Genomic DNA, 64,964 nt, shown 5'->3' on the forward strand with positions numbered 1-64,964 from the left:
GGGGGAGCGCGGTGGGATCCCGCACCTGAGCTCAGAGATGGGATCGCTGCGCCCGCTGCCTCTGTGGGCAAAAAGGGGGGGGGCAAAAACGCCGAAAAAGGATCAGCCCCTCCCCCCTCCCCCCTCCGAACCCAAAAAGAGCGTTTCTTTGCTCGTGGGAAAGCCGGCAGCTCCTGGATGTGCATCCCGGAAAACGATGTCGGGGGGGGGGAGGGGTAAAAAAAAAAAAAGGAAAGAAAGAAAAATATAAAGAGGAAAATAAAAAGAGACAATGGACGTTGGTCCAAAGACGGCCCCCCCCATCCCCCCCCCACCCCGCATCGCCTCTCGCGGCCGTCGGGTGCTGGTGGCACGGAGCCGGCACGGACACGGGGTCGGGTGGGGACACGGGGGGGTGGGGGGGGGGGGGGGGATGGAAACCGGGCGGCCCAAAGGAGCGCGGAGTCCTCGGGGTGAAGCGGCTGAAGGGCTCCGGGCGCTCCGTGCCCCGTCCCGGTGCGGCGGCGGAAGGAACGGGGTGGGGGGGGGGGGGATGGGCGCTCTCTCGTGTCCGGCGGCGCGGGGTCGGGGCCCCCTTCTCCCGATCGCGGCGAGGAGGGGAAGGGGGATCCGGGCTGAAGGATGGGGGGGTTGGGGGGGTGGCCGGCGGGCGCTGGCGGGGGCTCAGTCGTCGTCCACGTCGTCGCCGTCCGAATCGTCGCCGGCGCCGCTGCCGCTGCCCGGCCCGGGGGGGCCCGCGCGGCGGTCGTACAGCTTGTCCCGCTGGCGCTCCTGGATGTCGCGCATCTCGTCGGCGTAACGGCAGAAGGCTCCGCCGAACTTGGCCCAGGCTTTGTAAGGGACGGTGATGGCGTTGCGGTAGGACGGCTTCACCTCGCTCACCCGCAGGAACACGCCGTACTTGTTGCAGCCCACGTCGAAGAAAAAGCGCTTGGAGTCCACGGTGATGGAGGTGCCCTCGGGCAGCTCCCCGTAGAGGCCCCCCCCCTCCCGGGCCGCCGCCGCCGGGGCCGCCCAGCTCGTCCTCCTCCCCTCCGTAGTCGTCGATGAGCTTGGCCAGCGCGTCGCGGAACTCGATGAGGCCCTGGGCCGGCAGCGCGATGGTCTGCCCGCTCTGCAGCCCGGGGGGACCGCCGGGGAACCCCCCTGGACCGCCGGGCCCGCGGTTGACGGTCTGGCGGATGCGCAGGAAGCGGCCGCGCTGGTTCTCCTTCAGGTCCAGGTAGTACTTGCGGTTCTCCCGCACCAGGAATTCGCTCTTCAGAGCGCGGCGCGGCCCCCGATCCGCCCTCGTCGCCGCCGGGCCCCGCGGCCTGGGCCAGCTGCTCGGGGCTGGACGGCCCCAGCTGCGCGTAGTGCTCGATGAAATCGCCCAGGTAATCGCGGAACTCGGCGGCCACGGCCATGGACAGCGTCAGGCGGCTCTTGGAGCCCCCGGCGCCCACCTCGGCGATCTTCAGGAAGCGGCCCTTGGCGTTCTGCTTCACGTCCAGGTAGAAGCGCTTGTTCTGGATGTCCAGCCGCTTCGAGGCCAGCTCCTGCGTCTCCTGCTCGGGGCCCCCCGGCGCCCGGCGCTCCGCCGCCACCTCCTCCCTCCTCCGCCTCCTCCTCCTCGGGGCGCCGCGAAGCCGCCTCCGCCGCCCCCCCCGCTGCCGCTGCCGCTGCCGCCGCGCTCGCTGCCGCTGTCCCCGTCCGCCATCTTGTCCGCCCGCCCGCCCCGCGCCGGCCCCTTCCGCGCGCGCGCCGCCCCGCTTCCGGCGCGCGGCCCCGCGCCCCCGCCCCGCCCCTCTGCGACAAGGGGTGACGTCACCGCCGCACTCCGCGCCGCCGCGCGCGCGGCTCCCCCCGCGGGGGTCACGTGCTCGGCCAGAAGCTCCGCCCGCCGCGTCCCCCGCGCGCCCTCTGCGGTCCCCGCCTGGCCCACGCCCCCCGAGCCGTCAATCGCGGCCGTCCGCCGCTCCCATTGGCGGACCGCTGACGTCGCGGGGGCGGGAAGTTTGACGTCATCCGTTCCCTCCGAGCCGGGGCAGCGGGGGGACGCGTCCGTCAATGGGCGGCGGAAGAGCCGAGGTCCCCGCGGCGCCCACGCGGGACCGGGGGAGTGTGGGGGGGGCGGTCAGGAAGAAGGGGACTGACCCCCATCGCGGGGAGCGCCGCGACAGAGCGAAGGGAAACGGTTCCAAACGAAAGGATGCGGCGTTCGGGGCGGAGTTTGGCAGTGGGGGGGGGGGGGGGAAATCGCGTGGGATAACGGCACACGGCCCCAGCGCACAGTGCCCCGTGGGAGAAGGGACACGGGGCTGCCCCACCTCCGAGGACAGTGACAAAGACTTGAGGGGGGGTCACCCCCACATTGAGCCTTCTCATCCTGCCCCCCCCACAGGGCGTTCCTCATCAGCACCCCAGCCCAAGGGGAGACCGCAAGGGGAGCACCCATGGGGGGGCGGACACCCCCTCCTCCCCCCCTCCCCCACTTCCCTGTTCCCCAAAGGAGCACCACAGCCCCCCCCCCGCTCCCCCCGCCCCCCCCAGCACACACACGCAGCAAGCAGAGCGTCCACACACAGTTCTTTTTCTGTATAAGGGGCGGACACAGCACAACGAGCGCTGCAGCGCTTCAGAAGAGCAGACAGCTGCTGGAAGGGGGGGGGGGGGTCTCACAGCCCAGGACCTCCCCCCAGGGGCTGAAGGGGGAGGGGGGCTCCGAGTGGGGCGCTCTCAGTGGGGCAGCTCGTGGGGGATCAGCTTGTAGTGCGCGCCGCAGGAGGGGCAGCGCTGCGCTTCTCCTTTGTGCAGCCAGAACCAAATGACGCAGCTGTTGTCCTCTTCACCTGAGGAGAGAGAGCAGAGAGGGTGGGAGGGGACGGGGGGGGGGGGAAGCGGGGACAGGGAGGGGGGGCACGCGGGGACACTCACAGACGCAGCCCACGATGCGTTTGTCGGTGATGGACGGCACGAGGTTGGGGTCCTCTTTGGTGCCCGCGTAGCGCTTCGGCCGGAACATGCTGTAGGGGTCCTGGAACGGGGGGTTGGGGGGGATCAGCGGGAGCCCCATCCGCGGGAACGGCGTCCCCGCCGCCGTCCCGTCCCCGCGCGCACCGCCTCGCTCCCCCGCGCTCACCAGGCCTTTGCTCATGGCCTCCAGCACTTTCCGCTCCAGCCCCGTCGCCTGCTCCTCGTCGGTGGCGAGCTCTCCTGCGGGACAGCGCGGTCACAGCGGCCCGGGCCCCAACCCCCGGCCCCACCCCCCTCCCCCGTTCCGCTCCCCGTCCTCACCGGGCGCGGCGAAGCACCGCGCGGGCACAGCGCGGGCAGTGGCGGCGGGAAGGACCCGCAGCGCCGCGCCCACCCGCAGTAACCTTGAGGCCATGGCGGCGGCGCTCAGCACTTCCGGCAGAACCGGAACAGGAAGTGGGAGGGCGGGGCCTCACGCGGGTTGCCCGGGGCGCGGTCCGTGGCGGCGGGGATCGCCCATAGCAACGGAGGGGGGGGGAGGATGGAGCCGCGCCCATAGCAACCGGGCCCATAGCAACCGGGCCCGGGGGGGGCGGCGGGCGGCCGTGTCCCCGGGGCCCGGGGTCGCCCATCCCCCGCTCGGCGATGGGAGCGGCGTTAATGCGTCGTCCTCGTGAATATTTCAGTGGAGATCGATGGCTGCGGAGGGAGGGGGGTGGGGGGGAACGTTAATTACTTACAGGGGGGGTAATTACCGCCTGGCTCGGCCCGGTGGGGCGATACGGAGCTTATCTGGGGGGGGTTCTGACGGGGAATAGGGGGGTGAGGAATGTGGGGGGAGGGGGGGAGATAGGTGGGAAGGAGGGGGGAAAAGGGAGGAAGAGAGAATGGGAGGGGAGGGGGAAAAGGGAAAGAGAGGGGGGGGAGGATGAAAGGGGGAAAAGATGGGGGAAAAGATGGGGGGAAAAAGATGGGGGGAAAGGGGCAAAAGGTGGAGGAAAAGGGATAAAAGATGGGGGGAAAGATGGAGGAAAAAGGGGAAAAGATTGGGGAAAAGATGGAAAAGATGGGGGAAAGAGGGGGGAAGAAATAAATGGAGGAAAATGGGAGAAAATGAAGGAAAAGGAAGAGGAAAGGGGGTAAGAATGGAGGAAAAGGGGGAAAAGATGGAGGACATGGGGAAAAGGGGGAGGAAAAGGGGTATAAATGGAGGAAAAGGGGCAAAGGTGGAGGAAAATGGGAGAAAATGGAGGAGAGTGGGAAAAGATGGAGGAAAAGATGAAGGAAAAGAGGAAAAATGGAAAACAAAGATGGAAGAAAATGGGAAAAATAAAAAAGTGGAGAAAGAAAAGATGAAAATATCGGGAAAATGAAAAAAAGTGGAGAAAAGATGGAATAAAGGTGAACAGATTGAGGAAAAAAAAAGAAAATGTGGACTAAAAAGAACGTGGAAAGAGGGAATGTGGGAGAAGAAATGGAAAAAATGAGAAAAGATGGAACAGGAGAGAATGGGAGAGGAGAGGAGATGGGAAAAGGGAGGAAATATTGGAAAGCCGGGGAAGAGATGGCAGAATATTGGGACAGAAATGAGGAAATGTTGGGGGAAAAGGGAAAATGTTGGGGAAGAAGAGGAAATCCTGGGGAAGAAAAGATATGGGGAAGAGGAGAAAGTACTGGAGAAGGAAAGATTGGGGAAGAAAAGAGAATATTGGTGGAAAAGAGGAAATAACGGAGAACACAGAGGAAAAAGAGGAACTATTGGAGGAGAAGGGAAAATGTTGGGGAAAATGAGAAAATATATGGGGAGAAGAAACCGTATTTGGGGATAAGAGATTGCGGAGGAAAAAGAGAAGCGATGGGAGAGGAGAATATGTTGGAGAAGAAGAGAAACTATTGGGGAAGAGGAGAGAATGGAGAAGAAGAAGAGAAACGATTGGAGAAGAAGAGAGGGACGGTGGTGTGGGCGCGTGCCAAGGGAGGAGGGCGGGGGGGAGGGGGGCAGGGGCGGCCCCACATCCCGAATCCGCCGCCGGTGCCCCCCGCCCGCCGCGGGCATGCAGGGCATGGAGCTGTGCGCCGTGGCCGTCGTCATCCTCCTCTTCATCGCCGTCCTGAAGCAGTTCGGCATCCTGGAGCCCATCTCTGTGGAAGGTAACCCCGGCTCTCCGCCCGCCCCACAGTGCCACGGAGCTCGTTTTTTTTGGGGTGCCCCCTCCCTCCCCCCACAGTGGGGGACGTTTCTCTGTGGAGGATGGGTGGATTTTTGGGGCGGTTCTTTGGGGTCTTTGTGGTGGAACGCAGAGGTTTTGGGGCGTCCCTCTGTGCCGCGTCATGGCCCCGCTCTCCCACCATGCTGGGGGGCTGCCAGCCCTACTCCATCCCCAGAGCGCCCCCGAGATGGCACAGAGGGGACCCCAAAACCCGCAGGAACCCCCTGAGATGGGACCTCCATACCCAAATGCCGCACACAGGGGTCTGCAGCACTTATCCCCCCCTCCCCATCCCCATCCCATCTTTCCCATCCCAAAGTTCCTGCTCTTCCGCCGCTCTCAGGGGCTCCACTGGGCTGGAGACGTTAATGGGCCATCATTTATTAATTACCTTCCGGCAGCACGGACGGTGGGGGCGACGGGAGGCGAAAGGAGGATGCGATGCGGGTGGGACTGGGGCAGGGGCGGCTGGGGATGATGCGCTGGGACGCTCAGGGATGACTGGAGATTCTTGGGGACGCTCTGGGACGCTTTGAGATTCTCCAGGATCCATCACGACCATCCGGGATGCGCTGGGATGCTCTTGGGGATGCTCTGAGATGCTGTGGGATGCTCCGGGATGCTGCAGGATGCTCAGGGACTATCTGAGATGCTCTGAGATGCTTTGGAATGCTCAGGGATGCTCTGGGATGCTGTGAGATGCTTCAGGATGCTGTGGGATGCTGAGGGATGCTCAAGGTTGCGTGGGGAAGCATGGGGGTGCTCTGGGGTGCTCCAGGATACTCCAGGATGCTCAGGGATGCTTTGGGGTGCTCCAGGATGCTCAGGGATGCTTTGGGGTGCTCCAGGATACTCCAGGATGCTCAGGGATGCTCTGGGGTGCTCAGGGATGCCCAATTAAGCTCCAAGACATTTCAGGGTGCCCGAGGATGCTCTGAGACGCTCAGAGATCCCCGTGGATGCTTTTGGGGTGCCCCAGGGTCACGCTGCTGGAACAGTTGCGGTCCCAAGAACCCCCCCACCCCGGGGACAGATGGAGCCGTTCCCTCCGTCGCTCGGGTAATGAAAGCCGGAGCTCACAGCGGCCACAGCCGCAGGGTGGAGAGCTGTCCATCGCGAAGGGAGAGCTGCCGGGTTCAGGGCATTCCCTGGAGAAGGAGCCCCCCCCCAAAAAAAAGAGACTCAGCCCCACAGATGACAGCACGGTGTCCCCCCCCCGCAGACAGCTGTGACGGCGACATGGAGCTCTCGGCCGCGCGGCACCAACCCGAGGGGCTGGAGCAGCTGCAGGCGCACACCAAGTTCACCAAGAAGGAGCTGCAGTCCCTCTACCGCGGCTTCAAGAACGTGAGCACAACGGTTGGGGGGTTGGGGGGTCCGCCTGATTTGGGGACAACCCGTCTCCGGGGCGCCCGTGGACCTGTCCTCCCCCCAGGACTGTCCCAGCGGCCACGTGGACGAGGAGACCTTCACGCTCATCTATGCACAGTTCTTCCCGCAGGGAGGTGAGTCGGGGCTCCACCACCCCCCTAAAAAGCATCCCCCCCCCCCCACAAAAAATGTGACACCAACCCCATGGGGCACTCCCTCCTCTCCCCCCACCCCCCCATATTCCCTCCCCAGATTCCAGTGCCTACGCTCACTTCTTGTTCAACGCCTTCGACGCGGACGGCAGCGGGGCACTGTGCTTCGAGGTGAGCACCGCTGGGGGGTGGCACCGGGATGGGGGGGGGGGGGGCGGCCCTATGCCAGCACCGTGAGTCATCATCAGCTGTCCCTGCTGCGGGGGGATGCTCAGGGAGGGGTGGATTTTGGAGCAGCGCCCTAAAACCACCCCCAACCCAAACACCCCGAGCGCTGCGGGGATCCTGCGGCACGGCCGGCGCGTCCCGGGCCATTAAAAATAGATGGGAGCCAGAATAGAAACGGGATCGATAGGAGGAGCGGCCGTGGTCAATATCTGCGCCGCAGTGCTCTGTGGGGTCCGCAGTGGGGTCACGGCGGCTCCTCCCCGTACGCTGTGGGGTGCCCCGCTCACCGCCGTCGCCCCGCCCGTCCCCGGCAGGACTTTGTTGTGGGGCTGTCCGTCCTGCTGCGGGGCACCGCGCAGGAGAAGCTGAGCTGGGCGTTCAACCTCTACGACATCAATAAGGACGGCTGCATCACCAAGGAGGTGCTCTCGGGGGAGGGGGGGAAGGAAGGGGGAAAGGGGGAGACGGGGGGGGTGCTGGGGCGGAGGTGACAGCCTGGGGTCAGTGGGGGGGGTTGGGGGTGTTTGCTTTGTCACCGCAGTGCTGTCTGCTGCCAGGAGATGCTGGAGATCATGAAATCCATCTACGACATGATGGGACGCTGCACCCTGCCCGCCCCGCGGGACAGCGCGCCCGCTGAGCACGTCGAGCACTTCTTCCAGGTGGGGGGGGTGGGGTCCGGGATGGGGGTGGGGTCGGGGATGGGGATGAATGGGTGTGGGAATGGGGATGAGTGTGTATGGGGATGGGGGCGGGGATGAATGGGCATGGGGATGAGGATGGGTTCAGGGATGGGCATGAATGGGGACGGGGGGGGGAATGGGAGTGGAGATGAGGATGGATGGGAATAGGGATGGGTCAGGGATGGGGATGGGCGCAGGGATGGGGGATGGATGGGGACAGGGATGGTGACATAGATGGGAATGGGCATGGGGATGAGGATGGATAGGAATGGGAATGGACACAGGGATGGGGATGAATGGGGTCAGGAATGGGGATGAGCATGGGAATGGGGATGAATAGGGACAGGGGTGGGGATGAGAGTGGGGATGGATGGGCATGGGGATGGGGATGTCCCCACTGAGCTCTGCCCTCACAGAAGATGGACAGGAATGGGGACGGTGTGGTGACCTACGAGGAGTTCCTGGAGACGTGCCAGCAGGTGACACCGCCGGCTCCGGGGTCACCCCCTGCCCCCCACACCCCATCAGAGCTGTCCCCACAGGTTGGGGGGATCCCCACGGAGGTGCCCCCTCCCCCGTTAGCTGTGCCGTGTCTGTGTCCCCGAGGCAGGACGCGGACATCATGAGCTCCATGCAGATCTTCGAGAACACCATTTAGATCACAGAGGGCCACGCTGACCAGGGCGGGACGCAGCGCCAGGGGTGGGAGACCCTCAAAAATGAGGTCCTTAAAAATGAGGAGAGACCCTTAACAATGAGACCCTTAAAAATCAGGATGACAGTGCCGGCTTGCACACCGGAGCCGCCCCCATCTCGCCCCCAGGGGCTCATTTTGGGGCACATCACCCCAAAAATGGGTCTCTGCCCCAGAGGTGACGCAGCGCATTATGGGATGGATGTGACACTGCTGGATCTGAGAGTTGTTGGGGGGCTTTTCTTTTCTTCCCCTTAAATAAAGCAACCGGTGATGACGTGGGGGATCCCACACGCTCGGGCTGTGCGTGGAAACGCGGCCGTGCGGGGCGGGCAGCGCCGCTGATGGCGGACGGCCGTTACCATGGCGACCGCGCTCCGCCGCCGAGTCCTCGCTCACCACTGCGCATGCGCACGATGCAGACCGCGCAGGGCGCTCACTGCGCACGCGTAGATTGCAGACCGCGCATGCGCTGTTCGCCGCCCCGCCCCTCCGCGCACGCGCTGTTCCCAGCGCGAAATGGCCGCCGCCACCGGCCGCTCCCGCGTCGTTTCCGTTGCTCCGTCCTCCCCGCGCGGACAGCGGCCATGGGCGCTCTGAACAGCCGGCTGCTGCTGCTGCGGCGGGGCGGGGCCGCGCTTCGCGACGGGGCGGCGAGGGAGGGCGGCGGCGGCGGCCGCGGGGGTGAGGGGCGGCGAGGAGGGAAGAGGAAGCGCGGAGGGGGCGAGGGGCCCTGCGACAGCGACACCGACAGCGACGGCGAACGGGACGAGCGGCTCCACAGCGCCCCGCGAAGGTGTGCGGGCAGCGGGGGCCGCCGTGGGGGCGGGGGGGGGATCCCCTCCTCCCGCTTAGGGGGGATCTGAGCGGGTGGGGGTGCGATGGGGCCTACGTCTGTGGGGCTGGGCTGGGCTGGGTGGGACTGGAGACTGTTATGGGGGTGTGGGTCTGTTTGGGGGGGTACTGGGATGCGCTGGAGGGGTCTGGGTCTGTTTGGGGGGGTACTGGGATGCACTGGAGGGGTCTGGGTCTGTTTGGGGGGGGCTGGGATGCACTGGAGGGGTCTGGGTCTGTTTGGGGGGGGGTACTGGGATGCACTGGAGGGGTCTGGGTCTGTTTGGGGATGGGTACTGGGATGCACTGGAAGGGTCTGGGTCTGTTTGGGGGGGGGTACTGGGATGCACTGGAGGAGTCTGGGTCTGTTTGGGGGGGTACTGGGATGCACTGGAGGGGTCTGGGTCTGTTTGGGGGGGGGTACTGGGATGCACTGGAAGGGTCTGGGTCTGTTTGGGGATGGGTACTGGGATGCACTGGAAGGGTCTGGGTCTGTTTGGGGGGGGGTACTGGGATGCACTGGAGGGGTCTGGGTCTGTTAGGGGGGGTACTGGGATGCACTGGAGGGGTCTGGGTCTGTTTGGGGGGGGTACTGGGATGCACTGGAGGGGTCTGGGTCTGTCAGAACGTTGTGGAGGGTTGGGGGAGGGGTCTGGGGCTGATTGAGGCTTATGGGATCCTGGGGTGCACTGGGAAGGTGTGGGGGCTGTTTGAGAGGATCTGGGTCACTTTGAGGGATCCGGGACGTGCTGGGGGGGCTTGGAGCCTGTTTCAGGCCTGCTTGGTGCAGTCTGGGGTGCGTGTGAGGCCCGCTGGGGGAGCTGAGGACATTTTTAGGGGAGGTTGTGACCTTTTTGGGGGTTTGGGATGTTCTGCAGGCTCTGCTGGGGGTCGGACTGTTGTGTGGGGGGGAGCTGTGCGGGGTTTTGTGCGAGGCAGTGTCTGAAAGGAGCGCATCTCTGTCGCCTTCTCACGCAGGAAAAAGCTGAAAAGCACCTCCATGTATATTTACCAGACCCTGTTTCTGAACGGAGAGAACAGCGACATCAAAATCTGCGCCCTGGGGGAGGAGTGGCACCTGCACAAAGTGTACCTGCGTCAGGTACGTGGCTCCTCCCGAAGCAGCGCTTCCTCCGCACGCATCCCGCTCTCTTTTCACCTCCTGCTCCCGCCGTGGGGTGCCAGCACAGCCCGGGATCGGTGTCCACGTCACAGCTCTCCGGGGCTGCAGAGCCGTACAAACGGACTTTATTTTTCTGATCTCTCAGGTAAACGTCAGCGGGTGATAGCGTCTCACAGCGCGCATCCGCTGCTGGGGTGGAAATGCTGAGTCCTAGCAGAGCAGCACATTTCGCTCCCCTTGGACGGACACCTAGCACCCTCTAGTTTTATATGCCTTACACTTAATTCTGAAGGTATATCTCCATCGGTGGTGTCTGTGTATGTGTCCTTGGTACGAGGCTACACCTTGTACTTTGATTTGTATGTCTTGCATGCCTTTATTTTTTCCCCTTTCATACCCATCCCTGACGCCTGCAGGATTTGGTGCTGGCGTCGTTAAGGACGTGGCTCCTGGACTAATTATGCCCCCGGCGCCGTGTGGTAGGGACAGAAAAGCTGACACGGCTCTTCGGCCCCTCTCTTGTCCTTGGTGGCAGACAGGCACTCCACGTTCTCTCGGTGCATTTTCAGGAGCAAACTGTCGGCGCTGAGGCCTTCCTCAGTGGGCCGGGACGCTCACACTCAGTGCCCTCGGTGCATTTCGGGCGTGAAGGGAAACGCTTCCGACCTTCAGCTCCGCGCGCTGCCGCCGCTTTTCACCCGAGCCACGTTTCCATCCCCATCTCCTTCTCTCCCCTCCCGCAGTCAGGTTACTTCTCCAGCATGTTCAGCGGCTCCTGGAAGGAATCGGGCATGGACACGGTCGAGCTGGAGATTCCCGACCAGAACATCGACGTGGAGGGTGAGTGGAGCCGGCGGAGCGCGGGCACGGCGGGGCGTGTGAGCCCGCGTGGGGCGTGTGAGCCCGCGTGCTGAGTGCTGTGCCCCCGCAGCCCTGCAGGTGGCCTTCGGCTCTCTGTACCGAGACGACGTGCTGATAAAGCCGGGCCGAGTGGTAGCGCTCCTAGCGGCCGCCTGCATGCTGCAGCTCGTGAGTAGCGAGGCCCTCCCTTCCTCTGCGCGGCCGGGCTGTGCTCGTGGGGTTGGGGCTCTCGGTTGTGAGTGGGAGCAGCTGGAAGTGCTGGAGCAGCTCGTTGGTGCTGCTGCAATGCTGCTCGCACGTTGGGCGCTGGAGCTCAGGGGAAACCTCGCTCTTGTTGGCAGCATGGCACCGGGTGCGACGACGAGCTGCGCTGAATCTTCCCGCTCCCGCTTGGAAGACTGCCCTATTTCTCATGGCTTTCTTTTCCCCTTTCCTCAGGACGGCCTCATCCTGCAGTGTGGTGAAACGATGAAGGAAACCATCACTGCCAAAACCGTGTGTGGCTATTACAACTCCGCGGGGATGTACGGGTTGGACTCGGTGAAGAAGAGGTGAGACCGCTCTGCGTCCTGCGCTGCCCGCGAGCAGCAGTGGCCCAGGTTCATCCCTGCCCCTTTCCGGGACCCCGAGGTCCCAGGTTCATCCCTGCCCCTTTCCAGGACCCCGAGGCCCCAGGTTCATCCCTGCCCCTTTCCAGGACCCCGAAGTCCCAGGTTCATCCCTGCCCCTTTCCGGGACCCCGAGGTCCCAGGTTCATCCCTGCCCCTTTCCAGGACCCCGAGGCCCCAGGTTCATCCCTGCTCCTTTCCAGGACCCCGAGGCCCCAGGTTCATCCCTGCTCCTTTCCAGGACCCCGAGGCCCCAAGCAGCCCCTGCTGCTTTCAAGCTGTCTGCCTCGAGCTCTGCCCTTCCTGCGTAGGGTGCTGCCCCTCATGGGGAAGGAGGAAGGAAGTGACACCTCGCTTTTAACCTAGGTGCCTCGAGTGGCTCCTGAACAACCTGATGACTCACCAGAGCGTTGAACTCTTCAAAGAACTCAGGTATCCGTCCTTGGGTTAATTTTCAGCCACGTTTGGTGCCTTTCTGGTGGTGGCTGTTGGTTGATTGCTCACGTTTCTCTTTCCTTTCTTTCCTCGAACCCCTGTGGTTATTACCTTATTCTTTTTTTTCAGCTTAAACCTCATGAAGCAGCTGATTAGCTCTTCTAACCTCTTTGTGATGCAAGTGGAGATGGATCTGTACACCGCTCTCAAGAAGGTATTTGGCACAGGGCCTGGCCAGGGCACTGAGCTCGTGCTCCTGAATCACTGCTGTGTAAAGCAGCAAGTTGGAGCCCTGAAATTGACTGTAAGCACTTAATGGAGGATGGGGAACTCCTGCGTGACGGAGGCGTGGCTTTAATAGTGTGTGCATTACTGGTTGGACAAATGGTCTGCCAGGCTGAGTGGGGTCTGTTTGTTTTACCCAGTGGATGTTCCTGCAGCTAGTGCCTTCCTGGAACGGACCTCTGAAGCAGCTCTTAGCACAAGCTGATGCCTGGTTCGCCGAGCGCAGGAGAGGTAGGGATGAAGGACGTGGCCTTGGGCTCCACGTGGGATGTGGGATTCGTCTCCAGGCATCCTCGTGTTCTCTGGGGATGCTCGGGTTGGAAGGGAGCTCAGAGATCACAGCACAGCAGGATGGGTGGGTTGGAAGGGACCTCAGGGATCACAGTGCTGCAGGATGGGTGGGTTGGAAGGGAGCACAGAGATCACAGATCCACGGGCTGGTTGGGTTGGAAGGGTGCTCAGGTTGGAGTAGATCTCAGAGATCATAGAACCATGGGATGGGTGGGTTGGAAGGGACCTAAAGAGCTCAGAGTGATAGATGGGTGAGTTGGAAGGGACCTAAAATTCTCAGATCCGTGGGATGGATGGGTTGGAAAGGACCTAAAGATCTCAGAACTGTGGGATTGTAAGTGATGTTCAAAATCATAGAGATCCGGGATGGTTGGGTTGGAAGGGAGCTGAGATCACAGATCCCATGGGCTGGCTGGGTTGAAGGGGCCTCCAAGGTCATAGAACCACGGGATGGGTGCGTTGGAAGGGACCTAAAGAGCTCAGAGCGATGGATGGGTGGGCTGGAAGGAGCTCCTGCTGTAAGGCTTTGCATGCCCGTGTCTCCTTTGAGATGCAACCTCAGCTCAGAGCAGCGAGCAGGGCGCTCCCCCAGAAACAGGGCCTGCAGAGCCCTTCGAGGGAAGGCAGCTGACACGTGCGTGCTGTCTGCAGAGCTGGAGGGCGGTGCTGCCTTCCTGGACACGGAGCAGGGCGCCGCGTTCCGCCCGGTGTTCGCACACCTCCGCCTGCAGTACATCATCAGCGACCTGATGTCCGCGAGGATCGTCGAGGGCGACGCGCTCATCCCCTCGGGTGAGTGTGTGCTCCCAGCCCCCCCCCCCCTGCAGCATCCCTCGGTGCAGGACCCAACCCCTCCCACCCCGACGGGGAGTTGCACGTGGCCTCCGCCTCGCTCCGGGCCTGCTGCCCAGGGCTGGGGTTGTTCAGCGGTGTTATCGCTCACCGCCGTGAACGTTATCGACAGACAGCGATAAAAAATGATAAAAAAACGATTGAAAAGCCCATTCTGCTGTCACCTGGCTGCTGTGGGCTGGGCTCACAGGCGGGCCCCTCCTTCACCCGGAGGCTGAAGCCGCCTGGAAGCGATTTCCCGAGCGGAGGTCTCACGTGAAAACGTTCTGCCTTTATCTGATGGCACAGAGCATCCGCCCCTTCTTTCCATCGCTCTCAGCACTCTGTGCTCCTCATAGCAGTGCATCCTGGGGCTGTTTCCCTGCTCCCCCCCCGGAGCTCTGCAGCTCAGCGCACACACTCAGGGGTGCAGCAGCCCGGGCTCAGGTGGGCTCCGTTTCACTGCGGCCGTTCATCATTCACTGTGTGTAGCTCCTTGACATGGTGCTCTTTGTGTCCGTGTCCCTGTACCCTGGGGGCTGCTCTTCATGACTGTGTTTGTACCCTGGGTTTGCTCTCTGTGTCCATGACTGTACCCTGGGATCTGCTCCTTATATCCATGGTTGTTCCCTGGGTTTGCTCTCTGTGTCCGTGGCTGTACCCTGGGTTTGCTCTTTGTGTCCACATTTACACCCGGGCTTGCTCTTGACATCCACCTTTACACCCCGGCTTTGCTCTCTGTGTCCGTGGCTGCTCCCTGTCGTGCTCTGTGCTCACGCCGTCCATACGGTGGCGATGTCTGCTGCCCCAAATCCCCCCCAGGAGCTGCGGAGCAGTCGCGTTGGTGTGGGGCAGCAGGTGGAGGCAGAGCTCCGTGAGCCGCTCCGCCTCCTGAGTGCAAACAGCCCGGGCTGATCGCCGCCCGCGGGGCCCTCCCCCAGCCCCACGCGGCAGCTCTGTGGGCCAAACAGACATTGGGGGGGGGGGGGGGGGCAGGGCCGGACCCCCACGCCCGCAGCACGGCGCAGCTCTCGGGTCCTTCCCGTTCCCACCGCGGCTTTGGAGCCGATTTCCTCGTGCCCGGTCCGGGAGCGCCCGCGGCTCTGGCACTGCTCCCGGGGTTTGCTTTCTCAGCGCAGCCCCTGCGCTGCTCTCGGCCGCAGTGGGAGAGGCAGCGGGGGGGGGGGGGGAAGGGAGGGGGGTGAGGAGCGGTCACGCAGCAGCGGTGTGCGGCCGTGGGTGCGATCCCAAACGCGGAGCTCCGGGAAGGAGGAGCGGCTCCGGGAAGGAGGAGCGGCCCCCGCTCTCTGCCCTGATCTGTTTGCAGCCGAGGGAGGTGCTGAGATGGGGAAATGGGTCGAAAAAGAGGCGTCAGCGAGCCGCGCTTTGCTTCCCTTGTTCCCCCACCCTGCGCCCGTCCTGCTGCCCGGGAGCGGTGCTTCCCGTTCCCCCGTTCCCCCGTTCCCCGTCCCGCCGTGCTCGTGGCCTTGCTGCTGTCTGCAGGAGCTCTCACGCCCCGTGCTCTGGCACAGCTCGTGGCTCTGGGCTGCTTTATCTCCCCTACAAAACCCTTAGGGCCGACACCGCCTCGGTGCGCGCTCAGCTCCGCCTGCCCCTGTCCTCCCCTTCGCTGGGGGGCACGGCGTCCTCGTTGGCACGCTCTTACCTCCCTCCCGAGCTCAGCTCTCCCGCCGTGCTCTCGTTGCAGAGTGGCTGTCCTCGGTGTACAAGCAGCAGTGGTTTGCCATGCTCCGCGTGGAACAGGACGGCGACGGCGGGTGGGTGCTCCGCTTCCCCGGGGTCCTCACTCCAAAGCTTTACACCGCGTGCGTGGGGGGTGGGGGCAGTGGCGGTCCCAAAGGGGGCACGCCTCGCACCCTCCTGGGTGGTGTTGGGGGCAGGAGGAGCGGGGCAGAGCTGTGGGGCAGAGCTGTGTGTCTCGGGGGCACGTTGCCCATCACACGGACACCGATCTCTGCGAGCTGGGGCTGCTCACTGCGTGGAGCTTAGCTGTGTGTGCTGCAGCAGCTGCCCCCCCAAAATGCCCTCATCCCGAGGGGTTCTGGAGGTGTCCATCCCTGGGGGGGGGGTTGGGATGGGGGGCACACAGAGCACCTCCACAGCCGTGCTGGTAACGCAGTGCCGTGCTCGGACTCGCTGCTTTTCCAACGTGAGCGAGCGCTGCGTTTCCTCGCAGCCCCCAGGAGATCAGCAAGGAGGAGCTGGAGGGGAGCAGCATGAGGTGCGGTCGGAAGCTCGCCCAGGACGGCGACGTAAGTGCCCTCAAAAAGGGGGGGGTGTGGGGGGGGAGGGGCGCCCGCGCTGCCCCCGGGAGGAGCGGGGGATGGGGCTGAGCCCCACGGCCCCCGAGCACCCCCCGGCAGCGCCGTGCCCGCCGCTGTGCCCCGCAGTACTGCTGGCGCTGGACGGGCTTCAACTTCGGCTTCGACCTCCTCGTCACGTACACCAACCGCTACATCATCTTCAAGCGCAACACGCTCAACCAGCCCTGCGGCGGCTCGGTCGGCCTGCAGCCCCGGCGCAGCATCGCCTTCAGGTACGGCCCCACGGCCCCACCCTGCGGCACGCGGCCCCGCCCCGAGCAGCCCGGGAGGGGACTGACCCCCCCCCCCCCCCCCCCCAGGTTACGCCTCGCGTCCTTCGACAGCAGCGGGAAGATCATCTGCAGCAGAACCACGGGCTATCAGATCCTGACCCTGGAGAAGGACCAGGTACTGCAGCCGTGCCCGCGTTGGGGGGGGGGGGGGGGGGGGGGGGGGGGGGGGGTCGTAAGCACAGCTTAACGAGGGGAGCCCCGCTCTCCGCCCTCGGGGCAGAGCTGACAGAGCTGACTTCTCACGAGCTCTCGGTGCTGTTGGACATTTCATAACGTGAAGGGAATGGGTGCTCGGGGCGGCCGCGTCCCGCACGTGGGGCCGTGTGATGCGCAGAGGGGCACAGAGGGCTGCGACGCCCTGAGAGTGCCCCATAGGTGACACAGAAGTGGGGTGAGCAGCTCTGGGGGCTGAAGGGGCTCCCACGTGCCGCCCTCCCTTCGCTTCCTGGTGCTGCGCGCCCGGCCCCGCTCTCAGCTCTGCTCTCCACCCCAGGAGCAGGTGGTGATGAACCTGGACAGCCGCCTGCTCATCTTCCCCCTCTACATCTGCTGCAATTTCCTCTTCACATCACCGGAGAAGAGGACGGGTGACAGCGCAGCTCAGTGAGCGCAGCGCGGTCCGTGCCCCTCCGGGCTCAGCACTGCAGCCGCGCTGGGAGCGGCCCCGGCCCCACTGCGGGGGGGGGGGACCCCACCTCGGACCCACCCCAGCCCCACTGTGGGTGGGGGGACCCGCCCCGGTTTTGCTCAGGGACACCGTGACCTCCGCGTGCCTTGGGGTGGCGGTGAGGGCTCTGCGCCTTCGTTTTCTTACAGCGGACTGTGGCTGTGGGGAATTGTTCTGCATTCCGGGGGGGGGGGGGGTGCCCTCTCAAAGGGTATTTTTTTAACGTTGTCAAAGGAAAAAAAAAAAAAAAAAGCTTTAAAAGAAAACCAGAAAGGAAAGCGCTCTGTTCTGTAGCTGGTAACTTGGGGTGGGGTTCCCCACTGCCCCACGGTGCTTCAGCCCCGACCCCCCCACAGGAAAACGCAGCTCTGCAGGTTTCACATCTTTATTGGGGCGCGGGGGGAGCCCGGGGGGGGGGGGGTTACACCACCACACTCGCAGGAAAACCGTTACGAAAAGTACAAAAATAAGGAAGCCTCTCTATCTATTGCTCTATCCGCCGTCGCGTGGCTAAAAATAAATAGTGTAAACACGAGAGGAGAACAGCAGGCGCAGCTCCGCTGCTCGCAGCCCCACCGTCTTTGGCTTGGATCCGAATCACAGTGAGGGGGGGCCGGGCCGGGCCCCCCCCTCCCCCCCCACCCCAATCCCTTCATATCCACAGCTGCGACCTCAGCTTCCCTTCTTCATTTCGACCCCGGGAGCGCGGTGCCCACGGGAGTCCCCTGAGAGCTCCGTCCTCCGCCCCACGCCGTCTCGGATGGGAGGGGCTGCAGCACACCCCCCCCCTTCCCATCCCCCACCCCCGCGTGTTTCTCTCCCAACCCCTCCCCGCGACTTCGGGTTCTCCAGTCTGACCCCAAGGAAAGTTAAATTAAGGACAAAAGAGGAAGGAGGGCTCCGTGCCGGCGCTAAAGGACATAGCGAGCGACGAGCGCTGCCGGGGCGGGGGGCAATCCCACGGGACCCCCCTTCCCCCCCATCCCCAGCGGTTCCCCACCCGTGGGGCTCAGCCCCGATGGGGGAAACGCAGCCGGAGGTGCGCGGGGAGGGGACGGCCCTGTATGTTGGGACGCGCTCTGCTCCACGCGGATCCTTCGGCCTCAGCCACATCCACGAGGAAAGCGAAGAGGGCGGGGAGCCCCACGCGCGCATGTGCGTGTGAGTGTGTGTGTGTGTGTGTGTGTGTGTGTGTGTGTGTGTGCCGAGGGAGGGAGGGGAGGAATCGTCCCGTGGGTGCAGAGCCAGCGGTGCTGCTCCTACCGCTGCCCGGCCTCGCGGATCCGGCACGCCACCGCCGTGATCAGCGCTGCGCCTTTACCGCTGCCGTCCTCCGACTGCAGGAAGGTGACCTCGCACTGCGGGGACAGCTGCCGCACCGTGTCCTGCATGACGGTGGAGAAGCTGTGGGGAAGAGGAGGAGGAGGAGGAAGGATCCATCAGAGCCGTCCCGTGGTGCTGACGCTGCCGTCTCACTCCGGTGCCCAACGCAGTGCGAGCGCAGAGAGCCCACGGCCACAACACGACCACAGTGCTCGGGGCTCTGTGCGGCCCCACCATGGGGCAGTGAGCCCTCTGTGTGACCCACTCCAAAGCCCTGACCCTATATAGGATCCACTACAGGGCTCTGAGCCCTATGTGTGACCCACCCCAAAGCCCTGAGCCCTATGTGTGCTCCACCCCAAAGCCCTGACCCTATATATGATCCACTACAGGGCTCTGAGCCCTATCTGTGACCCACCCCAAAGCCCTGAACCCTTTGTATGATCCACTATGGAGTCCTGAACCCTTTGTATGACCCACCCCAAAGCCCTGAGCCCTATGTGTGACCCACTCCAAAGCCCTGAGCCCTATGAATGACCCACCCCAAAGCCCTGACCCTATATGATCTACTACAGGGCTCTGAGCCCTATGTGTGACCCACCCCAGAGCCCTGAGCCCTACGTGTGCTCCACCCCACCGCCCGGATCCCTGTGTGCACTCACTGTGGGTGCAGTTTGTAGAGCGTCCCGTCCACGCCGACCGTCACCTTGAGGAATTCCAGCCCGCGGTTCTCGCGGATCTTATCCACCACGGCGGCCATGCCGGCCCCGCAGAGCTGCGCAGCACGCCGGGCCACCACGGCACACACCTCCTTGACAATGATGCTGTCATCGCACGTGCTCTCCAGGCCCAGGTGCTGGAGGATGGAGCGCACCTGCAGCAGGGCCAGGCAGTCGCTGTGGGGCAGAGGGGGGCACAGTGGTGAAGAGGTTTCCCCCCATATCCACGCTACCCATTCGGCCCCTATGGCAGCCATGGGGTCGTGGCCAAGCGGAGGGATGCTCGAGGCGTGGTGCGCTCTGTTCCTCGCGCCGTACCCACCCCGAGCGCAGCGGGAGGGCCACGCTCAGGTCCTCACCTTTCTATCTGGGACAGGAACTTGGTCTCGAAGATCCCCCTGGTCTTCAGGCGCTCGGAGATGCGGCCCCGGAACAGCAGCCCTCGCTTGGTGAAGTCCATCAGGATGTTGCGGACGATCTCACCCAGGTACATCCCACTGATCATCTTCTCAAACCTGGACAGGGGGCAGTGGGGCCGAGTGTGGGCACACAGAGGGGTCTGGGGCTGCGTCCCTCCCCCCCCCCCCCCATGATGTCAACACCGAGGGCGGAGGGGACGGCCCTGCCCACCCCACGGCACCCAGCCCCATCTTTACGTCCCAGCACCGAGGGAATGCTTCTCACGGCCTCAGCATCACCCCCACGCACCTCTGCTTCCCGGGGTTGAGGGACAGCTCATCCACGGCCAAATCGAACTCGGTCTGGATGTCATCCAAGCAGCCGCTGTCCCCGAACGCGCCCCACTCCATATTGACGCACATGCGGCCCTCGTCGCCCTCCACCAGCTCCACGTTCCGCATCTCCTCCATGTAGCAGGCGTTGCTGCCCGTGCCTGCGGGGGGAGGGTCTCAGTGGGGCACATGGGGGGTGTGGGGGGAGGGCGGACCCCACGTGGGGCAGAGCGGCTGCGGCTCTCACCAACGATCAGCCCGACTTCACAGTAGGGGTCTTCGTAGCCGCAGGTCATCATGGTGCCCACCGTGTCGTTCACCACCGCCACCACGTCCAGATCGAACTCCTGGAGGGGAAGGGTTGGGGGGTTTCCCATGGGAGGTCCCGAAGGCCGAGCTGCTGCCCCACGGAGGAGGGGGACACCACCCAGGACAGCGGGGATGTGGCACTGAGGGACACACTCAGTGGGCACAGCAGTATGGGTCGGCACAACGCTTGGGGCTTCGCAGAGCTCTTCCAACCCAAATGGATCCCATAGCCCCAAACGGCCCCGCATGGGGGTTATGGGGCAGCCCACGTGGAGCCCACAGGGGTGGGGTGGGGTAGAGGGCAGTGCTGCTCAGCTCCGGGCTCTGGACATCCATCCCCCACCGATGACTGAAGGCGGAGGGTGGCACCGCGTCACCGCGCTCAGCTCGTTCCTTCCCGGCCCCATCGGAGCCGCCCCGCTCACCTCCCTGCGGTGGATCGCCTCCTTCAGCAGCCCCACCACGTCCTCCCCTTCGCAGCCCGTGGCTTTGAAACCCTTCGTCCACTTGAGGAGAATCCCCTGGAGGGGGAAAAGAGGATTGGGGTGAGCGGGGTGGGACGGGAGCACCCCACAGCCCCCAGATCTGGGGGACACGCTCGGGGTCCCGCCGGTGCCGGGCTCACCTCGTCCAGGTTGGTCTGGTGGCACGGGAAGGAGAAGGTGAAGCCCAACGGGAGCGACACTCCCTTCATCCCCATGTACTCCAGGAAGTCGGAGATGCAGTGGACGATGTGGTCGAAGAGCTGTGTGCGCAGAGCCGGGGCATGGGGGGCAGCGTCACCGCGCGACCCACACCCCACAGGCGTTCCCGACCCGACACAGCTCCATCCCACCCACAGGACGCGCTCCTCCCTCCGTGGAGTGCCCCAGAGCCCACCCCACCCCCACCCCAGCAATGCCCCAAAGCCATCCGCGATGCTCAGAGCGCAACCGTGGACGCTTTATGCCCTCAGTGCTGTTTGTCCCTGGTGGGGAAGTGGGGCTGACGCCCGCCTGCCCGTGCGGGGCGCGTGGGACTCACCTCCTCCCCCGTGCCCTGCATCACCTCCAGCGGGATGGAGTAAATCTTGTTGTGCATCTCCACGCCGCGCCGCATCCCGTTCCGTACCCGCACCAGCAGCACGCGGAAATTCGTCCCCCCCAGGTCCAGGGCGAGGAAATCTCCTTTCTCTGAAAGCCAGGAGAGGGGCGTGAGGAGACGGAGCCCAGGAGGAGCAGCGCGAGCGCGGGGTGGAGGCACCGTGGCTGGGAACGGGGAGGTGGTGTTTCCCAACCAAGGGCGCTGCAGTGGGTGCGGGATGTCCCGAGGGCTCCGCGTCGTCATCCCGGAGCTTTGGGGACACGGTGCCACGCACCGGAGAGGGACAACGGTCCCTATGGGGCACAGACATCGGGGGCTCTTCGCCATATGGGGCCCTCACCTGTCCCGTCCGGAGTTGAGCACACGTAGGTCGGCAGCATCTTCACCGTGGCCTCGGCATGCGTCTCCCCTGCCCAACCCCTTCTCCATCTCAACCCTCATCCTCCGCTTCACGTCCAGGAGCTGCTCGTGGCTCAGCTTCAGCGCCTCCAGGATCTCCTGCCGGGCCTTGTGCTGGGCCGCCAGCCGGTAGGCCACCGCCGTCACCATGGCCGCCCCTTTGCCGCTGCCGTCTTCCGACCTCACGAATCGGATCTCGCAGTCGGGCAGCAGCTTCCTCACCGTCTTATGGAGGCGGCGGGCAAAGCTAGGGAGGAGGAGGAGGAAGAGGAAGGGCTGAATGTGTCGCCACGGGTCGTGTCAGATGGCCCACAAGGGCTTTGGGATCCAATGGAGGTGTCCCACGGGGACCTCCCAACGTGAGGTCAGGTCTCCTCTGGGATGGACAACAAATGGGATCCAAGGGAGATGCCCATGGGATGCCTCTATGGGGCCAGACCTACTCCAAGATGACCTACAAAGACCTTGGGATCCTATGGAGGTGCCCATGGGCCCCCACCCCGAGGCCACCCCCCCAGCTCCCCGCTGCCCCGCGGACTTACTGCGGGTGCTTCTTGTAGACGGAGCCGTCCACGCCGACGGTGGAGCGCAGCCGGTCCACGCCTTTGTTCTCCTTGATGCGGCGCAGCACGGCGGCCAGCGTGGCCCCGCAGAGGTTGGCTGAGCGGGTGGAGACGATCTGGCAGATGCGGTGGGTGGCCAGGCAGTCCTCGTGGGACGGCTCCAGGCCCAGCTTGGTGAGGATCTCGTGGGCTTTCTGCAGCCCCTCTTTCTCCCTGCGCACCGAAGAACAGAAGGGATCTGTGCCTGGGAATCCGCCGTGGGGGCCCAGCGTTTCCCCCAGGCAGCGGGCGGGGGGTTGGGACCCCACAAAGCCGCCCGACCCCTCCTCACTTCTCAATAGCGGAGACGAATCTGGTCTCGAAGCGGCCGGTGGTGCGCAGATCCGAAGAGAGCTTCCCTCGGAAGAGGAGCCCCTCCTTGGCCATCTTCACCAGGATGAGGCGCACCAGCTCGCCCATGTACATCCCGCTGATCATCTTCTCGAACCTCCGAACAAAGAGGTGCACGGTTGGACCCCCACCGTTAACCCCAAGTCCCGGCCGCGCCGCCCCCTCCACGGAACGGGAACTCTGTAGGACCGCGCTGCGGACATGAGGTGGTGGTGTTCCCCTTCTGCTGCCGACGGATTTGTGGCCCAGAGCAGAGGGCTGGCGAGGGAAGCGAGCGTTGGGCGGACGTGCCAACCCCAGTCCCACGCGGTCCGGAGCGGAGGACACTGTGACCCACTTAACTGGGACGACCCCTCCGGTCCCACACAATGGGAGGATGCGCAACGGCGGAGCCGGCGCCAGGAATCTGCTTACAGCTGCTTGCCGGGGTTGAGCGAGCCCATGTCGATCTCGTGGTCGAACTCGGTCCTGATGTCGTTGAGCACGCCGTCGTCCCCGAAGGCGCCCCCACTCCATGTTGATGCACATCCGGCCCTCGTCCCCCTCCACCAGGTCGATGTGCCTCATCTCCTCCATGTAGCAAGCGTTGGTGCCCGTCCCTGCACCGAGCGCGGGGACAACGCTCGTGTGGGATGCCGGACCTCCCCCGCTCCCCCCCGTTGGCACCGCCACGACCGCCCCCCCAGCCCCGCTCACCCACGATGAGGCCGACTTCGCAGTTTTGGTCGTCGTAGCCGCAGGACATCATGGTGCCGACGGTGTCGTTCACCACCGCCACGATGTCGATGTCGAAGTCCTGAAACGGCGGAGGGGGCACTGAGGGCCAAAGAGCACCGCAGCGCTCCCGCCTGCACGGCGACAATCCCGGCCCATCCCGGGATTTTGGGGTGGGACGCCTCACCCCTCGCTTCTTGATGGCCTTGCGCAGCAGGGACACCACGTCCTTCCCCTCCACGCTGCTGCACTTGAATCCCTTCGTCCAGTTGACAAGGATGCTCTGTGTTGGGGGAAGAGATAGAGGAGGGGGCTCAGCGGGACCCCCAACCACTGCACGTACAAAACTGCGCCTCGAGGTCAGAGCCACCAACCCACAACTCAAAGCGAAACCCACCGACCCACAGCTCGAGGTCAGAGCCACCAACCCACAACTCAAAGCCAGCACCATGACACCACAACTCAGTGCCAGACCCACTGACCCACAGCTCAAGGTCAGGGCCACCAACCCACAGCTCAAGGTTACAACCACCCAGTCCACGTCTCAAGGTCAGAAATACCAACCCACCGACCTACGTCTCAGTGCCAGAACCACACAACCCACAGCTCCAGTTCAGACCCACCGACCCACACCTCGAGGTCAGAGCCACCCGACCCACACCTCGAGGTCAGTACAGCCCAACCCACATCTCTCAAGGTCGGAGCCGCCCATCCCGCTCCTCCGTACAGGGATGGACACGGCTCTGCGGGCCCAGCCCCTCCCTCTTATCAGCGCCATCGGCATCTGCAGCGGTTCCCACGTCCCAGTTCATGGCCACGGGCACGTGAGTCATCCGCTCCCCGCCGCCGGCAGAGGGACGTGACCTCTGCGCTTGGCTTCATGGAGCCCTGCAGCAAAACCGGCTCCATCGCACGCGGAGGGCACCAATGGGACGGGGTCTCACCCACCACCGCGCAGCGCCGTGACGGGAGCACGACTCCCCGCACCCGAAGCACCGAGCCACGGACGTGCCGCGGGGCCGCCCAACCGCAGCGGGGCGCGGCGGTGCGGGCAGTGCCCAGTGAGACCGCTGGTGCCGATGTGGTGCTCGGCACGTCCCCATGGCGGCACCGGCAGCTGCTCCCCGAGAGCAGAACGAGGGAGGCACAGAGCCCTCTGTGTGCCGCGGGGCACACGGGGATCCGGCCACAAAGGGTCATTCACACCCTGCGGCTGAGAGTGGAGTCATGAGGGGCTGGAGGGACATGTGGGGCTGGAGGGCCACGTGGGGCTGGAGGGACATGTGGGGCTGGAGGGACATGTGGGGCTGGAGGGACATGTGGGGCTGGAGGGCCACGTGGGGCTGGAGGGACATGTGGGGCTGGAGGGACACGTGGGGCTGGAGGGACATGTGATGACTGTATGGCCAAGAGGGGCTGTAGGACCCGTGAGATGTGTAGGGCCATGTGGGTCTGCAGGGCCATGAGGTGACTGTAGGGCCATGTGGGGCTGCAGAATGCATGAGACGTGGGGCTGTAGGACCACGTGGGTCTGCAGGGCCATGAGGTGACTATAGGGCTATATGGAGCTGTAGGACCCATGAGATGTGGGTCTGTACGGTCATGAGATGACCATAGGGCCAAGAGGGGCTGCAGGGCTGTGAGGTGACTGTAGGACCCATGAGAGGTGTAGGGCCATGTGGGGGCTGCAGAACACACAAGATGTGGGGCTGTAGGGCCACATGGGTCTGCAGGGCCATGAGGTGACTATAGGGCTATGTGGGGCTGTAGGACCCATGAGATGTGGGTCTGTAGGGTCATGAGATGACCGTAGGGCCCTGTGGGGCTGCCTCCAGTGCTCCAGGTGTAACCCCACAAGAGCACAGACCCCCAACCCAGCACATCCCGCCCCCCGGACCAGCCACCTCCCCCCGGCACCCTCCATCCCACACCCACCTCGTCCAGCTTGGTCTGGTGGCACGGGAAGGAGAAGGTGAAGCCGAGCGGCAGCTTCTTGTCCTTGATTTTCAGCTTCTCCATGAAGTTGGCCAGGCACTCGGCGATGTGGTCGAAGAGCTGAAAGGCAACGGGTGAGGGTGAGCAACGGTGACGTCCCCATGTCATCTCAAAGGACATCTCAGGGTCCCGAAGGACATCCTGACGTCTCGAAGGACATCGCGGTGTCTTGCAGGACATCTCAGCGTCGTCTCGACTACTGCCCTTCTGGAGGTGGGCGCTCCTTTTGGGGCGGGCAATGGGGACGGGGGGGCCCACCTGCATCCCGCTGCCTCGCATGAGGTCCTCGTGGATCTCGTAGATCTGGCTCTCCATCTCCACCTTCTGCAGGCCGTTGTCGGACACCTTCACCCTCAGCACGCGGAAGTTGGTGCCCCCGAGGTCCAGCGCCAAGAAGTCTCCGTCCTCTGGGGGAGGGGGGAGACGGCGGTGGACCCCAAAATTCAAACCACAGGGGTGACCCCAAAACCACAGGGATGAACCCCGAAGCTCTACATGGCTGAGCTCCAAAACCACAGGGGTGAACCCCAAAGCCCTATGTGAGTGCGCCCCAAACCTGCAGGGCTGAACCTCAAAAATCCATAGGGCTGAACCCCAAATCTCCACAGGGGTGAGCCCTAAAACCACAGAGATGAACCCCCAGACTGTGCAGGATTTAACCCCAAAACCTCAGGGGTTATCCCAAACGACAGGGCTGAAGCCCAAAACTCCACAGGGGTTATCCCTAAAGCCATAGGGTTGAACCCCAATACCACAGGCTATCCCCAAAATGACAGGGCTGAATCCCAAAACTCTCCAGGACGTAGTCCCGGAACGCCAAAGGGGTTTGCCCCAAAACTCCCACAGGGGTTACCCCAAAACCACAGGGTGATCCCCCAGCCCCGCAGGTCCCGTAAGGTCACAGCACCGGGCCCTGCGACACCAGATCCCAAGAGAGCTCCTCTCCCCCCCCCCCACACACACTCTGCCCTTCCCCACACCGGAGGAGACCCTTTTGTGGACGGTGGCCCCGTGGGACCCTCATGACATTGGTGTGCAGTGACACGGGGACGTGGACGGTGACATCGTGGGGCCTTCGTGCCGTCGGTGAACACGGCGGTGTGGGGACACGGACGATGCCCAGGGCATGGACGCAGGAAAGCAGATCCCAGCGTCCACAGAGCGAGCAGAGAGCCGAGCCCTACCCCACCCCGAACCCTACTCCTAACCCTACAGCCGCCTGCACCCATATCGCCCCCCCCGCCCCGCTGTGCCCATGTCGGAGCAGCAGAGCTCTGATTTCCCGCACACCCGGAGGTTTGGGCTCCGGGCGCTGCCTCACACCACGATAAGATGTGAGCAAACAGGAAGGCAAACACACAGCACGGCACGGCACGGCACGGCACTGCACTGCACTGCACAGCACAGCATGGCACGGCACAGCACAGCACAGCACAGCACAGCATGGCACGGCACAGCATGGCACGGCACAGCATGGCACTGCACGGCATGGCACTGCACGGCATGGCACAGCACAGCACAGCACGGCATGGCACGGCACAGCATGGCACGGCACAGCACAGCGTGGCACTGCATGGCATGGCACGGCACGGCACGGCACAGCATGGCACTGCACGGCATGGCACAGCATGGCATGGCACAGCACAGCACAGCACAGCATGGCACGGCACAGCATGGCATGGCACAGCACAGCACAGCACAGCATGGCACGGCACAGCATGGCATGGCACAGCACAGCACAGCATGGCACAGCACAGCATGGCACAGCACAGCATGGCATGGCACGGCACAGCACGGCACAGCACAGCACTGCACTGCACAGCACTGCACTGCACAGCATGGCACAGCACAGCATGGCACGGCACAGCATGGCACGGCACAGCATGGCACGGCACGGCATGGCACAGCACGGCATGGCACAGCACAGCATGGCACGGCACAGCATGGCACTGCACGGCATGGCACAGCATGGCATGGCACAGCACAGCACAGCACAGCATGGCACGGCACAGCATGGCACGGCACAGCATGGCACGGCACAGCATGGCACTGCACGGCATGGCACAGCATGGCATGGCACAGCATGGCACGGCACAGCATGGCACGGCACAGCATGGCACGGCACAGCATGGCACAGCACGGCATGGCACAGCACAGCACAGCACAGCATGGCACGGCACAGCATGGCACGGCACAGCACAGCGTGGCACTGCATGGCATGGCACGGCACGGCACAGCACAGCATGGCACAGCACAGCATGGCACGGCACAGCATGGCACTGCACAGCACAGCATGGCACTGCACAGCACGGCATGGCACGGAACAGCATGGCACTGCACAGCACGGCATGGCACAGCACAGCATGGCACTGCACAGCACGGCATGGCACAGAACAGCATGGCACAGCACAGCACGGCATGGCACGGCACAGCACTGCATGGCACAGCACAGCACGGCACGGCACGGCACAGCACAGCATGGCATGGCACAGCACAGCACGGCACAGCACGGCACAGCACAGCACAGCACAGCACAGCATGGCACAGCACAGCACAGCACAGCACAGCATGGCACAGCACGGCACGGCACGGCTGTTCGCTGTCCACAACGGCCCCACAGATCCCGGTCCCGTGGTGCTGAGCACGCCGTGCCCTCGCCCCACATCTCAGCGTGACCCGCCGGTGTAAGCCCACCTCATCCGCACCACCTGCGAGGTGACGCGCGTATCACCGACGCCCGCAGAGCAGGGGCAGCCCGGGGGCGATGCTCGGGGCTCTGTCGGGGTCGCCCTCGGGTGAGCCCCGAATTATGGGGCTCACTGGGATGGGGCCGAGCGGAGATGGGGGTGTGGGTGGGAGTGGGGCAGGAACACCGTGGGATGGGGGGATGAGTTTTACACAGCAGGGGTGGAGCTGGGTGACCTGTAAGGACCCTCCAACCCAACCATCCCATAGCTCCATGCTCCTTCAGGACCCTTCCAAATCATCCATTCAGCATCTCTACAATCTTTAAGGACCCTTCCAACCCAACCATCCCATAACTCCATGCTCTTTAAGGACCCTTCCAACTCAACCATCCCATAACTCCATGCTCTTTAAGGACCCTTCCAACTCACCCATTCAACGTCTCTACAGTCTTTAAGGACCCCTCCAACCCAACCATCCCATAACTCCATGCTCTTTAAGGACCCTTCCAACTCACCCATTCAACGTCTCTACAGTCTTTAAGGACCCTTCCAACCCAACCATCCCATAACTCCATGCTCTTTAAGGACCCTTCCAACTCACCCATTCAACGTCTCTACAGTCTTTAAGGACCCTTCCAACCCAACCATCCCATAACTCCATGCTCTTTAAGGACCCTTCCAACTCACCCATTCAACGTCTCTACAGTCTTTAAGGACCCTTCCAACTCAACCACTCAATGACTGTGATCTTTAAAGACCCTTCCAACTCATTCATTCAACGTCTCTATGATCTTTAAGGACCCTTCCAATCCAATCATCCCATGGCTCTAAGACTGTTAAGGTCCCTTCCAACTCAACCATCCCATGGCTCTGTGACCTTTAAGGACCCTTCCAACCCACCCATTCCATGCTACTACAACCCCATGCTTTCCCAGCAGCTCCATTCCACCCTCAGGACCCCGCAGGACCACTCTGAGAGCACCTCCACCCAACGACCGCGAGGGGAATTCATTTGGTGTGGGATGCACCATTGGGAGCCCGAAGCGGAGCTGTGCCCCCCCGGCCCAGCGGGGACGGTCCCTCGGGGAGGACGAGAGCCGCGTGGGAAGGAGCAGAAAGGCAGCATTGTGAGCTGCTTCCTCACGTGGTGCCCGTCCCATTCAGCACTAATGAGGAGCAATGAGCCAGACCCGGTGACTGCCCCCGTCCTGCCAGCACCGGGCACGGGAGGGCCACTCCCACCCCACCGGTCCGAGTGGGGCCCCCACACTGATGGGGCATCAGCCCAGGGGGGGCAGGAGCTGTCCCCGTCGCGCCGTACCTGTCCCATCCGGGGTAGACCTGACGAAGGAGGGCAGCATCTTGACGGAGGCGGTGGGGTTGGTGTCAGCGCCCAACCCCTTCTCCATCTCCTTGCGGAAGCGCTCGGACACCTCCTGCAGCGTGTCCTCGGAGAGCCGCATGTGGTACAGGTACTTGTCCACCTGTGGGGCACGGGGGGGCAGCAGGTGAGCGGTGGGGAGGGGGCACACTGGGACCACGCTGCGGATGGGGGATGGGAGCAGGTCACCCACAGCGGGGGACGATGGGGACGTGCACAGAGAGACGCTCCCACACATCTTCCCGAACACCCGGGGCTGCTTCGCAACCCAGCCCTGAGGTGGCCCAACACAAGTCCAACCCTGAGGTGGTCCAAGAGAAACCCAACCCTAAGGTGGTCCAAGAGAAACCCAACCCTATAGGTGACCCAAGAGAAACCCAACCCTAAGGTGGCCCAAATGAAGTCCAACTCTACAGATGACCCAAGAGAAGTCCAACCCTACAGGTGACCTAAATGAAGTCCATCCCTACAGGTGGTCCAACAGATGCTCAACCCCACAGGTGGCCCAAGAGAAACCCAACCCTAAGGTGGTCCAAGAGAAGCACAACACTAAGCTGACCCAAATGAAGTCCAACCCCACAGGCGCCCCAAGAGAAATCCAACCCCACAGGTGGCCCAACAGACGCTCAGCCCCACAGGTGGCCCAAGAGAAACCCAACCCTAAGGTGCCCCAAGCAAAGCGCAGCCCCACAGATGACGGCCCGAGCGAAGTCTGACTGCATGGGTGGCTGAAGTGAAGCCCAGTCCCACAGGTGAGCCCAGAACCCCAAGCTGCAGGGACCCGAACACGCTGCCCCAGCCCAGCTCTGTGCCCTGGGGTTGGATTCCCACCCGTGGGGATGGCAGTGTGACACCCCCCGCTGCTCTGTGGAGGGGGAGGGACTGCGGAGCCGTGCGGGGGTCACCGCCGGGAGCTGCTCACTCCATACACGGCACCAGAGCGCCTTGAAAGGGAACACCGCATCCCGAGGCAGCTGCCAGCTCCCAGCCGGGCAGGGGTGACGGGCAGCGGGAGGAGGGCGGGCGGCCGTGACCTTCCCTTACCGCTAATTAAAGGGCAGCGGACAGCTCAGAGGGAAACCCCACCCAGAGAGCTCAGCTCAGCTCAGCTCAGCTCAGCTCAGCTCACCTGTCTGCAGGCACGTCCCTACATCCCCACGTCCCGCACAGTCACCCCACAGAGGGCGGCCATGTCGCCCCCCCACCCCCACCCCCACGTGCCCCCCGCGCTGTACCTGCGCGCAGCGGCATCACGAGGCGCGGGGTCACCTTCCTCTAATCCCAAAAGCCCTTTTAAACCCGGGATCATCTTCTCCACCAAACTCAGAGCCCGTCCCACCCGGCTCAGCTGGGTCAGGGCACCCACGTCCCGCCCCAACCCCCCCCTCCCATCCCCCCCGCCGTAGGAAGGGTGGTGCCTTCAGTTCCCCTTTTTTGGGGTATTATCTCTGGAGCAGCACTGTCCCCACTCCAACCCCCCCTCTCCCCGGGGCCCCGCAGCTGCAGGAGTGGGGCTGCGCTTTTCGGGGCAGATTCTTTCACTTTTTGGCAGCAGAGACAAACAGCTCTTCTGCACGAAAGCCGCGTCCAGGACGGGGCAGGCTTAACCCTGCGCTGCATGGAAGTGAAAACCCCAAGCACTGACCCCCCCGCCCCCCCAGGCTCTTACCCAACCCTTTGCCCCACAGAACCCCACGGGTTTGGGGAGCGCTGACCCCGTTTTCCAATCCCGGAAGGTGACGAAGGCCGCGCTGCCCCCGTGACCCCGCAGCCCCACATCCTCACCCACATCCCCACGTGCCGCACGCTGTGACCCCACACCGCAGCCGAGCCCCCGTGACACAGCCCCGAGTCACTTCCAGCCAGGCTGAGTCACGCGCGTTCCTGCTCGGCCGGTTCCTCCTCCCGATCCCTGCACCCACTTCTCAGCCCCACTCACCCATCCATGCATCCTCAGCCCCATTCACCCCTCCTCAGCCCCACTCATCCCCTCCCCCAGCCCCACTCACCCATCCCTCCTCAGCCTCACTCAGCCCTCCTTGGCCCCATTCACCCCCTGGCCCCACTCACCCCTCCTTGTCCCCATGCATCCCCCCTCAGCCCCACTCATCATTTCTCAGCCCCACTCATCACTCCTTGCCCCGTTCATCACCCCCGGCCCCACTCGCCATTTCTCAGCCCCATCCATCCCTCCTTGGCCCCATTCATCATCTGCAGGGGATGATGAAAGCGCTCGGACACCTCTGAAAATCCACCCCTAAAATCCCTTAAGGCAGTGGAAATGGGGAGGGGGGGGGGGGGGGTTGTCTGTCTGTCCATCCCACTGCTGGGATGAGGAGGGGCTGCTCTCAGAACCCCGCAATCCCCAATTGGGGTGGGAGGGGGAATGGGGGGGAGGTGAGGAAAAGTACTGGAGAAGGAGAGCTGCTGCCCCCGGTGCGTGTGCTGGGAGTCACGGACTGTCACCCCGCTGTCACCCCGCGTGTCTGAGTCACCTTGCTGCCACCCCGCTGCCATCCCATTGCCACCCACCCCACTGTCACCCTGCTTCAGTTACCCCCGCTGTCACTCACCCCACTGTCACCCTGCTGCCCCCAGGACACACTGCATCCCATGAGAGCACGGTCAGAGCTCAGCTGGGGGGGTGATATGGGGCGGCTGCCCTCCCCCCCCCCCCCCCCCACACACACACACTCCGTTTGGGGTTTTGGTGAAGGGGTGAAGGCTGCGGGCGGTTCGGTGCGGGGGGGGAGGACGGCATTGTGGGGCCGTCCCGGACCCCCTTCTGCACCACGGAGAGCAAAAACGCAGCGGGACCCCCCCACACCCCCTCCTCGACGCCCATCGGTCTGAAAACGCGAACAAACGGGACGGAACGGACCCGCACACCCCACATTTCCCGCCCCACAGGACGCGCACCGCGCGGGTCCCCTATGGGGCAGCTCAGCCGTGCGGGGTCAAACCCCGTCCCCAACCCCCCCAGCCTCAAACACCGACCCCCTCCCCTCCCCCAACCCCCCCCCCGCCGCCCCATAGCCGCTCCGCGCAGCGCTGGGACGGAGCCGCACCGCAACGGCAGCGCTGCCGGACCCCCCCCCCCCCCACTCCCCCCTCCCACCCCGCGTTACACAACCCGGCCCCACGTGCCACATCGCTTCAGCTTCGCCCCACACATCGGGGCAGCGCTCCCCGCGCACTTTCGGCACTTTTTTCCCCCTCTTTCTTCCCCCCCCCTCCCCCCCCCGCGCCCTTTCTTACCCGGCGCAGCCAGCGTGGCGCGCCGCTCTCCTCCCCATCGCTGCCCCATGCGCAGCCCCCACCCCCCACAGCCGCCCCACGGGACCGCCGCCCCCCGCCCCGCATCCACCACGCGATGCTCCGTCGAACAAAGGGGCCGCGCTCAGCCCCGCTCCGCCGCTCCGTCCGCCGAATCCCACCGCGTTTCGCTGCCCCACGTCCCGCGGGACCCCCCCGGCCCGCTGCCCCCCCCCACCGGCCGCGGGGACACGCGGGGCACGTCCCGCACGGCGGCAGCGCTCTGCCCGCCCACGGCCACGCGGGGACAGTGCCGGCGCCGGCGCTCTTTTTTTCCGCCTTTTTTCCTTTTTCCTCCGCTTTCTTCCTCCTTTTCACTTCTTTTTCGCCCCATCCACCCCCCCATTTTTCCTTTCGCTTTCTTTTTCTCCTTTTTTCCCCCTTTTTCCCCCTCTTTCCCCTTTTTCTGTTTTCCCCCTTCCCCTTTCTTCCCTCCTTTCCCTTTCCCTTTTTCCCCTCTCCCTTTTTCCTCCTCTCCCTCTGCTTTTTTCCCCTTTTCTCTCCCCTTTTTACCTTTCCCCCTTTCCCCATCCCTCTTTTTTCCCTCCCCCTTTTCCCCACTTCCCTCCTTTCTCTCCCCCTTCCCCCCTCTCTCCCCTCCCTTCCTTCCGCCCCTCCATCCCTCCCCTCTTCCGACACCCCTTCCCCTTTTCACCTTTCCACTTCTCCCCCTCCATCCCCAACTTCCCCCCCCCCCCCCACCCCTTCAACTTCCCCGCTCCCCCCGCCCACCTTCTGCGCCTGGTCGTGGTTGAGCTCGGTGAAGAAGTACGCGAGCAGATGGGACGCGATCATGTCGGCGTGGCGGTGCGGAGCGGAGCGGTGCGGTGCTCCGGATCGCGCCCGTCGCGCTGCGCCTCATTGAGGAGTTCCCCGGCCCCCGCGTGACGCCGCGCGGCCGCCGCGCCCCCATTGGCGGAACCGCGAGGGTGTGTGCCCCCCCCAGGCGGGACGGCGCGCCGCTAGGGGGCGCTCTAAGCGGAGGGGGTGGGCATGGGGCGGGGGGTATAGGGTGAGGGGGTCTGGGGTTGGGGGGGGTATGTATGGGATGTGGGGGTGTTGAAGGGGATTGTATGGGGCAGGGAGCGGTATAGGGTGAGGGGGTTTGGGGGTATGTATGGGATGGGGGGTGTTGCAGGGGATTGTATGGGGCGGGGGGGTATAGGGTGAGGGGGTCTGGGGTTGGGAGGGGGGGTATGTATGGGATGGGGGGGGTGTTGCAGGGGATTGTATGGGGCGGGGGGCGGTATAGGGTGAGGGGGTTTGGGGTTGGGGGGTATATATGGGATGGGGGGTGTTGCAGGCGATTGTATGGGGTGGGGGGGTGTATAGGGTGAGGGGGTCTGGGGTTGGGAGGGGGGGTATGTATGGGATGGGGGGGTGTTGCAGGGGATTGTATGGGGCGGGGGGGCGGTATAGGGTGAGGGGGTGTGGGGTTGGGGGGTGTATGTATGGGTCAGGGGTGTGGGGAGGGTACTGGTTAGGGGTGTGCGTAGCAGGGCTATCTATGGGGTGGGGGAGGGAGTGTATAGGGTGAGGGGGTTTGGGGTTGGGAGGGGGGTGTTGAAGGGGATTGTATGGGGCGAGGGGGTGTATAGGGTGAGGGGGTCTGGGGTTAGGGGGTGGTATATGTATGGGATAGGGATGTGAGGGGGGAGTGCGAGATGGGGGGGTGCGTAGTAGGGGTTTGTATGGGGTTGTGTATGGGGTGTGGGATGGGGGTGTGTGTGTGTAGGGGGTGGAGGAGTTATTTCTGGGGTGGGGGGTATATGGAGTGGGGGTTGTATGTATCGGGTGCGGGTTTATGGGGTGGGGGTTGCCTGTGGGGGGGGGTATGGATGGATGGGGTGGTAGTGTGGGGTGGGAGTGTTTATGGGGAGGGAGGGGATGTGTGGGGTCAGTGTATCTATGGGGAGGGGGTGTGGGGCGGGGGTACGTATGGGTGGGGGCTGTGGGTATATATGGGGTGAAGGTGTGGGTTCAGGGTGTGTATGGGGTGGGGAGGTGCGGGATGGAGAATGTGGGTATTGGGCAGAGCTTTATGGGGTTGGGGGGGTTCAGGATGTGTATATGGGGGTTGTATGAGGTGGGAAGTGTGTGGGGTGGGGGGTTGGGGTGGGTAGGTGTATAGGGTGGGGGCATGTATGGGGCATGGGGGCTGTATCTGGGGCAAGGAGGGGTATATGAGCTAGGGATGTGTGGGGTGGGGGTGTGTATGGGGTGTGGGGGTGTATGGGGAATGGGTGTACTGGGTGCCGGGGGTTTATGGGGTGGGAGAGTATGGGGGGTGTACTGGGGGTTGTATATGGGGTAGGGATATATGGGATGGATGTGTGGGGTGGGAGAGGTGGGCATGAAATAAGGGGTGAGGGGCTGTTCTGGGGGGATGTATGGGGTGGGCATCTATATAGAGTGGAGGATGTATATGGGGCTTACATGGGACAAAGATGCGTCCATGGGGTGGGGGAGAGGACAGGGTGAGCTTCAATGGAGCAGGCACATATGGGATGGGAGAGGATGCACGTGGGGGAGGGGATGTCTATGGGGGGGGGGGGGAACACGTGTCCATGCACTGTGCCCCGCACCGCCCGCCCCACGGCCCCGTGTGCCATCACATGTCCCACAACGTGCCCCGCCGCCCGCGTGCAGCCATCCGTGTGCACCCGTCATCCCGCATCGCACGGCGCCCGTCACCCCACGGCAGAGCTCTGGGCACTGGGGCGCCCCAAATCCCAACGCCCCCCCTTTCCCCCCCCCCCCACCCCGATGCTGCCCCATAAGTCGGTGCCTGAGGCCACTGTGGGATGTGGGGGCTCTCTGCCCCTGTGACCCCACGGGTTCATCTTTTGGCCCCGATGCCTCGGGGTCCTGGTGGCTTTTTGGGGTGTATATAGGGGATGGGGGGGCTGGGTGGGAAGGGAGAGGGGGGAGATGGGAACTAAGGGAAAAGGGGGGAAAGGGAATAAGGGGGAGAAAAGTGGAGGGGAAATGAAGAGGGGAAGTGGGGGGGAAATGGAAAGGGAGGAGCAAACCCTCAAGAACGTCCCCACCCGCGGGAATGGATCCCGCAGCACTATGGGTCTGGGGGTCCCTATGGGTCTGGGGGTCCCTTATGGCTCTGCACATACCCTGGATTTGAGGGTCCCCATGAATTTGGGGGATCCCTGTGGGTCTGGGGGACCCCTTATGGATCTGGGGATGCCCTATGGATCTCGGGGGGGGGCTGTATGGATTTGGGGGGTCCCTGTGGCTCTGAGAGCTCACAGAGCCATGTCCATCTGTGGGGCAGTGCAGTGGGGGGAAGGGAAGCAGACCCCACAGAGCGACAGCTGCTTCTTCCCACATTCTGATCTCCACCCGAGGTCATCGCAAACTATGAGGGGAAACGTCGCTTCCTTCCCAGGAACCCACAAAGTTTGTCAGCCACGCTCTGCTCCGCTCCTCCCCCACGGAGGAGCGCGTCCCGGCCCCCCCAGCCACGTGCCTTCCCTGAATTCACTGGGAGGGAACAAAACAGTGCGCAGAACATGTCCAGCACGCGACAGCTCCACGTGCAGTTGCCCCCATCCTCCGATTATTTGGGACTTGGTCATGACTTGCTCACGAATCCACGGCATGATGTCCAGAATCCCCTCCCCCACCACTTCTGATGGGACGGAGCATCCCTATGCTGATCCCAAAGCGGAGGAGATCCTACAGATGTGGGACACCTTACCTGCACGCTGCCTGTCCCACTCGCCGCCTGCTCAGCCGTCATTGTCTCGATCTTGGTGGCCATCATCTCCATCTCGGTGGTCATCGTTCCCATCTCGGTGGTCACTGACCCCATCTCGGTGGCCGTCGTCCCAGTCCCAGTGATCACTGTCCCCATGTTGGTGGTCGCTGTCCCCATCTCAGTGGTTATCTCCATCTGAGTGGATATCATCCCAGTCTTGGTGGTCATCATCCCAATATCGTTGGTCACTGTCCCCATCTGAGTGGTCATCCCCATCTCAATGGTCATCGGCCCCATCGGGGTGGTCACTGACCCCATGTTGGTGGTCTTCATCCCAGCCTTGGTAGTCATTGTCCCCATGGGGGTGGCCATCATCTCCATCGGGGTGGCCACCGCCCCCGTGTTGGTGCTCATCATCCCAATATCGGTGGTCATCGTCCCCATCTCAGTGGTCATCATCCCAGCCTTGGTGGTCACTGTCCCCACCTCAGTGGCCATGGTCCCCGTCTCAGTGGCCACCGTCCCCATATCTCGGTGGCCCTTTTTGGCCCTTTTGCCGGGAGCGGGGCGGCTTTATGGCGGCTGATCCGCGGCCGTTGGCTGGGCACGGCGCAGATAAGTCGGGATCGCGGCGGGGCACGGCTCTAATCCCCAGAACCGTGGGATGGAGCCGCGACAGAGCGGAGATCCCACGCTCCGTGGGGGTCGCGCTCCCCGCTGGGGGTCCCGTGGGGCCGCGCCGCTGTCGCAGCGCTATGGGTCACGGAGCGCCGCGCCGTGCAGCGGTGCCATTGCTTTTCATCACGGGAGATTCGGTGACGAATCCGCTCCCCATCTCCTTTCCTTTATTTTTAATGGGGAAGATGCTACCTGCCCCGGGGGGGGCACGCGGCTGCCGTCCCCACACCCCCGTCCCTACGTGACCGCAGCCACGCGCGGCTCCGGAAGAGGAGCTGTGAGCAAAGAGGTTTAGCGAGGATGGGTCCTTAATTCCATCAGACGGATTAGCGAGGCGGGAGGGCAGCGCCGGAAGGAATCGCTTCCCCGTCGTAACCCCGCGCCGTTTCCCAGCCCGGACACGCAGAGGGAAGGGCAGAAATCAGCTTTGGGCACGGGGGGGACGGGGGCACAGAGCTTAAACACGGCTCTAAAGCCTCGTGTCCACGCTGAGCGTGGCTCTGCCGGCGGCTGCGCTGGTCCCATCCGTCCCCATCCCCTCCCCGTTCCCATTCTTCCCCCCTCATCCCATCCCCTCCCCATTCCTGTCCTCTTTCCCATCCCCATTCCCATTCCCACACTATCCCATCCCCATCCTCATTTCTACCCCTCCCTATCTCCCTCCCATCCCATATCCATTCTCATCCCTATCCCACCTCCATCCCACTTCATCCCATTCCCACACCATCCCATACTCCATTCCCTCCCTGCCAAACTCCTAATCCTCATCCCCATTCATCTTCATCCCTGTCTGTCCCCATCCCTGTCACTGTCCTCATCCGCATCCCATCCCCACTGCATGCCCATCCCATCCTACCCCCATCCGTGTCCCATTCCATCCCTATCCCATCCCAGTCCCATCCCAATTACTATCCTCATCCCCATCCCATTCCTATCCCCGTCCCATCCTCATTGCATGCCCATCCCATCCCAGCCTGAATCCCATTCCCTTCACATCCTAAACCCATTCTCATCCCCCCCTCCATCCCATCCCCGTTCCAACCCCACCCCCATCCCATACACCCAACACACACAGCCCACTGCCCGGTCACCCCAGCCCAACACAGGACGGCTTCCCCCCAACCACTCTGCCCTACAGAAATCCCCCATCACATCTCCCGGACCCACAGCAGTGCCCTCATCCCCCTAACACGGAACAGCCGCACTGCTCCGTAGGGGAAACGCTGCGTGGCCACACCTGTCCCGGGAGAGCGTTTCCCTGTGTGGGAAACGTGGGGGAAGTCGTCGCTGTGGGGTCTGGGGAGTGAACTGCTCTCGGGTTTCCAGAACTGTCGCGGCCCCGCTGCCCATATCCGCCGAGATAAGGCTTTATGGAACCGGAGAGAGTTTTATGGCCCTAACAGCAGGATGAAGGCTTCCGAGGCGCCACGCTCCATCTGCACAGCGGGCAAAGTTCTTTGGATTTCTGCCCTATTACACCCAGAGTTCCCCCCCCACCCCAAAGCCGGGATGCGGGCATCCCCATCCGGCCACGTTGCCACGGGGAACGAGGGATGGACCCACCCCACGGATCTGTGGGGATTCACGCTGGTCCAGCGTGCCAAACCCACGGATATCCATCTATTTAGGATCTATATGGCCTGCCCCCATGGGGACCATCTCTGGGGCGATTCCTATGGGGTCAGCACCACCGGCAGGAGGTGGAGGAGCGAACTCTGCAGCACAGGGGTGGGTGTCACCAAAGGCCTCGGGTTCACTAACGGGATTTTGTTCATCACGCAGCCCATCATTAACCCCTCACAGTACTTTTCGGGGGGGGGGGCTGCTCCCACCCCAAAGCGGAGGACCATATGGGGACGCCACTCAGTGGGGTGGGTGCGGGGCTCAGGGAATGGGACGGAGGAGCCGGCTCCCTCAGATGGACGCCTGTAGGGCCCAGGGCCCCGTCGGGACGGAGCTCCTCCAACGGCCTCACGTGACACTCAGGGACGCGCCAGGAGACCGCGCTCATGGCGCCTCAGCGGCTCCAGAATAGGGCCGCCCCACAGCCCCGGCGCTGCCCCTCCCCCACAGCCTTCCCGGAGCGGGAAATCGGAGACGGCGGCTGATTTTCCAGTCCCGTGATTAACGGGATACGTCAGAGCCCAGCGGGGCAGGGCGGGGACGCGCGTGTCCCCAAAAGCCAATTCCCCGTAACCGTGACCCCAATAAACACAGCCTGCAACGTCTCTGAATCCCCAAACCACGACCTCCGAGAGCTACAACCCCCAATAACAGACACCCCCAACAAACGTGACCCCATTAAGCATAATCCCAAGAACCATAGTCCCCCCCACACCATGCCTCCAATAACTATGACCCCAATAAAAACCCCCGATATCTGGGGCTCCAATAACTGATACCCCTCAATAACCACGGCCCCAATGACTGCCCCAAAATCCATGACTTCATGCCCCACCTGCAATCACCACGACCCCAATAACCCCCAAAATCCATGACTTCGATCACCACGACCCCAATAACCAACACCCCCAATAACTGATACCCCCAATATCTGGGGCTCCAATAACCGATACCCGCAATAACCACAACCCCAATAACCGTTAACCCCTTAAAACAATACCCTAAATAACCACGATCCCAAACACCACAACCCCCCCGAACCACGACTCCAATAGCTACGACCCCAATAACCAACACCCCTAAATAACCCTGACCCCCAAAAGCAACACCCCAAAAACTGACACCCCCAATAACCCATACCCCAGTGACCACGACCCCAACAGAGCTGGGTGTGTCCCCCCCCCACGAACAACGCGCGGCAACGGAACGCTCAGCAGCCCCATAATTTAAGGGTTAAAGGGAATTTCCCCCATTTCCCGACAGCTGTGGGGTTCATCGGCGGCTGTGGGGTCACACCGCCACCTATCGAAACCTCGCGCACTATTAACGCGCGCACTCGGACTTCGGGCATCCCATATTAGTAGGGGCGGGGGCCTCCAGACCCCACTCCTCCCTCCCGGGCTGCCCGTCCCTGAGGCACTGGACGAGATCCCCTCTGGGGGATGCTTTTGGGGGATGCTTTTGGGGGATGCTTTTGGGGGATGCTTTTGGGGGATGCTTTTGGGGGATGCTTTTGGGGTCACGCTGCAGCCACAGAGCTTAGGGCAGTTTTGGGGGACAGCACCACGTTTCGGCTGTTTTCTCCAGTGCTACACATCTCTCGTTTAGAAAGAACCCCCAAAACTGATAACCCCAATAACCATGACCCCAGAAATCGATAACCCCAATAACCCAAACAACATGACCGCCAATAACTCAAAACCTCGACCACCACAACCCCAATAACCCCAACCACTATGACCCCCCCATAAAAACATAACCCAAATAACTGATAACCCTAATAACCACAGCCCCCCCCAAAAAAACCCAAATAACCCCAAAAGCTATGACCCCAGCAACTGATAACCCCAACCACTATGACCTCAAAAAACTGATAACCCCAGTAACGATGACCCCCCAAAAAATCAATAAACCAAATAACTGAAAACTCCAATAACCCCAACCACCCTGACCCCAATAACTGATAACCCCAACCACCCTGACCCCAATAACCGATAACCCCAACCACCCTGACCCCAATAACCGATAACCCCAACCACCCTGACCCCAATAACCACGACCACAGTAACTGATAACACCAACTGATTCCCTCAATGCGCGATAACCCAAATAACCACAATCCCAATAACCAGTAACCCCAATATTTGATCACCCCAATGCCCATAACCTCCAATAAGTGAAAACCCCAAAAATCAGTAGCCCCAATAACCATGCCCCCAAAACCAGATAACCCCAATAACTGATACCCTCAATGACAGTGGCCCCAATAACCAGTAACCCTAATAACTGACAACCCCAATAACTATGACCTCCAATAACTGATAACCCTGACCCCAATAACCAGTGACCCTAATGACCCCAATAACTATGACCTTCAATAGCTGATAAACCCAATAACCAAAACAAATGCCCTCAATAACTGATCCCCCCAATACCCCCAATTACCAGTAACCCTAATGACCCCAATAACCAGTAGCCCCTAACAACACTAAGAACTATGACCTTCAATAACCGATACCCCGGATCCCAATAACCATGAGCCCAAAACCAAATGCACCCAGTACCCACGACCCCAGTACCCAGGAACCCTAATGACACTAATACCCAGGAACCCAAAAACCAGCAACCCTAATGACCTCAATACCCATGACCCCAATAACTAGATCCCCCAGTACCCACTACCCCAATAACCAGCAACCCCAGTGACCCCAATACCCACGACCCCAATAACCAGCAACCCTAGTGACCCCAAAACCCACAACCCCGACAACCAGATTCCCCCCAATACCCACAACCCCAATAACCAGCAACCCCAGTGACCCCAATGCCCATGACCCCGACAACCAGATTCCCCCAATGCCCACGACCCCAATAACCAGATTCCCTCCAATGCCCGTGACCCCAAAAATGAGCAACCCTAATGCACTCAATTCCTGTGACCCCAATAACCAGATCCCCCACTACCCATGACCCCAATAACCAGTAATCCTAATGACCCCAATAACTATGACCTCCATTAACCCATAACTCCAATATCCACAGCCCCAAAACCAGATACCCCCAATGACCCCAAAACTTAAAGCCCCAAACAGGAGCTCCCTGGGCTCACCCTTCCTCGGGGTCAGGCCGTAGGATGGATGGGGTATGATGGTGCATCCCCCAAACGAGCACTAATTAGGGCGAAGGGCGCTGCTCGTTAGCCCCAGCTGGGCGCCAGGTGCAGGCCTCGTTAGGCCCAATGTATTTAAGGGCCCATTTTGAGGGCCCGTTTTGGGTTTTCTTTTTAGGGAAAAAGGAGGAGTTGGTTGGGCTGCTTGCTGGTTGTGACCCTACAGCCTGTTATGGGGGAGCAGCGGGTGGTGCTGGGGGGGCTGCTCCCCACGCCGCCCCCTGAGGTGCTGGGAGTGGTGCTGAGGCAGCAGCACGGCCCTCTGCCCCACGTGGCCGCCATCACCCGCCTGCGCCGCGGCCCCAGTGGGGTCTACGCGGCCCTGGGGGACCCCGAGGGGGTCCTGGAGCGGCGGCGTGCGGCCAACGCCAAAGAGAGGGAGAGGGTGAGGGACCCCATGGGCGCCCTGAGGGGTTGGGGTTCTTTGTGTTGTTTGGGGGTGATGAGCTGTGGGGTTTGGCTCTTCTGTCTCGTTTATGGTGAGTGTGGGGTCAGGGGTCTGGTGGCCCACAGCTGTTGGGGTTGTTGTGGGGGGCTCGTGGTTCTTGGGGTGCAGTGTTGGTGCGCTGGGGGGGTTGGGACTCGTGGTTATTGGGGGTTGTGGATCTTGGGGCCTGTGGTTTTTAGGGGGTTGGGGATCTGGGGGCTCCCTGCCATCTGGGGTTGGGGTTCTTGGGGTCTGTGGTTACTGTGAGTTGTGGCTTGGAGACCTCACTGAGGTCAGGGATCCTACAGTGTGTGTTTGTGGTCCTTGGGGGCCATGGATGTTTGGGGTCGGGGTTCTGGGGTCAGTATTGATTTAGGGTTGGGGATCTGGGGTTTGAGGTCAGAGTTTGCCCTTGGCCTTTGAGGTCAATGTCGATTTAGGGTCATGGTTCTGGTCTTTGCAGTCAATATTGATTTGGGTTCAGGGCACATCTCAGGGTTTGAGGTCAGGATTTGCTCTTGGCCTTTGTGGTTGGAGGTTACCCTGTGGTTTGGGGTCTGGGTTTGGGGTCAATCTTGATTTGTGTTCAGGGTTTGGGGTCAGGGCTGATTTGGGGTTGAGGTTCTGGGATTTGGGGTCAAGGTTGATTTGGGTTCAGGGCACATCTTGGGGGTTGAGGGCAGGATTTTCCCTTGGCCTTTGTGGTTGGAGCTGATTTAGGGTTGGATGTTACCCTGTGGTTTGGGGCCAGGGTTGATATGACTTCAAAGCTGATTTGGGTTTGGGGTTCTGGGGTTTGGGGTTTGAGGGCAGGATTTGCCCTTGGCCTTTGTGGTTGGGAGCTACGTTGCGGTTTGAGGTCAGTGTCCTGGGGTTCAGGGTCACTACTGACTTGGGGATCAGGGTTGATTTGGGGCTGTGGGCTTTGGGGTCAAGACTGACACAGGTTCAGGCCACATCTTGCTGTTTGGGGTCAGGGTTTCCCCTTGGCCTTCGTGGTCAACACTGCTTTGCGTTCGAGGCTCCGTGCTTTGTCATTGGGGCTGCTTTGGGGTCAGGGGGCTGTTCGGCTCTTTGGGGTTGACGCCGATATTGGGGTCGGGGCTCTCCCTCGCTCTGTCCCCGCACAGATCCGGAATCTGAACAGTGGGTTCTCGGTGCTGAAGGCTCTGGTGCCGCTGATGCCCCGCGACCGCAAACCCAGCAAGGCCGACACGCTGCGCGCTGCTGCTGAGTACATCCGGCTGCTGCGGGGGGTGCTGCGGGACGCGGGGGGGCTGCAGGTACCCCAAACCCTGACCCACGGAGTGAGGGGGGGAGGTCTCAAAGGGGGACTTCGGGGGCAGCACTGTGCGGCTCCCAAATGGCCCCGCTCTGGTTTTATTTTGGGGGGGGGGAATGTGTGCGTGGGGGGCTGAAAATCGTTGAATTTCCGCAGGATGGAGCGGGTGGCAGCGACGAGGTGACCGTGGGGGGGGGATGTTGGCCCCCGTGTGCCCCCCCTCCACCACCGCAGCCCCACGTAGGGCCACCGCAGTCGGTGAGTGGGGATGTGGGGGTGACCTCTGGGGGGGGAGGGATCACCCCTGGATGATGAACCACGATTCAAATCAGCCCCCCCCCCCCCAAAAAAAAAAAAAAATAACCCCCATGTGTTGAAAAACATTATATTTTCCAGGTGCATCCCGCTCATCAATAAGAAAATTAATGAAGATTTGGGGTCGGGGGGGGGGGGGGGGAGGGAGGGGGACGGGGACCCAGGGTGATGACAGCGTCCCGGCGCTGATTTCAGTGCCCCCAAAGCAGATTCAAAGGAAGCCTCCTACCCCCCCCCCTCCATTGACGCTATGGGGCCGTGGTGTCCCTGAAGCGATGCTTGGGTGGGGGAGGGGTCGGAGGGAGGCGGTGCCTTTAATTGCTCATTAAAGCGTAATTGGGCTCCGGCACCTGCGCTGTGCCCAGGTGGGCGCGCTGGATTAATGAGGGCTGAACGCAATGAGGGGTTTGGTTTTCTTTATTTGTTTTTTGGGGGGGGGTGGGTTCGCCCACCCACGGTTGGGGGTGGGGGGGCGGAGGAGGATGTGGGGGGGAGGGATGCGTTGCAGCGCTGTGGGGCTGTGTCGGCAGGGGGAGCTCCGGGCGCGGGGAGGGGCCCTTTGTCATCGTCGGGTGGGGTGGGGGGGGGGGACATCATAGGGCCACGCGTGTCCCCGTCGTCGGGCGCTGTCACGTGCGGGGGATGCGCTGAGAGGTGGGTGCGGGGGGAAGGGTGGGGGGGAATGCACCTGCTGGGCACCCTGTCCATATAACAATAAGGGATGGGGGTCGCGAGGTGGGGATGCTGAGGGGGCTGGGGGTGTTGGGGGGGGGGGGGGGGAATCACCTCTGTTCGCCTCCTCCTATTCCCCCCCATATATCAATTCTTTTGTTTGCATCCTTATGTGGGTGGGGAGGGGGGAGCGCATCCCACCTCCAGCTCCATCCTACTGCACAAACAGGGAGTGCACGCCTTCCCCCCCCCCTCCCCCCCTCAATCCCTTTTTTCCCCATCCATTGCATTCTGGGGCTGTGGGGCCGTTCCCCCCCCCATAGAGAATTGCCCTTTTCCATCCTTCCTCCCCCCCCCAATTCCATCCATCCACCATCCCCAGTGCAGCGCTCTGCGGTGCCGCAGAGGGGTTGGGTGTGGTGTGGGGGGGGTGCGGCCCACCCTATAATATTCCCCTTCCCCCCCCACTTCTGCTTTAATGCTGGGGGGGCCCTCAGCTGCCCCCGTTGTTATTACCATAGGAACAGCTGTGGGTCTCCGCTCACTGCAGGTGGGTGACATCTGGGTGGGGGAGTGGGAGAGACACATTAAGGGGGGTGGGAGCGGGGGCGGGGGGGAGATGAGGGCTGCATGATGTTGTGGATGAGCCCATAATGAGGGAGGGATTTAGGGCTATAAAGAGTTATTTGGGTACTGGGGCCCTGTGTGTATCCTCACTGCTGGGTGGGGTGGGGGACGCTTTGGATTGGGGGGGGGGTTAATGGATATGTCTGGTATTTCCCTCTTCCCCCCCCCAAAATATATCCTATTTACAGCCTTTGTGTGGGGGGCACAGATGGTGGTGTGTGCTCAGCATTCATCCCATTTCCCCAAGATTTCCCATCCCCCCCCCCCCTCCCGCATCCCATCACCCCACACAGGGTGGAGGCCCCGGAGCCCTTATCTATAGGGTGCAGGCGGGGGCTCTCCCCCCCCCACCCCACCCCCGCTTCTCTCTGGAGCAGCTCGTAATGGGAACCGGGACGCTGTGGGGCAACCTGGGCAGCAATAGGGGTGCCCCGTGTGTCCCTCCGTCCTTAGGGCCGCCGGGATGAGCACGGCTGCCAGCCCTGAGCCCCCCCCCTCCCCCCCCGGACCCCGATACTTTGAGCGCTTCCCTGAGGACGACCCCGAGTATCTGCGGGTGCGCAACATGGCAGCCGACCTGCGGCAGGACTTCAACATGATGGAGCAGAAGAAAAGGGTCACCATGATCCTACAGAGCCCGGTAAGAGGCGGCCCCCGACCCTAAAAACAGCCTCCTTGGCCCCAAATGGCCCTCCTGCTCCATCCCACCCCTCTGAACCCCAAATGTTCCTCCTATTCCATCCTGGCTCTGTCTCATCCCTCCTGCCCCATCTGTGTCCCTTCTGACCCCATCCCCTTCTTCCTGCCCCATCTCAGCTCCATCCCACCCCTCCTGGCCCCAAATGTTCCTCCTGCTTCATCCCACCCCTCCTGTGCCCCATCCACGTTCCTTCTGTCTCCTATCTCAGCCCCATCCCATCCTTCCTGACCCCAAATATTTCTCTTGCCCTATTGCATCCTTCCTGACCCCAGATCTTCTTCCTGCCCCATCCCACCCCTCTGGACCCCAAACATTCTTCCTGCCCCATCTCAGCTCCATCCCATCCTTCCTGGCCCCAAATGTTTCTCCTGCCCCATCACATCCTTCCTGACCTCAGGTCTTCTTCCTGCCCTGTCCCACCCCTCCTAACCCCAAATATTCCTCCTGCCCCATCCCACCCCTCCTGCCCCATCCATGTCCCTTCTTGTCCCCAGGTATTCTTCGTCCCACTCCTCCTGACCCCAAATGTCCCCTCTGTTCCATCCACGTCCCTTTTGCCCCCAAATATTCCTCTGATTCCACCTCATCTCTCTCATCCCATCCTCATCCCAAAGAAAATGCCGCTCTGCGTTGGTGCAGGACGTGTCCCCACCCATCTGGTGGTGTCACCACTGCTGCTGATGTCACCGTGGTGCCACCAAGGTGGTGATGTCACCGTGATGCCACCATCTTCATGGTGGCACTCCCAAGTTGGTGGTGTCACCATGGTACCACCACAACACCGACCTGGTGACATCGTCCCTGCGGTACCACCGCTTTCCCCAACCCCCGGGTGATGCCACCACCCATCTGGAGATGCCACCAATGTCCCCTTTCCGGGCACCACTGGGGACGGTGACGCCGTGTGCCGCAGTCTTTCAGGGAGGAGCTGGAGAGCCTCATCCAGGAGCAGATGAAGAAGGGGAACAACTCTTCCCACGTGTGGGCCCTGCGGCAGATCGCCGACTTCGTGGCCACCACGTCCCCCGCCGCCCTCCCCACCTCTCCCATGGGTACGGCTGCGGGGAGGGGGGGAGGAGGGGAGGGGGCTTTTTGGGGTGAAAAGCGAAGGATTTGGGGGTATCTCTGAAGCTTTGGTTCAGAGAACACCGCTGAGTGCTCCGTGTCCCATTCCCAATGGGAGAGCTGGGAGAGGGGTGGGGGGATGAAGTGCTGTGTCCCTGCCATCCCTGTGCTGTCCATACCTCGTCCCCCCACTGTCCCCATGTTGTCCCCCTGGTCCAATGTGTCCCCACATTGTGCCCTAACACTGTCCCCATGTTGTCCTCCTTACATTGTCCCCACATTGTCCCTGTGTCGTCCCAGTGCTGTGTCCCAGCACTGTCCCCCACATTGTAGCATTCCCCACTATCACCCCATTGTCCCCACGTTGGTGTGTCCCCACATTGCAGTGCCCCTCCCACAGTCACCCTATTGTCCCCCCGTTGTCATGTCCCCCCACCATCCCCCCACCGTACTGTCCCCCATACTCTCACCCCACGTTATGTCCCCTTGCTTTCTTCCCCAGTCACCCCATTGTCCCCATGCTGTAGTGTCCCCCCCACTATCACCTCGTGGCCCCCACGGTGTAGTGGCCCCCACGGTGTAGTGGCCCCCACGGTGTAGTGGCCCCCACGGTGTAGTGGCCCCCACGGTGTAGTGGCCCCCACGGTGTAGTGGCCCCCACGGTGTAGTGGCCCCCACGGTGTAGTGGCCCCCACGGTGTAGTGGCCCCCACGGTGTAGTGGCCCCCACGGTGTAGTGGCCCCCACGGTGTAGTGGCCCCCACGGTGTAGTGGCCCCCACGGTGTAGTGGCCCCCACGGTGTAGTGGCCCCCACGGTGTAGTGGCCCCCACGGTGTAGTGGCCCCCACGGTGTAGTGGCCCCCACGGTGTAGTGGCCCCCACGGTGTAGTGGCCCCCACGGTGTAGTGGCCCCCACGGTGTAGTGGCCCCCACGGTGTAGTGGCCCCCACGGTGTAGTGGCCCCCACGGTGTAGTGGCCCCCACGGTGTAGTGGCCCCCACGGTGTAGTGGCCCCCACGGTGTAGTGGCCCCCACGGTGTAGTGGCCCCCACGGTGTAGTGGCCCCCACGGTGTAGTGGCCCCCACGGTGTAGTGGCCCCCACGGTGTAGTGGCCCCCACGGTGTAGTGGCCCCCACGGTGTAGTGGCCCCCACGGTGTAGTGGCCCCCACGGTGTAGTGGCCCCCACGGTGTAGTGGCCCCCACGGTGTAGTGGCCCCCACGGTGTAGTGGCCCCCACGGTGTAGTGGCCCCACATTGTGTCCACCCATCACCCCATTTTCCTTCACACTGTCACATCCCCACACTGTTTCCCCCCTCTGTCACCCCATCGTCCCCCACTATCACCCCATCATCCCCACTTTGTGTCCCCCCCACTATTACCCCCATGTAACATCCCCTCACTGTCCCTCACATTGTAGTGCCCCCCCCCTCTGCGGTGTCCCCACCGCCCCGCGCTGTCCCCGCAGGTCTCACGGCGGTGACGCCCATCAACGATCTGCACGGCCCGGACGCTCCGGCGTTGGCCAAAGGCGAACGGCTGATGCGCTGCAAAGTGGGCAGCGTGCACCGCCTGCTGGACCTGTACGGCTGGGCACAGCTGGGCCACGCCGCCGTCACCGTGAGCACCGCCCCGCAGCGCGGGGGAGCCGCCCCGGCCCGGCCCCGGAGCGGAGCGGAGCGCGCTTTTTCGCCCTTCGCCCTTTTTCTCCGCTTCCCGAAGCGGCCGTTGGTGCCGGCGCTGCGCGGGCGCGGTTCGGGCCGTTTTGTTGCGCGCTTCGTGTGCTTTTCCTTTCGCGTCGCTTCCCCCGGGGAAGCGCGGCGCTCGTTTTTACGTCACGCGTTTGGCTTTGGTGGATCGATCGCCCTCGTTTTGATGGCATTTATTTCGCTCGTTTTGCTCCGCTCGCTCCACTTATTTGTTTCAGTCTTTATTTTTCGTTTATTTCGCACGCATTCCCCTTCAGAAATTTATTACTTTATTTCTTTCACTGATGCATTTTTCTCAACTTCTCGCTCCGTTTATTTTTACTTTATTCCTTCCATTAATTTTTCATCCTTTATTTACAGCTTTACGTTACCGACTTTATTTTCCATTTCCTTTTTATTTCGTTTACTGTATTAATGTATTACTTTGTTGACTTTTCATTTATTACCATTTACTGCTGTGCATCTACTTATGTGATTTGTTTTTATTAACTATTTAATTAGTTATTAATTTCTCTTTGCTTTATTACTTTATTAATTAATCACTTGACTGTTCAGCTCATTATGTTCTATTATTTATTTACCTCAATTAATTATATTTTTCTTTTTTATTACTTAATTTATCACCTTAATTTAATTTTTATAAATTATACATATTTTATTAATTTATTTGGTATCTCATTGATTTTTTTCTTTTCATTTTACTTTATTATTTGTTTTTCCTTTAATCATTTTATTAATTTTCTCCTTTCAATGTTTATTTTATCAATTCACCTCTTTATTATTTTCCCACCCCTTTTTACTCATTTCTTTCTTGTTTTATTAATTTAATTTTTGTCTTTTGTTTTTAACTTTTTTCAGTATTTTATTTATTGCATCTTATTTTCTTTTTATTGTTCTGTTTTCCCGGTTTTCCTCCGCTTCTTTCCCGGTTTTCCTCCGCTTCTTTCCCGGTTTTCCTCCGCTTCTTTCCCGGTTTTCCTCCGCTTCTTTCCCGGTTTTCCTCCGCTTCTTTCCCGGTTTTCCTCCGCTTCTTTCCCGGTTTTCCTCCGCTTCTTTCCCGGTTTTCCTCCGCTTCTTTCCCAGTTTTCCTCCGCTTCTTTCCCAGTTTTCCTCCGCTTCTTTCCCAGTTTTCCTCCGCTTCTTTCCCAGTTTTCCTCCGCTTCTTTCCCAGTTTTCCTCCGCTTCTTTCCCAGTTTTCCTCCGCTTCTTTCCCAGTTTTCCTCCGCTTCTTTCCCAGTTTTCCTCCGCTTCTTTCCCAGTTTTCCTCCGCTTCTTTCCCAGTTTTCCTCCGCTTCTTTCCCAGTTTTCCTCCGCTTCTTTCCCAGTTTTCCTCCGCTTCTTTCCCAGTTTTCCTCCGCTTCTTTCCCAGTTTTCCTCCGCTTCTTTCCCAGTTTTCCTCCGCTTCTTTCCCAGTTTTCCTCCGCTTCTTTCCCAGTTTTCCTCCGCTTCTTTCCCAGTTTTCCTCCGCTTCTTTCCCAGTTTTCCTCCGCTTCTTTCCCAGTTTTCCTCCGCTTCTTTCCCAGTTTTCCTCCGCTTCTTTCCCAGTTTTCCTCCGCTTCTTTCCCAGTTTTCCTCCGCTTCTTTCCCAGTTTTCCTCCGCTTCTTTCCCAGTTTTCCTCCGCTTCTTTCCCAGTTTTCCTCCGCTTCTTTCCCAGTTTTCCTCCGCTTCCCCCCTTCTTTTATTATTAACTCTATCGAATTTCCTTTCCTTTCCTTTCACCGTCCACCCTGAAATCTAATTTTCTCTCTTCTCCCCCCGCAGCTGCGGGTGAGCAAGGAGCAGGAGCACTTCTTGGTGGCCCCGCAGGGGTTGGCGTGCAGCGAGGTGACCGCAGCCAGCCTGGTCAGCGCGTCCCCCACACATCCCCCCCAGCACCGCGGTGCCGTCCCTTTATCCCCACGCGCTGAGGTGTCCCCTCCCTCTGCAGGTCAAGGTGAACGTGCTGGGGGACGTGGTGGAGCAGGGCAGCACCGACTTCGCGCCCGATGCCCGCGCCTTCAGCCTGCACGCCGCCATCTACGCCGCCCGCCCCGACGCGCGCTGCATCGTGCGCCTGCACACACCGGCCACGGCCGCGGTGAGAGGGCAAGGGATGTGGGGCTGAGCCGTGATGTGCCGTGTTGAGCCATGTTGAGCCGTGTTGAGCCGTGATGTGCCGTGTTGAGCTGTGTTGAGCCGTGATGTGCCATGTTGAGCCATGATGTGCCGTGTTGAGCTGTGTTGAGCCGTGATGTGCCGTGTTGAGCTGTGTTGAGCCGTGATGTGCCATGTTGAGCTGTGTTGAGCCGTGATGTGCTGTGTTGAGCCATGATGTGCCGTGTTGAGCTGTGTTGAGCCGTGATGTGCCATGTTGAGCTGTGTTGAGCCGTGATGTGCCATGTTGAGCTGTGTTGAGCCGTGATGTGCCGTGTTGAGCCGTGTTGAGCCATGATGTGCCGTGTTGAGCCGTGTTGAGCCGTGATGTGCCATGTTGAGCCATGCTGAGCCGTGATGTGCCGTGTTGAGCTGTGTTGAGCCGTGATGTGCCATGTTGAGCTGTGTTGAGCCGTGATGTGCCATGTTGAGCTGTGTTGAGCCGTGATGTGCCATGTTGAGCTGTGTTGAGCCGTGATGTGCCATGTTGAGCTGTGTTGAGCCGTGATGTGCCGTGTTGAGCTGTGTTGAGCCATGATGTGCCGTGTTGAGCCGTGATGTGCCATGTTGAGCCATGCTGAGCCGTGATGTGCCGTGTTGAGCTGTGTTGAGCCGTGATGTGCCGTGTTGAGCCGTGATGTGCCATGTTGAGCCATGCTGAGCCGTGTTGAGCCGTGCTGAGCCATGATGTGCCGTGTTGAGCTGTGTTGAGCCGTGATGTGCCGTGTTGAGCTGTGTTGAGCCGTGATGTGCCGTGTTGAGCTGTGTTGAGCCGTGATGTGCCGTGTTGAGCTGTGTTGAGCCGTGATGTGCCGTGTTGAGCTGTGTTGAGCCATGATGTGCCGTGTTGAGCTGTGCTGAGCCGTGATGTGCCGTGTTGAGCCATGATGTGCCATGCTGAGCCGTGATGTGCCGTGCTGAGCCATGCTGAGCCGTGATGTGCCGTGATGTGCCGTGTTGAGCCATGCTGAGCCGTGATGTGCCGTGTTGAGCCATGATGTGCCGTGTTGAGCCGTGCTGAGCCGTGATGTGCCATGTTGAGCCGTGATGTGCCATGTTGAGCCGTGTTGAGCCGTGATGTGCCATGTTGAGCCGTGTTGAGCCATGATGTGCCGTGTTGAGCCATGATGTGCCATGCTGAGCCGTGATGTGCCGTGTTGAGCCGTGATGTGCCGTGTTGAGCCGTGATGTGCCGTGTTGAGCCGTGATGTGCCGTGTTGAGCCGTGATGTGCCGTGTTGAGCCGTGATGTGCCGTGATGAGCCATGATGTGCCGTGTTGAGCCATGATGTGCCGTGTTGAGCCGTGATGTGCCGTGCTGAGCCGTGATGTGCCGTGTTGAGCCGTGCTGAGCCGTGATGTGCCGTGCTGAGACGTGATGTGCCGTGTTGAGCCATGCTGAGCCGTGATGTGCCGTGCTGAGCCATGATGTACCATGATGTGCCGTGTTGAGCCGTGATGTGCCGTGTTGAGCCATGATGTGCCGTGTTGAGCCGTGATGTGCCGTGTTGAGCCGTGATGTGCCGTGTTGAGCCGTGATGTGCCGTGCTGAGCCGTGATGTGCCGTGTTGAGCCGTGCTGAGCCGTGATGTGCCGTGTTGAGCCGTGCTGAGACGTGATGTGCCGTGTTGAGCCATGCTGAGCCGTGATGTGCTGTGCTGAGCCATGATGTACCATGATGTGCCGTGCTGAGCCATGATGTGCCGTGTTGAGCCATGCTGAGCCATGTGTTTCGCTCAGTGTGGTTGCCCAGAGAGGTTGTGGATGCCCCATCCCTGGAGGCGTTCAAGGCAAGGCTGGATGTGGCAGCCGGGGCTGGTGGTTGGCGGCCCTGCTCGTGCCGGGGAGGGGTTGACATTTGGTGGTCTTTGAGGTCCTTTTCAACCCAGGCCATTCTGTGACTGTGATGTTGTGTTGTGCCATACGGAGCCGCATAGTTCTGTGCCACGCTGTGCCGTGTTGTGTTGTGCTTTGCTGTGTCATTCCATGCCACGTTGTGCCGTGCCATGCCATATCGTGCCACGTTGCATCGTGCCATGCTGTCTACGTTGTTGTGTTGTGTTGTGTCACGCTGTGTTGTGTCATCTGCATTGTGCCACTGTTGTTCTATGCCACACTGTGCCACGTAGTTATGCCACACTGCCTACTTTGTTGTGCCGTTCTATTCTGCACTGTGCCACGTTGGGCTGTGTTGTCCTGTGCCACGTTGGGCTGTGCCACACTGCTTTGTTGTGCTGTTCTACACCACCTTGTGCCACGTTGCACTGTGCCACGCTGTGCTGCTTCGTGTCCTGTTGTACTGAGCCACATCGTGCCATATCGCACCACGTTACGCTGTGTTGTTCTGTGCCCCCTTGCGCAGTGTTGCTGTGCCACGCTGTGTTATGTAATGCCACGTTGTGCCACACTGTGCTACTGTCTTGTTCTATGCCAGGTTGTGCCATACTGCATTGTGCCACGCTGTGGTGCTGTGTTGCTCTATGCCATATTGTGCCACGTTGCACCAAATTGTGCCGTGCCACGCCGTGTAGGCCCCATTCCACGTTGTGCCACATTGTGCCATATCCCACTGTGCCATGTTGTTCTGTGCGAAGTTGTGCCACGCTATGACATATCCCACTGTGCCACACTGTGCCACGTTCTATGTCCCGCTGTGCCACAATGCGCTGTGTCCTGCTGTGCCCTGTTGTTCTATGCCACGTTCTGCCCTGCTGTGTTGTTCTGTGCCACACTGTGCCGTGTTGCACCAAGCTGTGCTGTGCCATGCTTTCACGTTGTGCCGTGCCATGCCACGCTGTGCCACAGGTGTCAGCCATGCGCTGCGGCGTGCTGCCCATCTCCCGTGCTGCGCTGCTGCTGGGGGACATCGCCTACTTCGACTTCCGTGGAGAGGTGGAGGATGAAGCCGACCGGGTTGAGCTGCAGAAATGCCTCGGCCCCACCTGCAAGGTGGGCTTTGGGGGGGCTCACGGTGCTGGTTATACCCCCCCCGACTTTGTGCACCGTGCTGACGCTCCTGTGGCACCGCAGATCCTGGTGCTGCGCAACCACGGGGTGCTGGCGCTGGGAGACACGGCCGAGGAGGCGTTCTACAGCATCTTCCACCTGCAGGCGGCCTGCGAGGTGCAGGTGAGAGCTGCTCGGCAGAGCTGGGTGTGCCCCCCGCACCGTGCACTGAGCTGTGCAGAGTCTCAGCCGCCCGTGCAACGCTGCAGGTGTCGGCGCTGGCGAGTGCAGGTGGTGCAGAGAACCTCATCGTGCTGGAGCGCGCCAAGCACCGGCCTCACGAGGTGGGCTCTGTGCGCTGGGCTGGCAGCACCTTCGGCCCCATGCAGAAGAGCCGGTTGGGCGAGCACGAGTTCGAGGCCCTGATGAGGATGCTGGACAACCTGGTGAGCACCGAGCGGGCGCGCCGCGTCCCTCCCTTCAAACCGCCCCGAGAAATTAACCCGCACAACTCGGGACCGCTGTGCTCTGCAGGGTTACCGCACCGGGTACACCTACCGCTACCCCTTCGTGCAAGAGAAAAGCAAACCCAAAAGCGACGTGCTCATCCCCGCCACGGTGACGGCCTTCGTCTTCGAGGAGGAGGCGGTGCCCGCGCCCGCGCTGCGGCAGCACGCGCAGAGGCAGCAGAAGGAGAAGACGCGGTGGCTCAACACGCCCAACACGTACCTGCGGGTCAGCGTGGCCGAGGAGCAGCAGGGAGGACAGAAGACCAAGACGACCGTATGGGGCTCTTGGGTTCTTTGGGGTTTTGGCTCTGGCTGAACGCTCTTTGGGGGGGGGGGGTCTGTTGATGAAAGGGAGGGAGGGGATGCTGGGTTGGTTCCACCAAAAATGGGTGCGCAGAGAGAGCCTCCAGAGCTGAGAAACGTTTGCCTACTTCATTTTGTCTGCCCTTATTTGGCCCGTGGCACCTTTCATCCCAAAAGCCCACCACCAGCACCCAGTGCCTCGTCTGGGGTTTCCTCTCTCTGCAGAACACATTCGGTGCGTTCTCTTCTCTCTGCGAGATGTGCTGATTCATCAGGTTTTACTTCCTGGTGCCGTGCGTTCGTTGGGCTTTCCTCTTGCCGTGCTGTGTCAGGGTTTGCTCTCCCTGTGCCATATATGTAGTGGGGTTTGCTTTCTCCATGCCGTGTGTTAAGTGGGGTTTCCCCCCAATGCTGTGCAAACAGAGTTTGCTCTCTGTGTCGAGGTTTCCTCTCTTAATGCCATGTGATTGTTGGAGTTACTGCTCAAAGCTGTTCTGTTATCAGGGTTTGCTCTCAACACCATGCATTTATTAGGGTTTCCTCTCTTAATGCCACGTGTTTATTGGGGTTACCACTCAAAGCCATGTATTTGTTAAGGTTTCCTCTCGATTATGTGTTCATTGGGGGCTTGCTTTCTCCATGCCAAGCACGTATTGGGGTTTCCTCTCTCCGTGCCATGAATACACTTGGGTTTAATGGGGGTTAGCCGTGCGTTTAATGGGGTTGCCCCCTTGGCTTCATGCAGTGGCTGAAGGCTGATGAGGTGGAGAAGAGCAGCAGCGGCACCGCCATCCGCATTGAGAACCCCAACCAGTTCGTGCCTCTCTACACCGACCCTCAGGAGGTGCTGGAGATGAGGAACAAGGTGCGCTGCTGTCTGGGTGACCCCACATGCGGGGTCCTGATTGGGGGTCCCAAGGACAGCTCCACGTTTTCCCATCTTCTCTCTGCATCTCTCCTGCAGATCCGTGAGCAGAACCGCCAGGACGTGAAGTCTGCGGGGCCGCAGTCCCAGCTGCTGGCCAGTGTGATCGCCGAGACGAGCCGCAGCCCCGTACGTCCCCTGCGTCCCCGTGTCCCCGTTCCTCCCCGTGCCAGGGGGTGACGCTGCTTTGGGGGGGGTTCAGTCCACAGAAAGCCATTTGGGGGATGCTGAGACCAAAAACCCATCCCAAGAGGAGGTTCCCACTGAGCCAGAGCCCCCGAACCCCTTCAGCCAGCTCACGGACCAGGAGCTGGAGGAGTACAAGCAGGAGGTGGAGAGGAAGAAGCTGGGGCTGCACGGTACGAGCTGGGGGGACGTCGTGGGTCCCAGAGCCCAGTTACAGGGACTGCAGCTCTCTGTCTGTCTGCAGGAGACAAGGAGGCAGAAGAGAGCCAGGCGTCTCCCCCAAAATCACCGCCGGGGTCCCCAAAATCCCCCAACAAAAGTGCAGCCCCAGAGGGTCCGGAGGGTGAGTGGGATGTGGGTGGAGAGGGGTGAAGGGCAGAACCCCCGTGAAAGGTATAGATAAATGCCTGCAGATAAAAAGCAGCACGTCTGTGCTGCCCCACAGCAGTGGGGATGTGCAGTGGCCCCACAGCTGCTGCCTCCCTTTAAGGTCAACCCAGGATTTTGGCACCCACCGGGGGGGCTCTGCGGGGGCTCCCAGCGTCATTACCCACACATCGTGTACATCTGTTGTATGCAACCCACGCGGGTCGGGGGCGTGGGGGGCAGTGGGGGCTGCTGGCTGTCTCATCGTGTCTCATGCTGTGTCTGTCTGTCTCCACAACGTCTTCCTTTCTCTTTCCTCCATGTGTCGCTTTCACCCCAGGAGTTCCCCCTGACTCTGAATGCTTGTCACCGTAGTAAGTACGGAGGGGCTGGGCTCCAGCAGCCCGCTCGGCGCCTGCAGCAGGACATGCCTTGGGTTGCCTTGCTGGTGTTGCCCGCTTTGTTCCAGTGCTGAGGTCGGGATGCAGGGCTCTGCCCTGTGCTCCATCCCGCGGGGAGGGGAAAGGCTCAGGGAAGTGGTGCGTTGTGTCCCAGTGCGCTGCGCTTACAGGGTTGGATCCTGCTCCTGCCCGCGGTGACACGGGGTGGGTGATGCTGGATTGCAGCCCCGTGGCACTCACCTCTCCCTCTCCACTTGTCAAGGTGACAAGAAGGTGGAGGACGGCCGAGCGCTGGCTGATTCCTCCGCTGAGAAGGAGCTGCCGGCGGTGGTCAACGGGAAGGATGAGGAGCAGAGCACTGAGGAGAGCAAAGGTGGGGACCAGACAAGTACCCCGGCCAACCCTGAGCAGGATGCCCCCAAGGAGAAGAGCGAGACGGTGACCAGCACCCCCGTGTCCCCCGAAGGCTCGCCCTCCAAATCGCCCTCCAAGAAGAAGAAGAAATTCCGGACCCCATCCTTCCTGAAAAAGGGCAAAAAGAAGGAAAAGATCGAATCTTGAGCCTCCCCCCCGTGGCTTTGGCCGAGCATCTTTCCGGACGGAGGTGTCTGTGCCGTGCGTCTGGCCGTGGTGCAGCCAAAAAACCCTGGAGGTGAACGATCCGGGAGCCCCCGGCATGAGGCACCGCGTCCCCCCCGTCACCCGCTTTGGAGGAGGTGGCCACCGAGCTTACGAGAGATTTTGGCCCCCGTCTGCTGCTTGGGGAAATACCCGCTGTCACCTCCCCACTCCCACGAGCACTCCCCCGTCTCTCCTGGGCACCCACGTGGGCTGTGAGGTTTGTCTGTCCCACCCGCTGCTTGTAGAGCCCTCGTGCAATGTGGGGGCACAGCCCAGATGCGCTTGGTTTTGAGAAAGAGAAGGGTGTGTTGTCACTGTTTTTTGGGTCTTTAAAGAAAACGTTTTGTTTCACGCTCTGCTGGAATGGCGTTGGCTTCACCCCTGGCGGCTCTTCGCTGGGGTGATGGGGTGGAGCCGTGGAGGATTGCTCTCCCTGAAGGAGAGCACCTGGGACACTTTCCTTCTCGGATTGCAATCTCACCCCAAGGCCGTGAGCCACCTCAGTCCCCTTCTGGTGCCACGCTCCCACATTCGCTGCTCGGTGGAGAGCAGCAGGATTTTTTTGCACCGCAGCTGAGAACACAGAAGACAAAAAGCCTCTGGGCAGAGTCTGCGGCCGTGGAGAACTGGGCAAACTTCACTCACTAAGTGCTACTTTGGGATGAACACATGCTGCCGATTCACTTCAGTAGGAGGCACTGCCCTGGTCCCTCCGCACCGTGTCGATGAGTGCCTGTACGTGAAGAGCACGAGAGCCCCGAGGCCGAACCGCTGCTCCTCCCAGCTCTGGACTCCCGAGCACACACACAGATCCTCCCTGGCCTTCCCCAGCCTCTCCTCCCCATGCCCAGCCCTACAACCTCTTGGCTGTACCCAAAGGGAAGAAGAAAAAGCAGCAATGCTGGTTTGCTCCACAGCCTGGAGAAGTCTGGTGGTGGTTTTTGGTTTTCTTTTGTTTGTTTCTGGAGGGGGTCATTTAAGGCAGAGTGCAGGGAGGAGACCAAGGGGAGAAAATGCAGAAGATTGGCCTGATTTTCTTTGTGGGTGTGCCAAGCAACTTCTAAAAGGCAATGTCAAACAACTGCAAAAACACAGCCCCGGCAGGATCATCCTCCCCCAGCCCTGAGCTCCAGGGCTGGGTTTTTCAATCTGAGAGCATGTTTGCTGTGCCCCATGTCCTCGAGCTCTAGCACCAGCGTTAGGGCGCAGATCGTTCGAGATCGCAGAATGGTTTAAGTTGGATAGGACCTTAAACACTGCCTGGGTGTGAGCCCTGCCCACAGGCTGGGCACCTCCAGGGATATGGGGGCACCCCCAGCTCTGGGCACCACTGCCCTCTGAGTGAAGAATCTCCTTGTGCCATCTACTCTAAATCTCTGATCTTACAGCTCGAGGCCCTTCTCCTGCTGCCATCAGGCTGTGTCAAAAGTTGCTCTACCTCCTCTTGCTGAGCTCTCTTTAATTACCCGAGTGCCCCAGCGAGGTCTCCCTGCAGCCTCTCAGCCTTTCTCCCCAGGGGACACCCGCAGCTCTCCCTGCTGGGACGCCCATTCACCCCCATTTTCTATCGCTGCTTTTTCTCCTCTCCCGCTGCCACCTTGGTGGGTTTTTGGCTCCCAGTGCCGGGGCTGTGGCCGCAGTGAAGCCATCCCAGCCAAGCACCGGGCTGGGTGCGGAGGATGAGGCGAAGGAAGGGCTTCAGGGCACCATCACAGCACTGGAGGACGCCTGGAGGCACTGCCGTGGCGGCGTGTGGCCTCGGTGCTGTGTAACACCTGCCTGTACATAAATAAACCCCATGTTCGGCCCCAGTGCACTCAGAGTCCGTGGAGGGATGGAGTGGGGAGGGCTGGGGGCGTGTCTCCATGGGATGGCACTGAGGGGACCCCAGCCTCGCAGCGGGCCTGGCCCCGAGCCTTTCTCGCTTCTGGAGGCCGAGAGGGGCTGCCCGAGCCGGGGCAGAGCGCGGTTCATCCCTGCACGGACCGTTTTGGCGGAGGAACCAAAGCGCTGCGGCGCTGTTTCCACACGGAGCGGGGAGAGACCGGAGCGGCACGCCGGAAGTGGGCGAGCCCTCGGGCGGAAGTGAGGGCGAAGGGGCGGAGCTATGGGCCGCAGCCGCTCCCGGTCACCGCCGCGGCGCGGTGAGAAAACGGGGGGGTGGGGGGGGGAGGGGCGAGCGGAGGGGGAGGGGCGGCAGCGACGGGGGGCGGGGGTCCCGAGGGGGTTGCGGGGCCCGGAGATGTTCCCGAGCCCTTCCTCGGAGGGATGAGGCCGTGAAGGGGCAGCGGGGCCCTCCCCCGGTTCTCCTCCGCCGCTCACCGCCCGCTGTCCGTTCCCCGCCCCGCCTCCCGCAGACCGCCGGCGTTCGCGATCCGCTTCGCGGGACCGGGACAGGAGGCGGAGGGAGCGGACGCGGTCCCGGGACAGGGACAGGAGGAGGACCCGCTCCCGTTCCCCGCACCGGAGGAGATCCAGGTGAGGCTTTCGGTGCCGCTCCCCGTAGAGCCGCGTGCGGTGGTTCCCGTGAGGCTGAAGCCGCTGTGCTGCCCGTGCCAGGTCCCCCCGCAGACACCGCTCCAGCTCCTCCTCCCCGCTGCGGCTGAAGGAGAGACGAGACGAGGAGAAGAAGGAGAGCAAGGACACCAAAGGCAAAGAGCGGCAGATCACGGGTGAGGCACCGCGCCGGTGCTTTTCTCATGTTAATTCGCGTTGGAATTAGCGGCGGTGTGATCGGCGCGGAGGGCTCCTTGGGGTTGATTGAAGTGCTTTATGAGCCAACGCTGCTGATCGTGTTAGGTGAACGCTTCTGTTTCGCTGCCTTTTCAGAGGAGGATTTGCAAGGCAAGACAGAAGAGGAAATCGAGATGATGAAGATGATGGGATTTGCCTCTTTTGACACAACGAAAGTGAGCGTGCAGGGGCCGGGGTGGAGCTTTCCTCACCCTGCAGGGCTGTGCTTGGACATCTTAGGAGTGAGAGGCAAAGGGACGAGGCCAGACTGTGCAGTGTGTGGCCACAGGACGAGGGGAAATGGCCACAAACTGAAGCATAGGAAGTTCTGCACAGATGTGGGTGGGAACTTTGTCACAGTGCAGTTGCAGAGCACTGGAGATGCACGGAGGTGGTGGGGTCTCCTTCTCTGGAGATGTTTAAAACCCTCCTGGATTCTTACCGGTGCAACCTGAGCTGCTTTGGCAGAGGGGTTGGACTCGTTGATCTCCAGAGGTCCTTTCCAACCCCCTACAATTCTGTGATCTCTGCCCAAGTTGTGCAGCAGTGATGGCACTGTGGTGGTCGTACACCCGAACACGTTCCCCTGCTCCCATGGCACCCGGACAGTGTGGGTGTGGCACTGCTGCATTCTTTGCTCTGTTTGGTGCCTGGAGTGGTGGGTGGGCTCTGTGTGCTGTACACAGCTCTGGACCAATGTTTCTCCTCTTTCAGGGCAAGAAAGTGGACGGTGCTGCAAACGCTTACGCCATCAACGTGTCCCAGAAGAGGAAATACAGGTCTGTGCTGTGGTGATTGCACGGGATTCACTTGCTTTCTTATGATAAAATAGCGTTGTTGGGGAGGGAAGGCAATTGAGAGGGAGCTCTGAACGTCCAAGCTGCGCACAGCGAGGTGCTGATCTGGTTTCTTTTTCCTCTCCCTGCAGACAGTACATGAACAGAAAAGGAGGATTCAACAGACCGTTGGATTTCATCGCTTGATGCTGCTCCTGCAGCGAGCAGCGCTGCCTTCCTCACACACTGGTGGCTCAGAGATGGCGGTGTCTCCATCTGCAGAGTGAATTTGGGGTGGTTGATAACAAGCCCAGGTGCTCTCACTCCACCCCGCACCAGGGGAGGGTGAGGAGAGCTCACTGTCACCCAGCTCAGTCGTGTTTTTCCTGTTGTGTTGTTGTTTTTTTTATAGCTCAGTTGTTGTCTGATTAAAACCTGTATATATTTTTCCATTTTGTTTGCCCCCTCCTCCTCCCTTTAATCTTCAATAACATCGCTCAGGAATAAAGTCAGTGAGAGGAGGCTGCTGGGAACCACTTCCCCGAGTCAGCATTTGGGTTTTGAGCCGAAAGACCTCAGTTTGCTTTTCCTTTGTGTGTGTTTACCACGCTTGGGTTTCCCACTGCAGAGCTGTGCTCCTCGGGTGGGGATTTTGCACAGCCCCAGGAGGTGGCAGCACGGCCCCGGGTGCTTTCATCCCCGGGTTGGGCGGGCAGATGAGTTTCCCCAATCCATTAAGAAGAGGACGTGTCCTGCCCAGGGTTGGGGCGTTTGCTGTGACAGTTCTGTTGTATTTTTCCCTGCTTTTCTGAGGGTTTGGCTTGCTGGGGCTGAGCCTCGTCACCAGTTTGACAGCCCCGTGTCTCCGTGCTTGGTGGCAGCGACACACCCGGGCTGTCATGGTGACGGTGACATGCCTGTGCCTTTCGGTGCCATGTCATCGCTGCGGCACGCCCCGTCCCGCCTGGCGCCCCACGATAAGGCCCTGCCTGCCAGACAGGGATTCCCAGCCCCCGTCACTTCGTTTGCTTTCGCTCTGTGCTAATTAAAGCCCTGCTCTGACAAAAACGAGGGGGAAAAAAACCCCCACTTATTTTGGTCACGTGGGGTGATGGGTGCTGCCACAAAGCTCGCATCCAGCTGAGGTCTGCTCGCCCTCCATTCCCACCCCGTTTTCCCCCAAACCACCACACCAGCGTTGTGCTGTTGGAGGATTTTTTTCGGGGGGGGTTAGGGGGGGGGATGTTGCTCCTTGCAGTGTGCCCCCCTTTTGACCCCTCCCCTTCCCCCACACACAGCCAGGTTTATCTGGTTTCCGTGCTGTGGCCGGGGCGGGTGAGTCACCCCAGGGCAGGGCTGGGTTTCGGGGTGTGGGGAGGAAGCGGTGCTGAGCTGCCCCCCTCCATCCCCCCCCCCAGTCTCACTGGGGCAAAAGCATTGCTCTGGGGGGGGGGGGGAGGGGCTCATGCTCTGGGGTGGTGGAGGGTGGGAGCTTCGGGTGCTTGGGGGAGGACCATGGGGGTCCCTGCAGACGAAGGGGCGGGGGGCAGACAGTACTTATAGGGGACTTCCTGCTTCTCCAGGAATTATTCGGGAGGGGGGGAGGGGTAAAATCCCCCCTTGTGGAACCGAGCGGTTGTTTTGAGGGAGGGTCTCAAGGAGGTTCCTGCCCCTGGGGGTGGGGGTCCCAGCTCACGGAGGGGCTCCTAGCTTTTTGAAAGACATCTGCTTATAGGGAAGGGCTCCGGGAGGTTCCTACTTCTTACGGACGTCGCATTGGGTCTTCAGCCCTGCGGGGGTCCAACGCCGGTTGGGGTCGGGGGGTTCCTGCCTCTCCCCCCCCCCCCCGCCCTTCTTCCCCACGTTGACACCTGGCGTCGGCGCCACGCCCCCTCATCCGCTTCCCGCCCTCCCATTGGCTGCTGGAGGCAGGAAGTGAGTCAGCCCCTTGGGCGGAGCCTTCCGGCTCCCCCAATCCCAGAGCGCCCTCTCGGAGGGCCCGTCTCATCGATTACTCTGGGGGCGGAGTCATCTTCGGGGCCGAGCCAATCGCGGGAGGGCGTGTCTCCGCGCCATCCAATCGCGAAAAGCGGCGAAGGGGCGGCACCCAATGAGCGGCGGCGGGGGGCGGGGCTGGCTGCGCGGCCGGGCGAGGCGCTCACCCCGGCGCGGCCCGGTCCGGCCCCGCAGCGCGGCGATGGCGGCGGTCGGTGACGGCGGGTCCGGCGTCGGCTCCAGCATCGCGCTGCTCCTGGAGGCCGCCGAGTACCTGGAGCGGCGGGAGCGAGGTACCGGCACTCCGCCGTTCCCCCTCTCGGTACCTCCCGGTGCCGTTCGGCGCTGCCCGTTCCCGTTGTGTCCCCACAGAAGCCGAGCACGGCTACGCCTCGCTGCTGCCCGGAGCAGGCCGCGCCCGGAGGGAGAGTCCGAGGCGCCGAGGGAAGGGCCGGAGGAGCGGCGGGGGCGGCAGGTACCGGGCGGGTGGGGGGGGAGGGGGAGTTTGGGGACAGAGGGGAGCGGACCCAGAGGGACACCGCTGTCATCGGTGGTCAGGAGCTGGCATGGCGGACGTGGGGGTGGGGGGCGTGGGGGCCATTGTCTGAGCCCAGAGATTGGGATCTGTTGGGGCCGATTGAAATCCCACCGTCACAGGGGGACTGGGGGCCGTGGGGCGGGGGGGGGGGGGGGTTTGGGGACAGTGCTGTCACCCAGTGGGCAGGAGCTGGCACTGGGTGCCAGGTGGGGTGGGGGATGGGTAGGGCTCTGCTGTCACTGGAATCTACTGGGATCCACATTGCTGGGGGTCTGGGGGGTGATGGGGGTGCTGCTGGCACCTGACGGTCAGGGTGTAACACAAGGCACCAGAATGATGTGGGGGACGTGGGGGGACCTATGGGCTCCCAGAGATCAGGATCTGTTGGGATTGATAGGGATCCTGCTGTCACAGCGGGGCTGAGGGAGCTCGGGGACCATGGGGGGACATTTGGGGGCTCTGAGGACACTGCTATCACCCGGTGGTCAGGAGCTGTCATGGGGTGCCAGGTGGGCTGGAAGGCATGGAAGGCATTGCCTGCACCCAGAGATTGGGATTTATTGGGGCCTATTGAAATCCCATTGTCACAGGGGGCTGGGGACTGTGGGGGGATGTTTGGGGACAGTGCTGTCAGCTGTGGGCAGGAGCTGTCACTGGATGCCAGGTGGGGTGGGGGACGTGGAGGGCCCTGTTGCCCCTGGGATCTACTGGGATCCCCATTGCAGGGGGTCTGGGGACACTGGGAGATGCTTCTGTCACCCCATGGTTGGCGCCTGTCCCTGATCCTGGGGACACTGCTGTCACCCGGTGCTCAGAGTCCATCAGGATTCCGTGTCACAGGGCACACAGTGGGGCCGTAGTGGGGACCCCTGGGGCTGTGGGGGGTGCTGCTGTCACCCGGTGATCACGGTGTGCCAGGCAGGGCAGTTGGGGCCTGGAGGAGACACTGCTGACATCGAGAGATCGCCGTTTGTTGGGGCTGCCCCATTGCGGGGTGTCTGGCACAGCTGGGGGCTGTAGGGCACCCTTGGGGACCCCCCTGCCACCCCTCCACACCCCGGGCAGGGGGTGGGCACGTTGGGGACGTCCTTTTGTTGGGGACCAAAGGTTCGATCACACGACGTGGCAGGCACGGGTGCCAACACCGGGCTCTCGATTTCGAGTTTTGCTTTCAGTGTTCCCTTGGCGTGGTGCACGGCGCTCGGGTTCCACGTGGGGGCTCTCGAAGTGGCAGATGGGATTCGGATCTGAGCCCTCCATTGGGGTGGAGCGTTTTTGCCCCAGAACGTCACCGGTGGCGGATTGCTGCCGCTCCTCCCGGCTCCTTCCTGCTGTTTGCTCAGGGAGGAGCAGCTCTGCCATCTCACGGGCGCCGCGTCCTGCTGCGGTGTGACCTTTGCCAGTTGTGACTGCGGGACGTCCCGCGTCGTGCCCAGACCGTGGTCAGTGAGCGCCCCGAGGTTCCTTTCAGGGGAGATGTGGAGCTTTGTCCTTGGCTTCGACGTTGGCTCTCGAGGAATGGGAGCAGCAGGACTTGTGCTTTGGAGCTGCTCACGCACCTCGGCGATGCGCCGGAGCTGTGCTCCGCTCGGGTTGGGGTTGACGTTAGGATGAGTGAGCTTCCCCTTCCTGCACGGCGCTGCTGAGCGTGTGGTTGGGCTCTGTTGCTTCCTTCTCTTCCTTACAACCACCCCCATCCAGGGAGCGTGTGTGTTGGGTGCTGCTCTGTGTGCTCCCCCTAACTACAGCAGTGAGCCCCCCCCCACACTCAGACCACCTCGAGTGGGTTTCCAGGCCCTGGCAGTGGGTACCTTTCCCAACCCACCTCTCTGCCACCGGATCTGTCATCCTGGGTGCAGTGACCCCATTAGGCTTTGCCACCCCTCCACAGCGGCCCACACTATCTGCCACCCTCCTCGAGCCGAGCGTTTCACAACGTGCTCTTTGTTTTTCAGGTCAACGCACAATGAGATGGAAAAGAACAGGTGAGAAGGGGCTGGGGTCCGTGTGGGAGCTCTTTTCCATCGCACATCGGGGCTGCCCCACTCCTTCTTGAAGGAGCTGTGCTGTGCTGTAGCTCAGTGTGCTCAGCCCGC

At 61.8% G+C, this 64,964-nt stretch overlaps 9 protein-coding genes across 11 annotated transcripts in view; 6 read left to right on the forward strand and 3 right to left on the reverse strand.

Moving 5' to 3' along the window:
- Positions 1-618: 618 nt before the first annotated feature.
- PURB (purine rich element binding protein B) lies at positions 619-1,701 on the reverse strand. The gene is given in 4 exon segments (XM_065745102.1): positions 619-988; positions 990-1,279; positions 1,281-1,568; positions 1,571-1,701. Coding segments are annotated over 4 exon segments (1,032 nt in total). The 5' UTR covers positions 1,700-1,701; the 3' UTR covers positions 619-663.
- An 854-nt stretch (positions 1,702-2,555) lies between these two features.
- Positions 2,556-3,405, reverse strand: LOC136054066 (cytochrome c oxidase subunit 5B, mitochondrial). The gene is made up of 4 exons (XM_065745110.1): positions 3,277-3,405; positions 3,122-3,195; positions 2,917-3,016; positions 2,556-2,831 (listed from the first exon to the last, which is right to left on the reverse strand). The coding sequence occupies exons 1-4, from the start codon at positions 3,368-3,370 to the stop codon at positions 2,719-2,721; spliced, it is 381 nt and encodes a 126-aa protein (XP_065601182.1). The 5' UTR covers positions 3,371-3,405; the 3' UTR covers positions 2,556-2,718.
- Positions 3,406-4,054: 649 nt separating this feature from the next.
- On the forward strand, positions 4,055-8,268 carry KCNIP3 (potassium voltage-gated channel interacting protein 3). 2 transcript variants are annotated; one of them, XM_065745105.1, is made up of 9 exons: positions 4,055-4,094; positions 5,016-5,106; positions 6,388-6,512; positions 6,601-6,670; positions 6,789-6,859; positions 7,231-7,338; positions 7,474-7,578; positions 8,016-8,078; positions 8,210-8,268. In XM_065745105.1, the coding sequence occupies exons 1-9, from the start codon at positions 4,059-4,061 to the stop codon at positions 8,255-8,257; spliced, it is 717 nt and encodes a 238-aa protein (XP_065601177.1). In that variant the 5' UTR covers positions 4,055-4,058; the 3' UTR covers positions 8,258-8,268. The 2 variants fall into 2 exon arrangements, with proteins under 2 accessions (XP_065601177.1, XP_065601178.1); XM_065745106.1 differs by lacking the exon at positions 4,055-4,094 and having other exon boundaries at positions 4,916-5,106.
- A 612-nt stretch (positions 8,269-8,880) lies between these two features.
- GMCL1 (germ cell-less 1, spermatogenesis associated) lies at positions 8,881-16,799 on the forward strand. Its single transcript, XM_065745059.1, has 14 exons — positions 8,881-9,089; positions 10,106-10,229; positions 10,994-11,090; positions 11,182-11,279; positions 11,550-11,662; positions 12,086-12,151; positions 12,284-12,368; positions 12,580-12,670; positions 13,382-13,522; positions 15,270-15,339; positions 15,759-15,834; positions 15,973-16,118; positions 16,206-16,293; positions 16,672-16,799. Exons 1-14 carry the CDS (start codon positions 8,881-8,883, stop codon positions 16,783-16,785), a joined length of 1,518 nt encoding a protein of 505 aa, XP_065601131.1. The 3' UTR covers positions 16,786-16,799.
- A 1,270-nt stretch (positions 16,800-18,069) lies between these two features.
- LOC136054025 (hexokinase-2-like) lies at positions 18,070-33,287 on the reverse strand. The gene is given in 20 exon segments (XM_065745054.1): positions 18,070-18,249; positions 18,831-19,064; positions 19,247-19,402; positions 19,596-19,779; positions 19,866-19,965; positions 20,353-20,448; positions 20,553-20,672; positions 20,951-21,099; positions 21,351-21,417; positions 21,419-21,656; positions 21,952-22,185; positions 22,304-22,459; positions 22,777-22,868; positions 22,870-22,961; positions 23,059-23,158; positions 23,264-23,359; positions 25,012-25,131; positions 25,330-25,478; positions 29,080-29,242; positions 33,187-33,287. Coding segments are annotated over 20 exon segments (2,754 nt in total). The 5' UTR covers positions 33,250-33,287; the 3' UTR covers positions 18,070-18,104.
- An 8,524-nt stretch (positions 33,288-41,811) lies between these two features.
- Positions 41,812-44,046, forward strand: FIGLA (folliculogenesis specific bHLH transcription factor). Its single transcript, XM_065745051.1, has 4 exons — positions 41,812-42,024; positions 43,197-43,349; positions 43,505-43,606; positions 44,029-44,046. Exons 1-4 carry the CDS (start codon positions 41,812-41,814, stop codon positions 44,044-44,046), a joined length of 486 nt encoding a protein of 161 aa, XP_065601123.1.
- Positions 44,047-44,829: 783 nt separating this feature from the next.
- On the forward strand, positions 44,830-57,127 carry ADD2 (adducin 2). Of its 2 annotated transcripts, none has more exons than XM_065745092.1 (15): positions 44,830-44,885; positions 45,416-45,602; positions 46,576-46,714; positions 48,196-48,347; positions 50,199-50,279; positions 50,365-50,514; positions 53,375-53,518; positions 53,600-53,698; positions 53,785-53,961; positions 54,050-54,298; positions 55,073-55,192; positions 55,292-55,381; positions 55,455-55,611; positions 55,683-55,781; positions 56,468-57,127. In XM_065745092.1, the coding sequence occupies exons 2-15, from the start codon at positions 45,426-45,428 to the stop codon at positions 56,764-56,766; spliced, it is 2,133 nt and encodes a 710-aa protein (XP_065601164.1). In that variant the 5' UTR covers positions 44,830-44,885; positions 45,416-45,425; the 3' UTR covers positions 56,767-57,127. The 2 variants fall into 2 exon arrangements, with proteins under 2 accessions (XP_065601164.1, XP_065601165.1); XM_065745093.1 differs by lacking the exon at positions 44,830-44,885 and adding an exon at positions 56,145-56,178 and having other exon boundaries at positions 45,328-45,602; positions 56,468-56,558.
- A 1,775-nt stretch (positions 57,128-58,902) lies between these two features.
- On the forward strand, positions 58,903-60,913 carry SNRNP27 (small nuclear ribonucleoprotein U4/U6.U5 subunit 27). Its single transcript, XM_065745064.1, has 6 exons — positions 58,903-58,970; positions 59,184-59,304; positions 59,386-59,498; positions 59,656-59,735; positions 60,274-60,338; positions 60,488-60,913. Exons 1-6 carry the CDS (start codon positions 58,934-58,936, stop codon positions 60,540-60,542), a joined length of 471 nt encoding a protein of 156 aa, XP_065601136.1. The 5' UTR covers positions 58,903-58,933; the 3' UTR covers positions 60,543-60,913.
- Positions 60,914-62,532: 1,619 nt separating this feature from the next.
- The window catches only part of MXD1 (MAX dimerization protein 1), a 4,941-nt gene continuing 2,509 nt past the window's right edge, over positions 62,533-64,964 (forward strand). Inside the window, exons 1-3 of the mRNA XM_065745063.1 lie at positions 62,533-62,623; positions 62,703-62,805; positions 64,824-64,853. Coding sequence (XP_065601135.1) covers positions 62,533-62,623; positions 62,703-62,805; positions 64,824-64,853 — 224 coding nt within the window. The remainder of the gene's footprint in view (positions 62,624-62,702; positions 62,806-64,823; positions 64,854-64,964) is intronic.

The sequence above is a fragment of the Cyrtonyx montezumae genome, unplaced genomic scaffold (assembly GCF_038088225.1).
Source record: "Cyrtonyx montezumae isolate F1298 unplaced genomic scaffold, pur_monq_1.0 scaffold_33, whole genome shotgun sequence".
NCBI classification, from domain to species: domain Eukaryota; kingdom Metazoa; phylum Chordata; class Aves; order Galliformes; family Odontophoridae; genus Cyrtonyx; species Cyrtonyx montezumae.

Excerpts from the sequence above, each read along its gene's own strand:
- LOC136054066 (XM_065745110.1), bottom strand. The coding sequence starts at position 3,370 with ATGGCCTCAAGGTTACTGCGGGTGGGCGCGGCGCTGCGGGTCCTTCCC. Across the intron at positions 3,196-3,276 it reads GCGGTGCTTCGCCGCGCCCG|GAGAGCTCGCCACCGACGAG; the intron begins GTGAGGACGGGG and ends GCTGTCCCGCAG. Across the intron at positions 2,832-2,916 it reads ACGCATCGTGGGCTGCGTCT|GTGAAGAGGACAACAGCTGC; the intron begins GTGAGTGTCCCC and ends CTCTCTCCTCAG.
- KCNIP3 (XM_065745105.1), top strand. The coding sequence starts at position 4,059 with ATGGGAGAAAATGAAGGAAAAGGAAGAGGAAAGGGG. Across the intron at positions 4,095-5,015 it reads GAAAAGGAAGAGGAAAGGGG|GGCATGGAGCTGTGCGCCGT; the intron begins GTAAGAATGGAG and ends GCGGGCATGCAG. Across the intron at positions 7,339-7,473 it reads ACGGCTGCATCACCAAGGAG|GAGATGCTGGAGATCATGAA; the intron begins GTGCTCTCGGGG and ends GTCTGCTGCCAG.
- GMCL1 (XM_065745059.1), top strand. The coding sequence starts at position 8,881 with ATGGGCGCTCTGAACAGCCGGCTGCTGCTGCTGCGGCGGGGCGGGGCC. Across the intron at positions 11,663-12,085 it reads TTGGACTCGGTGAAGAAGAG|GTGCCTCGAGTGGCTCCTGA; the intron begins GTGAGACCGCTC and ends CTTTTAACCTAG. Across the intron at positions 12,671-13,381 it reads GTTCGCCGAGCGCAGGAGAG|AGCTGGAGGGCGGTGCTGCC; the intron begins GTAGGGATGAAG and ends TGCTGTCTGCAG.
- FIGLA (XM_065745051.1), top strand. The coding sequence starts at position 41,812 with ATGGGGGAGCAGCGGGTGGTGCTGGGGGGGCTGCTCCCCACGCCGCCC. Across the intron at positions 42,025-43,196 it reads ACGCCAAAGAGAGGGAGAGG|ATCCGGAATCTGAACAGTGG; the intron begins GTGAGGGACCCC and ends GTCCCCGCACAG. Across the intron at positions 43,350-43,504 it reads GGGACGCGGGGGGGCTGCAG|GATGGAGCGGGTGGCAGCGA; the intron begins GTACCCCAAACC and ends GAATTTCCGCAG.
- ADD2 (XM_065745092.1), top strand. The coding sequence starts at position 45,426 with ATGAGCACGGCTGCCAGCCCTGAGCCCCCCCCCTCCCCCCCCGGACCC. Across the intron at positions 50,280-50,364 it reads AGGTGACCGCAGCCAGCCTG|GTCAAGGTGAACGTGCTGGG; the intron begins GTCAGCGCGTCC and ends CTCCCTCTGCAG. Across the intron at positions 54,299-55,072 it reads GACAGAAGACCAAGACGACC|TGGCTGAAGGCTGATGAGGT; the intron begins GTATGGGGCTCT and ends GGCTTCATGCAG.
- SNRNP27 (XM_065745064.1), top strand. The coding sequence starts at position 58,934 with ATGGGCCGCAGCCGCTCCCGGTCACCGCCGCGGCGCG. Across the intron at positions 59,305-59,385 it reads CCGCACCGGAGGAGATCCAG|GTCCCCCCGCAGACACCGCT; the intron begins GTGAGGCTTTCG and ends TGCCCGTGCCAG. Across the intron at positions 60,339-60,487 it reads TCCCAGAAGAGGAAATACAG|ACAGTACATGAACAGAAAAG; the intron begins GTCTGTGCTGTG and ends CTCTCCCTGCAG.